This window comes from Phoenix dactylifera, chromosome 5, assembly GCF_051530095.1.
Source record: "Phoenix dactylifera cultivar Ajwa chromosome 5, Ajwa_hap1_PhDact_Kaust_v1.1, whole genome shotgun sequence".
Classification (NCBI taxonomy): domain Eukaryota; kingdom Viridiplantae; phylum Streptophyta; class Magnoliopsida; order Arecales; family Arecaceae; genus Phoenix; species Phoenix dactylifera.
This window is the reverse complement of record NC_143194.1, coordinates 33,988,489-34,052,990: the sequence shown is the minus strand read 5'-3', so window position 1 is coordinate 34,052,990 and position 64,502 is coordinate 33,988,489. Positions and strand designations below refer to the sequence as shown.

Below are 64,502 nucleotides of genomic sequence, written 5' to 3'. Positions count from 1 at the left end.
TAATCTAAATTAAAAAAACAAGCTGATTTTTCGAAAGTAGAATGAGGGAGGCGTGATTGAAATCTTGATGAACCAAGACTAGTCCAGGGACATTGATCATATCCATCACCCAATTCTTTGTCGTCTCAGCAAGCTACTACTTTCAAAAAAAATGTACAAAATTAAACATGAAAAGTGAAGCAAGCGTCTGCTTGATATCCATTTACGGATGCATGTAGTTGGGGTGGCTCATGGTCATATATGCTCCATTATGTTTGAATTAACTATGGGTTCAGATATAGCATCCAGTCCTCCTCCAGTTGGAATCAAGATGAGCCATATGATGTTTTCTCGGTTCTGGTTGGATTAGTTCTTGGATCTAGTTATATCTATTTCACTCCTTTCATTAATCATGTTCGCTATTTTTTGTGTTTATCCCAACTTGATGAAGTTGGAATCAGTTAAAAAAACAATATCATGCACTTTTTTCCTTATGTTTGAGTTTACATATCCCTACTTGCATCTACTTGTCACTACCTCAATGGTATATATGGTGATAGCTAATATTGCATATATCCTCTAGAAGTGTAAATGATTACTTGTTCCTTTATTGGATGATATGTATTCCATGAATTTTATGGAACCAACTTTTAATCTATTTTCTGAATGATTAAAGACATGATCTTGGTTGACGGATGAACAACTAGCTGCATGATGCTACTACTACCAATGGAATGTAACACCTCCTTCCCAACTTTGTACCCCATTTTTCCATCACTTAAGGGCAGGAAGACACATAAAAAGCTCCGTATGAGATCATATTTTGTTACTGCAGGGCATATATATTATTTCAGACCTAGATGCGGTAGGTCTCCGTCACCAAGTCCACGGACAAGAGGTGTGGAAGAGCTAAAATAATCACCCATTTTTTGACTTGGAATTCAGCACGAGCCCATGGTTTATCAACCTGCTGATGCCCGCCCAACCAACCCCTTCCCTCGTCCTCTTAATTTTTCTCTTAGAAAAACATGACTTCTGTCTCTCTACGCTTACTACGTTGTTCTTATATTCATTAGTTGTCTTAAAACCATTGTTTCATGGCGTGTCCAAGGCTCGTGTCCTAGAGATGACCATGACATACTATAATACAGACATACATACACATATATGAACATTAGTTGTTTAAGAGTGATAACTTGGAACCGTGGGAGCTAGCATTATATATAAATGCATGCATGTATTCATATGGATATGGGCTGCTCATCTGTCGTTGGTCAACCAAAGAAAGCAATCATGGAGCACGACAAAGAAGCAAAGTTATATATTGACGTGTGAGCTCATGCTTCTTTCAGCGCAAGTCGACCGCTCTGATGGATTTTTAAAGTGCCGTCGTGACAATAAGCTGGGCTTCTTTTATATGGTTTTAAAAACACAAGGAAAGGAATGCGAGCAATTTGTGTCAAAAAGTGGGTGTCCAAGTAAATCATGTGGCGGTCATTCTAACTTTTTCTTGAAAAGAAAAGAAAAGAAAGGTTTGATGGTCATTGTTTGAAACCTAAGAGATGTGCCTTTACGTGTTAGAAAAGGGATGCCCGTTGCCAACATTGACTCGGTTGACTTATGATACTGCACGACAATTGGCATGCCTAGAAAAAATGATTGCATATTTGGCCATTTAGCTGCTTTACTTCTTCTCAAGGTAACTCATATAGCACATGTGTTTAATACCTTTTGTGTTTTAGGGTTTCTAGTTATCGCAAATACCTTGTTATTGACAACATGCATTTGTGATGTGAAGGTTTGTGGAGTTGTTTGAGTTAGTTAGGTCTATAATCTATTGCTTGCCGACCATAGGTCATACTTATCGGCCGGTCTAAAATGCCAAATTATGAAGAAAAAAATCTTTCTTGTACCTCGTCATCAATCCTCGAAAGTTTTTTTATTTCACTTATTTATCATCCACTATATATATTTTTTTTTATTAGGCTATTGATTTGGGAATGAGAATGTGAAGGGTTCTTGGCTGGAATTCCAAGCTCTAAAGTTAAAGTGAACATGAAGTGGCAAAAGAGTCGTAGTTGGTATGGCATGATCCGATCTCTGTGCTGACTTCCAGTCCCGTTCCTACCTAATGTTACCAATATGGCCAAGGGACAAAGCCAGCGCACGCCACTCGGTGTGTCATGACGCCCGTACACCTTGATGAACTTTTAACGGGCCCTACACTTGTGTTTCATTATCTACCATTTTCAGTTGATTATTTAGCCTTATATTCAATACATTGAGATCGTTCATAAGATATTGACGAATCTATGGAATTTCTAGAATTGTTCTATTTTCATGCTTGTTAAATCTCCTAGCAAGAAACCATTCCTCTTTTATTCCTTCAGTCCATATTTATATTTTGAATGAACAAAAAGAATCCCAGTCTCCCTTAATGTGTATCTAGTCCAATAGGCTTATACTTGGAACATTTTGCAAAGAATTATTACTCCTTTTTTTTGTAGCCACATCCATCAAGAGTTAAGCTGAACCACTACTTACATGGAAAATGATGTGTTTATGTTTATTGTTTGACTAATTAGAAAGCAACAATTTGCGTTGAAAGGCTAGGAACAATAAGATTAAAAGAATATTTTTTTTGGTAGAAATTAATAAAAATAATGTTAAAATTGATAGGAAGATTCAATTCGCTGCAACAGATGTTCGATAAAATGGGAAGGATTCAGACCTACCAAAGGACATAGGTCCCGAGGCTTTGAACCATCCTAAGGCCGAGTTTGAACCGGTCTTGTATAGAGATTCAAATAGGTCAAATTGACCAACTAGATTAGCGTGCTAATATGACAACATGCAAGCAAGAATTTATACTCTACACCACATGCACCACATCATCTGTGCCCCATGGAAATAGTCTGAGACGAGCCACAAATAAGCCCACAAGAGCAGAAAATCTGATTGGTGTGGTGCATGCAGTGCAGGGTATAATTTTCCATTACGTTATACCAGCCATCATTGTGCAAATTAAGGCAGATGGAGTTAACCATAGTTAGCCTATCTTCATACAGATTCAATTACCTTGTGTACATGCATACACAAGTTATATCTGAGAAAATAAAAACATTATATATATGCCCCATAGTCCTGGAAGATCTATTCATATAAGGCAATAATATTTTATTTTTGTCACAAATTACAAGTAATGCTATGGTTAGATTCGGACGGCTCTCAGTTCAACGTAATCTAATTAGGCCTTCAATGGATCAGTCCAAAAGAGAGAGGCCAAGCCAGATCCGGTCTATTAGCAATTTAATATCATCACCCAGATCCATGGAATGTAAAAATGGATCCTGTAAGAGTATGCCCATGGATGCAGACGTGAAGATGGGAAAGGTTTTTTTTAATTAGCATGCACGTCGTTTATCTACACAGAGGTAATTATTTATGAGGACAGATACAAACCGAGGTCAACTAATAAAGCTAATCACGGATGGGCAGCTTAGATCAACGACAAGCTGTCCAAAAGGAAAGGAAACAAAGGAAGCCAAGGTTCACATGAGCTTCTCGAGTCGAACAAATCGGTTCCATTATTCAAAGTGGGTACTGGAATTTCCGAGCCAGCAGTGAACTCTTTATATCTTGTTCCTAAATCCTACCTTCACCCGTGAGCTCTTATCTACTTCGGAACCTCCTGGTGGTTGAGAAAGCTAGCCCCTCTTTCCCATGGTGATGAGGAGAACTATTAAATATGGGCTTAGTTGGATGATCAGGACTTTCATATGAGAGGGAGAGAGAGAAAGCAGTCGTTAATATATATATATATAGATATATATGAAATTCAGAAGCACGATTACTTGAGGGCAGAAAAAAGGGAAAAAAAAAAGAGGGCAGGCATGAAATCTAGAAATAATATTTGCAACTAAAACCTTCATTGTAATTTTGTCTAGAATTTGGTAGCAAAATATAGGTGGTAAGGTATAAGAGTATAAAAATTATAATAGATGGTAGAGATCCCATCAAAATTTCGGCAGTATTTGGTAGAAAAAGGTGCATGAGCCATGATTTTTTTTTTTAATTCTTTATTTTTAACAACAGAAATCTAGGGAATTTAAAGTCATATCAAGTTAATGACGATCAGGAATTATGATTTTGTCACAAGATTGCTATATTAGAAATGATGTTTTTGATTCACAGTTGCTGTACAATCATAAAAATCATGTTCTAGCTAGTTTTCCAGGCTGGGAATTCAAAATTCCATTTCCTCCGGCTGATACGGTATCTTATCAAAATAAGCATTTTAATCATAGTGCCAATGTCAAACTGTAAGGCTTATAACAGCAGTTCACAATGTTGCCGCAAGATTCTAAGCTAAGGTAGGTATCCGTCTATTATGTGTTGAAGTCGATTAGAACTGAAGTGCGCTGTTGGATGAGACCAAAGCAAATCCGGATCAGTTGAAACCGAGGTCAGCATGCAAAAAAGTCCGCTTGCTGAAAGATTTCTGGTGGAGAATCCTCCGATGCTTAAGTCAGAAATTTAGAGCAACAATGGAAAAGAGAAAATATGCTAAGAGGAGTCTAAGATTGCTTACTTGAGGGTTTCCGAGTCATCCCTATAAATAAGATAAGATAGGTGTCCGTTACGTGATTTGGCGAAACAGGCTATAACTGCACGATAACGGTTGATAACTGCTCCGTGCGATTAGCATGCGGCGACAATCGTGTTGACCATGTATTAACTACAACTTTGGTGTAATTTTAATCTAACTGCATCGAACAGAATAGCACTTCGGTTCATATCGAAGCCATTTACTACGATCATAGCTGAAGTCAAGAAAATTGGTTCAACCCTAGATCAAGATGTCCAAAACTATACTCATCATATGTTGTTGCGGTGAAGCAGCAAAAATAATGAGTACTTGGTGGTGGAAGGTGGAAACTTCCTTTATCCAATGGGAGTCGTACCATCCGGAAGCATCTCTCGTTGTACGCGGACACAGCGTGCCACGTCTGACCAAACGATTCTCCCACCCTCACCCGCTCCGTTGATCTTCACATTCTTTCTGCTCGCCCTACTAGACGTGACAAGCAAACCACGCTCGACTTTGAAAAAAAATATAGATTATTTTTGTTCTCTGGCAGGCTACAGGCTAAAATTTAAATCGTCAACGTTTCAACCAATAATGCGATGCTAAGTGTTTGGTCCATGGGGCTTGATCACCAAATGGCCATCAAATCAGCTGGGAACAGAAGATAAGTTGCCCAATTTTTAAAACATGCAGCAACAACTCTATTTTTGGCATTACGTGAGTGTTTTTATTCTCATGCATAGCGTAGTCTACGTGGAGGAGGTTGGAGATGATTCATGTTGCATGTTAAAAAGAAGAGGGTCTTTATTTTTATTTTTTTTGGTCAGAGATTTAAATACCTCGTTCTATGGGTGTGGACCAGAAGGAATGCATGTAAGAGTAGGAACAAGAAAAAGAATAAATTAATAATTTAAAAGAAAGTAGAACTTTGATTTAGTGCACCAAGAACTGAACATGTTATTTATAATGAATGCATGTAAGAGTAGGTGACATAGACGTTACAAATTAATAATTTATTAACTAAGAAATGTTACTCATGATATGCTTCATTTAATCTGGGGTGTTACTTTTTTGTGTTATGGCTCAAGTTAACTAAGAGATGCTTTTAAATATCATTAATTTAGGTTTTAAGAGTGATGTTAATGAAAGTGCAATGCCAGTTCAATGAGTTGGAGCCTTTGATTGGTTTGTTATTTCTGCCCTTTCAAGGAATTTTAAATGATTTGATTTGAAAATGTATTCTATTATCAGCATTGGCAACATTTGCATGCACTCCCAATAGATAACCGCTCTCAGGCCTAGCCTACCCCGTTTCCTATTGGATAGCTTTCTCGCACAAATAAATAATAGATTTAGTACAATAAATCAGGCTTCAGTCCAATTGAGTCAGATTACATCACATCCAAGCCCCATGCACTTCTCTGAGTAAGTTACTTTTTTTCTGAAAACATGTATTGTGTGATCATAAACTAGTTCGCATTAGCATGCAAAGCCAATTTGGAGAGGACAGGAGTCTTGTGATCAAACCCATGAATGTGGATCAGACCAACAAAAGAAGAAAACTATAGATGTTTTTAGACAAGAAGCCATTAATAAGAATAAACAAGCAAAACACCATAGACACTTTTTGAGAAACAATATTACAGACACTTGCATGGCCTTAGGTTGTACTAGTAGACCTTGTCTCATGTTGAATAATAATTGCCTGGAATGGAACTTCTATTACACATAAAGATATTTGAACTAATCCTCAAAAGAAGTGAGAAATAGGTTTTTATTTTATTGGACTCAAACTTCCTTTTAAATGCTAATACAAATATTAAAATATATATTAAAAGACATTAAACTTAACTACATGCATAAATCCAATCATCGGTTGCCTAACTAGAATGAATTGATATTTCTCCTCATCAATGTTGCATATATTGAAAACTAATATATTAACGCTAAACATATGAAGCACCTGCCCATCATATGTCATTCTTATTAGTGACGCATGTCTTCTAAATTATAGGCTGATAATTAATTATTTTTAAAAAATTTAAAAGACATATATATAAATAAATCAAAACAATGAGATGTCTATATAATAGCAGCATTCATCAAATTATGCTATCTGGATAGCATATAACTCAGTTATGTGAGGTAGATAAAAAATATTATTAGCACTTATTTATCTTGACCTAGCATTCATATGGTATTCTAGGAACAAAAGTCCAAATTTTTGTAGAGTCGACCAATGGAAATATGCCAATGTCGTAGATTAATTCGCGAAAAAGGCGCAATTTTGCATGAAACGGAAACTTGAGTGCCTTTTCCTGCGACGAAACGTGACGCACCCAGAAATTAATGGGTGGTGGTTGAGAGAGAGAAAGAGAGGGAGAAAAAGTTGACCAGGGCTAACGTGTGAATGCGTCATCGGTTTTTAAACTACCGAGGCAGATTCTCTGTGCGCTCAGTTTTAAACTTCTTGAAACGGCTTGGGTTGGCCGTCAATCGTCAGACCGGCATTGAAGCCGGTTGGGAGAGTAGGTTGCATGCATGCTCTCGCTCTCTTACCTCACCTTTAACGAATAATAGTTTGGATATTAATTTAATTATTAAGTTAGAAGTACAAACAATGTATAAACTGTTGTCCACAAACAGTGGGTGATATAATCTTTATCCAAAAAAAAAAACAGTGAGTGATTAATATTTATTTATGTAAATTATATAATATGAAAAGGTAATTTTAATCTATATATTATACTATTGGTTTGATCTCAACAGCAAATTTTAAATTTTCTAATTAATGCTTCCAAAAATGAAATCTTGTTAACTCACATCTCCATAAAAAAGTTATTTCTTTAGATTCTACCTTACTGGCATTCTTATAGTTTTTTATTTTTATCTTCGTTTACAAATATTGCATCTTTTATTGGGAAGAATTGAAGAAAAAATTGTTATTGCTGCAAAGCAAAATAGAAGTTTAATTTTAAATAGATGTAATATCTGGTATATCTTTTCATGCAAGATTTTTCTTGATGCTCTTGTTATTAGAAATTTTTGAATATCTATGAGGGATATATCACATGGAAGTTTGAATATTCCATAGTATATATATTGCATTACAAAGGATTGTGAATGTTTAGATGGACAGCATGTCACCATCTCAAAAATGGATTACTATCATCTGTCGGATTTGCATCCTAAACACAATTGGCATGGCAGACATAGCAGGTCGAGAGATCGTTGATGGTTGTCCATTTCTAAGATAGCTAACCCTATCAAATGGATGCTTACCATACTCGGTTTCATAATCTATGTATTTGGTTTTATAATGTACAAATCAGTTATATTCCTTGTCTTCATTCAATTACACAATTGCTCATGTTAACTAGGGCTTAAAAAAAGCAAGCAATGGAAAAAGTTAATTACAAAGGAAAATATAAAAGAATACATTAGACTAATAAGTTGGAAAGACGAATTCATCTAGCTCAACCATTTCTTTTAAGATTTTATGCACATAACCAGCAGTTTATAAAACTCAAATCCATTAAAGATTTGGTGAGCTAATATTCTTTTGTACCACTAATAAAAAACAAAAAGTTAATTACAAAAACAATGATAAAAAATTGTATGCCCAGTTATATGCGTTGGTTGCAATATCTAAGAGCTAAGAAGCACAATCAGCAAGCCAAGCACTCTGCTAGTTGATTTACATAAGTTACATATATGTTGAGATATAATAAGGATATAGTGGAGGTCTGGAGGAGGATCCAGTTCAGCCAAGCTCAACAAGGACTTGTTTAGTTTGTAGAAAGAATTTTTCTTTATTAGAATATTTTTTCTAATATTTGAGAAAATGATTTTTGCATGTTTGGTTGACTATAAGAAAGTGGAACATTCCAAAGTGACTTATATTTGGTTGAGCATCTATTTTTCTGAGAAAGTTATGTAAAATATCTGTTATGCCCTTAATAGAGGGAGAAACCCTATTCCATTCTATCTAAAAGGTTAAGGGCACTTTTGGAAAAAAAAGTTATACCACTTGTTAGCAAGTGGAAAAATGACTTTTCTACATCCCATATAGATTTTTCTTTCCATAAAATATGAATATTTTATTTTGATGGGAAAGCTACATTTTCATTTTGAAAAATTCCAATCAAATATAAGATATTTTTTGATTTTTTGGTTAACCATATTTTTCCTCCTCTTCTCTTGAATCTTTCGCACTAAAGAATGTTTCCTAATTTTTTGCACGAAATTGTGTAATGATTACTTCAAGATCTATGCAAGTAGATTAAAAAAAGTTTAGAGTACTTTAAGATTCACGTGGAGAGTGATCCAATGGTAGATATCGTGAAGGATGACCGATCATTCTCTCGTGTGAAAGATACAAGCCGAACCCAGCGGGAATACCGCGGACATGATGAACTTGGAAAACGTTGCGGTCGCTTGGGGGAATGCGTCGACAATTATCTCTTCTCCCACCCATTAGTAATTATAACCTCCGTTTCTTTTCACTCTCTAGATGCTATTTACCCTCCTCTTTCCCTTCATCCCAACACACTGTTCTTTTGACACATACAACACGGAAAAAAATGGAAGAATCCTAATTGAAAACCAGTCAATATAGGGAATAGTTGTTCATGTCTTCCTCCCATATTATATCATTATTTTTTATTATTTCCATCACCCTCTTCTTCTACCCTTAGCATGACTCGTTGTTCCCACAGTCTTCCCTCTTCTTCCTCCCCCCTGCTACATCCATGAATCTAGCCAGATGGTAGTTTAGAGAGAGAGAGAGGAATATGGGAGTAGAGAAGGAGAAGGAGGTGGTGGAGATCTGCGAAGACGAAGAGAAGAGTGAGAAGAGCGAGAGGAGCGTGGGAAGCAGCCGATCTCCAAGCCGGAGGAGGCCAGCACCAGCCCTGGACCTAAACGAGGTTGTGGCCGCCGAGGGAAGCGAGGAGGGAGAGGCGGAGAGAGGAGAGGATGAGGATGATGGGGAGAGCACCACGGAGGTTGCGGGAGGAGGGAGCTCGAGCAACAACAGCAGTACTAACAACTGCAGCAACAAGGACAACAATAACAGCGGTGTAGCTGAAGGGAACGGGGAGCAAGTGCCCCGGGTGAGGCAGTATATCCGCTCCAAAATGCCGAGGCTTCGGTGGACACCGGATCTCCACCTATCCTTCGTCCATGCCGTCGAGCGGCTCGGAGGGCAAGAGAGTAAAGCCCCTCCTCCTCTTGTGACCTGAAACCCTCCACCAATTCTTCCCTTCCCTCAATTTTATGATAATCAGTAGTTTTCTGAAAGAAAGTTTCGAGATCTGGCCATGAATTTGATGAAGTGATGGTTTCTTTTTATCTCTATCTTCTCAACAAAAATCAGCATTTTCAGATTATCGCCTTTTATTTTCAGTTTTCTGGACTTGTAATTACTTTCTGAGTTAATTGGATGGTGCAGGAGCAACTCCAAAGTTGGTTCTTCAGATGATGAATGTGAGGGGACTCAGTATTGCTCATGTAAAAAGCCACTTGCAGGTACGAAAAAGGAAAGGAAAACTAAAAACGAAGTCCCTAGCTAGAACATACTTTGTCGTGCATGCAAAAGAGAATTGGGTCTTGCTGCCATCCACTCTCTCTCTCCTGGTTATGCACTTATTGTTACTTCAAACTGCTGCTTTCTTAGAAATTTTCCTTAAAAAAAGAAATTGCTGCTTCTCTAAATATCTCCAGTACCCTTGCTGAAAATTCCTTCTGCTGCTTTCTTGGATCAGATGTACCGAAGCAAGAAGCTAGATGACTCTGGGCAAGAAAAGGCATCCATGTCTTCAGGTTTGATCACGCCTCGAATCCTTCTGTTTCCTCTAAATAAGATGATAATTTGTGAGGGCCGCATAACTAAAAAAGTAATTGCTGGGTTGCACAGTTCTGTGCAACATGAACTATGGATCCACTTCCCTGGTTCAGATTTTTGTCCTCTTTCTATCAACCATGATCAAACAGAAATTCTACAACGATGGTGGAAAATAATATGTTTATAGAAAAACGATCAATTCATATGCGGCACGTTTTTAATTGGACATGATAAATGATCAGCTGTGTTAATTTATTCTTGCTTTCCATTAAAAGAGAATATCTAACAGTCTTGAGGCTGATACTCTTCATCACAGTTATGTCACCAATGGATATGCATATGAGAAGAGGAGATCGCCTTCATGAGATGTTCTACCAAAGACCAGGTGCACACCAGTCCTTCAGAATGGAGAGTGGAAGGTTCTTCCCCTCCAGGGGCACCCCCGACCATGCCCGGCTTTACAGCCTGCTGCATCGACTGCAACTCCAACACCCCGTTGATCTCAGGAGCTGCAACTTTGGGTAAAAGAAAGAGCTAAGAATTCCAAGAAAGTGTCCTCGGCACCCAAACCCTAATTTTCTAAACTTTTATCTTCTCTTTGTTTCTCTCCTCTCAGGAGGCATCAGGAGTGGGCTTTCAACCAGCAAGCTGCAGCAAGAGCTGGCACCACGAAGGATCCCGGTTCAGCAAAGTGTTTGATACATGATGCGATCTTCAGAAAGGATGAGAAGCCGTCGACATCTCACACGTTTGACGTGGGGAAGACGACCACCGGAAACGGGAACATGAGACCCTCACACCAATTCCTTGAGGAAAGAAGGTGGCTTCCTGGCGAAATGGTTGGTGACCAAAGACCGGAAGGCAATAGGCTTGGCAGCTTTGATTTGATGGGTGGCAGCTCGAGTCCCCTTGCCCCGGCTGTACCTATGAACCCAATCTCTACAGATTCTACTTCGGGATGGAAAGGGAGCAGCAATTACTGCTATAACGACGACAGGATCCATTCTAACTCTCGAGATCTGATTAATGACAGCCTCGAGCCGCAATTCGAAAACCCATTTCGACTGGAGGTAGTATGCAGATATTTGAAAACCATTTGAGCAACAATCTCGCTTTTAACAATGAAATGGCGAGCTCTAACGTCTTTGATTCATGATTTTGTGACGCAGCTGCAGAATCATCCAATGAGCAAGCCCATGACTAGATCTCAAGAGAATCTTGCCAAGAAAGAGAACCGTATCGCAGAGGTGAAGAGGATGAGAATGACGATGCAGAGGGATTGGATTCCCAACCTGCAGTTAAGCTTGAGCCCAAATTTGGAACATGATGAGAGTAACAGCAACAAGGGTGTCGAAGCTGAAGAGGAAGTCGATAGCGTGCTCTCACTTTCACTCTCTACCCCGATTTCCATGCGACAAAAAGAAACCGGGAAGCCCGAAATCCAGTTCCTGCAAAAAGGTAGCAGCCACAAGGTCGCTATGGGGCTGAGTACTTCAGATCTGACCATGTCAATTAAGGCATTGGAGTGAGATCTTTCAAGTACTTAAGGCCTTTCCATATGCATAGTTATGCTGCGCGTGAATAAGGTTTAGCCAATGATCCCTTTTGAGTCCTTGCATTTTAGTGATAGTAGCTCTGGATTTTACATGTTTAATTTGGAGTGCTATGATCATCTGAAATTGATATGTTGTCATTTGGATCATTGGGAAATATTTGGGGAAATATTTAAGATACCTATGAAAACAGTGAGTTAGTTGCAGTTCTTACATCCATGGGTTGATTTCCCCTCTCTCTCTCTCTCTCTCTCTCTCTCTCTCTCTCTCTCACAATTATACCATACATTGCAAGCACCAACATAGCCGTCACATGTCAATCACTTTGTCTCCTTCTTATGTGCTCCATTTATCATGCGCTCATCTTAGTGATTGGCCCACAACATGGAGATGAAGTGATTGGCATAGTGCACAGCCACATGGTGTATGCAATGCATGGCATAATTTCGTCTCTCTCTCAATGTATGTGTATGTTGTGCACACATACCACCTCCCCCCCCCCTAAAGAAAGAAAAAAAAAAAGAATGAATTTTTATTTTTGATTTTTGTTAAAGAGTTTGATTTTTTATTTGCTTAAAAGGGAAAAGAAAAAAAAAGAAAAGGAGAACACACTACAAGGCAATATTTAACCAAGTAGTTTCAATAGCTTGATTTATGCGATATATATGACGAACACAATGTTAACTTATGCTTGCTTGCCTGTACATTGCATTGTGGTGGAAGGATCCTTGATTCTAAATATAAGAATCTTTTTGTAGAGTATGTGATAACTCTGGGCTAATAACATCCCCTACATCATTAGTTGATGCAGCATATATATGTGTGCGTGCTTTATCAATCAATTTTTTAGGATTCCAATGGAAGTATTAATGATGTGACATTGCAAAACTTGCAACTAATTGTTTTATTTACAGTGATCAGCCCTACATCTCTTTTTGTTCAAACATCATATCACGAAACCTGGATACTTTGCTAGCGCATGGTTTCTAGATTATCAACTCATTTATGCCACCAAGATGGTGTATATTTTACAATGCAATCTGATGACACTTCCCCCTTTTTTTGTCTCATATATATCTATATCTATATATATTTATATATGTATAAATAAAGTTCATAGTTGTTTCTGAGGAATGAAGAGGGTCCTCAAAAATGGTTTAATAAAACTGTACAAGAGTTAACAGTACGTACTGACCAATCTGAGTATCAGTTTTTTTTCTTTTTTCTAAAGGAAAACCTGAGTATCAAGTTATGAGCATTGACCTACACATCTCTCCCAAAAAAAAAAAAAAAAAAAATCTTTCCCAGGGCTTGGCCCCTATAAAAATCAAATCTCGAGCGACACTTGTGGTCTGAGATTTCAGGCTGAACCTAATTACTGATTAGAGGCCATTTTTTATCTCTCTCAGCACTATACAGTAGCGTCAAAACACAGAGTACGTACCGATGGTTAGAAAAATCTGATTGCATGCTGTACCATATTCTCTATTACTGATTACTCCTAGAGATATTATAGGCCACAAGCTTTCCAATGTCGCTTGTCTTGGTAGACTTGAGGAATTCTATGGCCAATCGAGAAAAGGCACCAAGCATTTTTCAGTTACCCATTTTCTTTTGTTGTCATTAACGTACTGCTGCTGATGTTGATGATTCCGTGCATTTTTTTTTGTCAATTAAAAGAAAAGTAGGCCCACCCTCACTATAATTATTCATACCCTGATACTCAATAAAGTTATAATTGTAACTAGAACAACTTTTACAAATCATGACTGCAGAAAGATAAAAATGCATTAAAATCTCCATAGTAGATCATGCAATCTGATAAATGGATTTTTTTATTTTTGACTTTGTCAAATGGTGATAGGTCCAAAACTATGAGTTGCTCTATCAGATGGCAATATCAATTTGTAAAGGTGGAAGACCTTGACAATGTCATGATGCAGTGCGTTAGTGCTCAGTCCGAGCAAAGAATTGCTGGTTTATAAGTATATCTCTAGCAGATTGTCTAGCTGATATGTTTCTACTCGTACCATCTTGATCGATTTTAATTTAGCATTATATTCGATAACATTTTGCTTTGTGGACAGCTTTCTTTTAGACCTACAAATTTTCGCATTCATAATTTTGCACCCCTTCCAATACCACTGGTATTGCCAGTTTCAATGTCTATGAAATATTGTGGGACTTTTCAGTTCTTAGTTTATTTTTTGTTACGTAGATTTAAATTCTCCTAACCCTTCCTAATCGAGACCTGTTACTCAACTCCTTTTTTGTTTGTAGCTTTCAAGAATCCACTTCCTCACTGCTGTGTAATGACTAATTCTCATGATTAAGCTTATGATATTTCCCTAAGATTTTTGTGAAATTACACTCTTTTCTGATAAGTGAAGAATAGCATTTCTCATATTACAACTCTATAGACATGCCAATTGCTCAACCATTTTTCATTTGGTTTTAAGTTTGTGATATCCCAACATCTTATCCAATAAGACTAGTTGAAAGGTATTATTTAGATTCTTTTGTATTATATAAGTACTCAAGATCTTTCCATCATACTATTAATATGAGAGATGTTGCTGGAAATTGGACCCGGGGGCTACCACGAAGCCAGGACAGGGGGAGGAGGAGCTCCGCTACCGGAAGGGCGGACGGCGGCGCGCCGGCCGGTGACGTCCTCCTGGAGGGGTGTACGTCCTGCAAAAAGCCGGTGGCCGGGCTCCCCGGCGCCGTCCCTCCGATGCTTAAGTCAGAGGGGGCCAATATGTGGAGAGAGCAGGGAAGAGAGTATCTGGAGAAAACAGCAAGAACATTTGGATAAGATAAAGAAGACGAAGAGGATGATGTCCTCCCTTGTGTCTGTGCTTCCCGGCGGGTTCAGTCCCGGGGATCTGTTTCCATTTTTTTGTTGTCCTCTCCCCTTGGTTCTTCCAGGTTCCCTTTTATAGGAGGGGATTACGTTACCTGGGAGGTAACCGGGGGATTTGTCCCTGTCTGTGATAATTGGGCACGATTTGGCCCATTTATGGCATAGTGGAGAACGGGGCCGAATCAGACCGGAACCAGGGAGTTGTCACGGTCGATCGGACCTGTTGGAGTGGTTGAACCGCCGGCCGTAGCGGGCCTGGGGTCTGTGGATGGTAAGTGCATTTATTACTGAATGAACCGGCGGCCAGGTAGAGCCATACGCTCTGATGGTTCAGTGATCCGGAGATCGTCTTGGGCCGTGTTCATTAAATGCCTGAGTGCATCGGAGACTTGAGGGAGTCTCATACATTAATGGCAGGTCGTGCCGAACGCCTGCGGAGATCTTATGCCTTGATGGCTTGGAGATAGTGGCAGGTCGCAAGCCGTAGGAGTTGTCAAGTCCCTTGGACTTTAGGCGGAGGTTGAACATTTGGTTAAGGCATCGGCTCGGCAAGGGTGCCGAGCCGAGCTGGTCGCCCAATGGGGCGCCCTGTGGCGGGGTTGCTTCAAGTACTCCTGGTCGGCGCCCTTTGGGCGAGCACCTTCTAGCCGAGCACCTCTATTTGGCGCTCTCTAGTCAGCGCTTTCTAGTTGAGCGCTTCTCTGGTCGGCGTCCGTTGGTCGGTTGTTCCTATCCGAGCATCTCTACTTGGTTATTTTGATTGGGCGCCTCTTGGCGCTCTCTCTGGTCGGCGCCCTTTAGTCGAGCGTCTTCCTGGTCGGCTCTTTCTAGCCGAACATCCCTACTTTGGGACGTTGGTTGGTCCGAGCGCCTCTTGGCGCTCCGGTCGGCACTTTTGGGCCAAGCATCTTTTCAGATTGGCGCTCTCTCTGGTCGAGCGCCCCTCTGGCCGAGCTCCTTTCTGGTCGGCGCTTTTTGGCCGAGCTCCTTTCTGGTCGGCGCTTTTTGGCCGAGCGCCTCCGTAGTGGTATGATTTTGGGGTTTTTCCCCCAACAAGAGACATGCTTGCATGGATTCTCACATACTCTTCTTTTTAAGTCTCGGCATTATCACCAAACTAAAGATCCAAATCTAATCACAAACATCACGATTAGTTAGTAGTTAGCTCCAAAAGGATCGGAACTACAACATCTCTCAGTCTATATGGGTCATTGGCTGAGTCCATTTTAATACCATTCATAACGATTGAGGACGTCACTCAAAAAAGCTAGCGAAAAGGTATTTTTTAAGTTCCTTAATCCTATTTGAGTACTCAAGATCTTTCTAATCCACTACCAATTTTGGACTAAATGCACGCCAGTTGGAGCTCTCATATATTCCTCCATTAAAGATCTTGTGTCCATTCTAGGCTAAAAGCCCAAATCCAATCAAGTCTAATAAAAAAAAATCATAATCAACTTGTGGTTAATCTTAAACAGATCTGTATTGCAGTATCTCTTAGTCTATATAGGCCATGAACTAGATTTTCTCTAATATCATTTGTAACAATTCAGAGCCTTGCCTAAAAAAACTAGTTAGAAGGTGTTTTGTAGATTCTCTAACCCAATATCAAAATCTCCCCAACCCGCATGGCTCTCATAGTTGCTATTTAAAGCATCTCATTATGCCTTAACAAAGAGTGAAAGAAGTAGCCAAATGCTTTGACCTTAGAGTTACACGTCAACTTATGATCCTAGCACACTCACGGTGGAAATAATTGGACTCCACTCTTAGGCTTTGTTTGAGATTATTATTGACAGTAGAGCTTTTAGAACTTTTAGAAGTAGAGCTATCGAAAAATAGAGCTTTTGTAAGTAGAGTTTTTATAAAAGTTAATTGTTGTTTGGTAACTACAATTTTAAAGTGTTGTGAAGCTTTAACAGATGTTTGGTAAACAAAATAAGAAAGTATTTTTGGTATGATAAAATGAAAATAAACGATATTGCATAGTGAACTATAATACAATATAATATTATGTATTATTATATAATAAAGTATTAATATTTTATATAATATTATTATAATATAGTATAATATAATATTGAATGCTATAGCATAATAATATAACATAATATAATATGATATGATTTCATACGATATGATAATGTATTATTAATAGTATAATATTACCACAAGGTGATATAATGTAATATAATATTCTTATAATTATGACTTAACATAACATATAATATTATATAACCGATTAGAATCTAATCTAATAATATAATATAATATGATATGATATATTATATTCTAGTATAATAATATTATATTATTACTAAATATTATTATATTAGATTATATCATTATAATAAAATTATATTATATTATATATTTAAATTATAATAATATAATATTATTATAATATAATCATATGATAGAATATAATATAATGAAATATAATCTAATATATTATCATATTATATTATAATATTATTACAATAATATTATATTATATTATATTATATTTATAGTGTAATAATATATTATGATAAAGATGTAATCATGAGATTTGTTGGTGGGCATTTTGGTTATTAGAAAAAATTTATTAAAATTAAAACGACTTTTTGACATTAGCAAGAAAGTACTTTTAGGGAGAAGTTTCAAAATAGAGATTTTTCCAAATAGACATTTTAAATTTTCTAACAAATCCAAAACAACTTTTCGATTTTTTACCAAACCCCTCTATATCATCAAAAAATACTTTTAGAGGATCAGAAAGTATTTTTTAGCCTACCAAAAATTTTGCCGAAGCCGGCCTCGTATATTATAACTCGGACTCCTTGATGAGGGTCGAGATTAAGGGGAGAGTCCAGCCCTTCACCATCGACATCCAGAAGAAGTCCACTTTTTTCAGCTCCTCCTCCCTTGCATCAACCACCTATAAGAGAAAGCTCACGCCGACGATCTTCTCATCCAACTCTCGTCCTTTTAATGTTGCTTTAGAAGTAAACAATTGGGACATGAAGACAAAGGGATAAAGAGAATGCCTTTTGCAGCAATGTCACGTGTTTGGTTGCTGGCAGCATCAGCATCAGCGTCATCCGCCTCCAACCAAACGAAGTTATTCGTCGCCACAAACCGGGCTGCACGTGACATGCAGGTGGAAATCCCACCTAAATTTCCAACGTCCTCTCTACGTTTGGGAAATCTTGCAGCTCCACGAATGAAAGATTCTGCTTCTGGAAGTCCACACGGACAAAGTTGGCCGAAGTCTGTGACTATCGCCTTACGATAGACCCCAATAATTACAGTCAGAATTGTAAAATTTTTTGTGAAGAATGTGGTGGTTTTTTGAGAAGCATTGCAATTTACGCCGGCTTGACGGAGGCTGGACCTACATATATGTATTTAGTTTCACATTAATTATTTATTAAATAGATTTTAGGTACTTTTATAGGATCAAGAAATCCAAATAATTACTTTCGGCTAGTCTTTTCGATAAAGTTTTGGGTTGCGACAAATTGTATCAGAGCAATCTGACCCATGGCCTATATGGACTAGAGGACAATATAGTATGGTCTCATTGAGGCCGACCACGGATCGATCATAGTGTTTGTGATTAGATTTAAATGGATGTAGACCTGTAGCTTAATGAGTATGTTGGAGCTTAAACAAGAAGAATATGTGAGGACCCGTGGGGGCGCGTGTTTAGTCACATGTTGATTATTTATTGGGTAGATCTTAAATACTTATCCAGGATCAAAGAATCTAAATAATACTTTTTAGATAGTCTTTTTCAATAAGGTCCTGATTGTGATAGAGGGTTTATGAACACGAGAGTTCATCCAATGCCCATGGCCATAAGAGGGGCATGTTGACCTATTTTCATCCGTCTCTTTGATATCTCCATTCTTTCGCATGTTAAAATTATCTCCCAATGCATGGAAGATGAATGACATATTTTACTTCTCACAAGCCCACGCCCTTCTAGTGAAGCCACCATCAATTTTGTCTTTTGAGATTGATGCAAACCATGATTTTAGATCGACTAGGCAAAAAAACAAAAAAAGAAGAAAAAAGAAGAAGAAGACTGCTCTCCTCTTCAAGACTGAAAATTTGTGTTTCTTAAATTCAAAGTGTCCTTGGATCACTTTCATGGTAAAAAGAGATGCATTGCCTAAAGTCATGCCTTTGAAAAAGAGTTCCCTTCTAGAACTATTTCAAAAGTATCTTCTGGATGGTTCGATTACTCGAAGCAATGTGCTACTTTGAGCTGATTGAATTGACTCAGCTTAACAACAAAAACAGCAATTAACAAATTGGAAGATAAATGTTCTTCTGACTAGGAAAACCAAGTGACCATAGATAACTTAAGCATCCTTCAAATACTCTCTCAAAAGAAAAATCTTGAACAATCGATGCACAGAAAACCATGTCGTCAGAAAAAGACTTAGACCCTGAGAACAAGGCCATGCCTACAATATTGTACTACTAATACTACTACTTCTTCACCTTTTTCATCAAGAAAATATTGCAGGAGAGTCACCTTTCATGATCAAATCCAGAACCACTCTCCAGCACCTGCACTGAGGAGAGAACCATCCATCAGGCCCAAATCTCCTTTGCATTCCCACATTTGATATCAAAGCTAACATAAGTACAATAGACAGAAGACATCCAGGAATAGAATTAAAATGATTTTGGTCACAGATTTGTCACCACATAATAATAATGATAAGCTAGTTTCCAAGCCCAGCAACCAAGAAGCAATGCATATCAAAAGTCACCACAGGTTGGATGGAAGCAACAAGGAGATTTTTGAGCAAGGAGATATCAGAAGCCTTATGCAAGCTTCTAGCTAAAGAGATTGTGAAATTTGTTGCTCATTGTGCTTGGGGAAAAAGCTAGTTCATAAACAGCATTATGAAGAACGAACTGGTCTGGAGGTTGTAACAGGAAGTTGCAGGAAACAGGGAGTTTTACAAGATCAGATGGTCAAATTAAAACAAGCCCTGTTGTGGAAAGAGATGATAAGTTATTAAAGACTCTGAGGCTCTTTCTTTTTAAACCTAGGAACACAAAAAAAATTATAACTCTTAATTTTTTCTGACCATCCAACCAATCATTTAATTGGCGATTCCACACGAAGAAGATGACGGTGATGATGATGACGACGACGATGAAAAAGTAACAAACAAGAGATCAATTCTCTCCAACAAAACATCAAATGAAGGTGTAGGAGCGAGTCATCATTTTGTTCACAAAATTGTAACGGACATCGTCACAATTAAGAACAAAATCAAAATATCTGTCTGTACGAAAGATTAAATCAATTATGGAGTTTAACAAATTCATGCCTTCTTGTGCCAGACACTATGTTTCACCACCATTGTTCGACCCACAAAAGACCTGACAAAGGATTACTGGAAGACCTTCTAGCCTTACATCACCTAAAATCCTACTCTGTTTCCAACTTTACCGCCATCAAAATCCGATATCCAGGGACCTGGATCTTTAATGGTCCATAGTAGTCATGTTCCATCGGAAAAATCCAATGTTACAAACATGTATAAAACTCAACCTCACCTATCAAGAACCCTTGAAAACAGTAAAAATCTAATACCAATCTACAGCTCCTTTCATCTATAAATTTCTAGCAATGTCTTTTAAACAAGCCCAGCTTGTTTTTCGAATGATGTTTACTTGTCAGCCCACCTTTTCATACCACTTTTTCCTCTCACTGATCTTTAAACCATTTTACAAGTGTCCAATAGAGATGATGCATTGGCCCTGATAAGTTATGTTCTTTCTTTTCTAGGCCATCATTCCGAAAGCTGCCATACTTTTTCTCATCTTAATGTTTGAGATTGCATACCTTCTAAGAAGTTCTTTAAAGCAAAGAAGAAACTAATTTGTTTGTACATCTAAAACTATATTATGACATCTATAACTATAGTATGTTCCAACAAACAACCCTCTCTTAATCTCTCTTAAAAAGGAATATTCAAATCAACTTTTTCTTCTTTTTTTTTCTTTCTTTCCAATAGAAGCAGTTGCAGGCAATTAGCTACACAACATGGGTAGCCCTCCACCAAATACCCTTAATCTCCCTAACTCTACTGAAAGCAGAAATCGATTCCAAGTCACTTGGTCCAACTGCCAAGGACTTTACCAGCTTGATAAGTTAGCACCTTCATGTTTAAATCAACTATCGAGATATGGAGACTGCCATCGTAAGAACCATCCAATCCTAATTTTTAGACTTTAAACTAGTTATAATTATAAGCATAATTCCTCAGCAGCTTCAAAGGACATTGACTAGTTTCAAAGGTCAATCTAAAGATTGATGACGCTAAAAACATCATGAAACTCCATTCGTAGAATGACCTCACCAAATAATTTGTTGAATTACATACATACATACATACATACATATATATATATATATATATGAAAGACGTGTCCCATCACTGAAATGTTGCACAATTCTAAAGCTGATATTCCAAAAAGCTAAGCTAAACATGCTTTTAAAGCGCAGAAGTAAATAGCCATCCATCATTTAAAAGGGAGAAAAAATATGTACAATTCACTAGCATTAATGCCACATTTTAAAAAAAAGAGCATACGATAAAAATTGAAGATATCATGCATTATGCTGATGAATTTAGACAAAAGCAATAAGCTGATTTAGGGCTTGCAAAGCCAAAAGGAGTGCAGATTTGTGGGCACGTTGAAGCATTTGTTCCGGGTCCGAGGCATGCCCAGGACGGTGATTGGACTATGGCTACCGGAGACCGTGGAGCCCCTTTACCTAGAGTGTCCTTTTATCGAGCACTTGTGGGGCACGTTGAAGCCTCCGTTCCGGATCCGAGATATGCCAGGGACGGTGAAGGCGTGGTGATCGGAGCGGCGAGCTAAAAGGGTCCCCGAGAGCTCATGGCTGGACCGGTACCGTATGGCTGCCAGAAACCGTAGAGCACCTTTACCTTGGGTGTCATTCTATCGAGCATTTGTTGGCATCTCGAAGCCTCTGTTCCGGTCCGAGTTTAGCAGCAACAACCAGTTTGATTGGTTCATATTTTCAGCAACATCCTATTTAAGCAATACAAAAATAAAATAGAATACGGATTAAATATTGATATAGTCAAATTTATATTTATTTTATTTAAATATTAGTTAAATATATAAATTTATATTTATAATTATTATAAACAAATATGGATATAAATCGAATAATTAAATTTTATTACCATATAATCAAAAATATTACTAAATAGATGATAATTTAAATTAATTATATATTAATATAATTATTTTTTAAAAAAATTATGAGCATTATATAAGCTTTGATAAAATTATAAATAAAATTAAATATTTAAATACGGATTGAATAGTTATTTATTCGTATCCATATTTATTTTTTAAAATATAAATATAAATATAGATATTATATAGATAAATTTGGATATGAAAATAGGTTAGGATAGATTTTGCCTCCCTATTTTTATTTGGAAGTTTGAGCTTCCGCTACCATTCATTCCGTAAAGCAACCATGGCAGAATTCCATCAATGTTCAAGCAATCTACGGCTCCAATAGCTGCCACGTTTCAAGAAGCCAACCGTATGTTGCACTATTTCGTGAATTAAATCACCTTTCACATCTACGACCTGGTTGTGAAATGCTTTTCTTTTTGCTTCTTATAATATTATTTTCTTTGCTCAATAGATAACCATTTTCCCCCAATGGGAGCCGCTTTTCATCTCAAATCTAGACTTTAGACTTATAAAAAAAGAAAAAAAAAATTAGACTTTGGATGCCTCGTGGTACCACTCGGAGCAAACGGATTCTTGGTGACTTTGCTTTCTTTTCGACGCCCAATCAGAATCATTCTGCCTGCGGCAATGCCTCTCTCAAACGTATCAATAACAAAAAGCCCCTTTCTCAACCACTAGCTGAGAAAACAAGGCTGGAAGAAGATCAGTAAATTAAAACCAAGAAAGAGCTCGCCGTCTCCTTTACCCTCTCACATCGTCAATGGGTTCCTCTCTTCTTCCTCTCCTCTTCCTCCTGCTAACCCTCCCTCCATCCAATGCCGCGCTCCACAGAGCCAAACTCCTGACCTCAGAGTTATCTGCAGAAGCCCAACCCTCCTCCCCTACCACCTACTTCGAGGTCACCGGACCCATCCCTCTCCCCAAGACCAAGCCCTGCTCCACCCTCGTCCTTCAGCACGACTTCGCCTATACCTACACCAAGCCCCCCGTGACCGCCCTCTACGAGCCCCCCTCCCACTGCCCCTTCCACCGGCCTCCCTCCGCCGTCGTACTGGAGTGGTCGGCCGCCTGCCGCGGCCGCCAGTTCGACCGCATCTTCGGCGTCTGGCTCGACGGCGTCGAGATCCTCCGCAGCTGCACCGCCGAGCCCCGCGCCGCCGGCATCCTCTGGACCGTCAACAAGGACGTTACCCGCTACTCCTCCCTCTTCGCCCAGCCACGCACTCTTGCCGTCTACCTCGGCAACCTCGTCGACCGGACCTACACCGGCGTCTACCACGTCAACGTCTCCTTCCACTTCTTCTTCGACTCCTCCGCCCACCGCCCCCACCCCGCGGCCGCGGGTCCAGTCCCCGGCTTCTTCGCCTCTCCTGCTGATCTGATCTTGCCGGTCTCCCGAAGCCTCCCGTTGAGCGACGGCTTGTGGTTTCCTGTCCAGAATTCCACCGACATTCAGTCGAAAGAGCTCGCCGTCCCGAGCAACTCATACCGCGCCGTTCTTGAAGTGTACGTCTCCTTCCACCAGGATGATGAGTTCTGGTATAGCAATCCTCCCAATGACTATATATTAGCGAACAATCTCACCGATTCTCCCGGAAATGGGCCCTTTAGAGAGGTGACTGCGAGACTAGACGGCAAGGTCGTTGGTGCTGTTTGGCCCTTTACTGTTATCTACACAGGGGGTATCAATCCCCTGCTCTGGAGACCCATTACGGGCATTGGCTCCTTTGATCTCCCGTCCTATGATATAGAGATTACGCCATTTTTGGGGAAGATTTTGGACGGGAAGCCCCATGAATTCGGGTTTGGAGTAACCGATGCTTTGGATATTTGGTACATTGATGCAAATTTGCATCTTTGGTTGGATAGCAAGAGCTCACATACTGTTGGGGATCTGATCAAATATGAAGCGCCGGAGTTCATGCCATCTCTGATTTCGAAATTTAAGGGGCTCGATGGGCAATTCAAGACCACCGCAAGTCGGCATATATCTTCGACTGGGTGGGTGGAGTCCTCCTATGGGAAGATCACCACCCATTTCTTTCAGAGGTTTGATTATGAGAATCAGATGCAGTTTGCAGGGAATGGAAGTATTCAGGTGGTGAACCAGACCATAGATTTCAATTATGGTACTTACACCAAGCACCCATCTATGATGTTGTACTCAGAGCAAGTGCATCAGAACTTTCCTCTTTATATGTACACGGGGACTACCGACCAAGTTGATGACACCTATTCTTTTGTTTGCAACGTTGCTTTAGGATTCAATGAGAAAAGGTTCTCAGGAGAGCGGTTTGGTTTCTCCTTAAGCTCTCTAAGGAACTTACAGAATGGTCAGGGAAATATGCGGGTGAAGGGGAATCTAGTGACTAGTGGCTTAGGGAGTACTCAGCAGGTGTACAGATATGAGAGCACTGGTGAATGCTACTTTAGGAATGTGAGCAGCAGTAACTACACTATTCTGTATGATGAAACAGAGAAATCCTGTGCCAAGGACTCCCCATTTGGTGGCGGGCTTTTTGCCACAAGGTGGCCACCTTTTCCAGCCAGGAGAAATTCTCTGGCAGAAGTGCATAAATTGAAGAGTGGAGATTAAATTGTTTCATTTTGCTGGTTCTTCCAATGTTCAATGGAAGGAGTTCTCCCTGAGGTTCGTGTGACAGAAGGCTTTGGAGTTCCTAATGGCTTCTGGTATCAAGCATGTGTGTAAGATGGAAACACGATTTCATTATGCGATTTGATTTTTCCTCAGTTGATTTCTGCTTTGAATGTTTATCATTTGATCGCAGTCTTACTGTGATCAAACTTCGTAGATTACAGAACATATTCTAATTGTGCTTCAAAACTCTGATCAATTACTTTAGCTCTCAGTGTGTTCTGGGTCAAAATATTTAAATAAAAAACTCACAGACTATCCAGGTTCATTATATTCTGTCACTGCAGGCCTACTAAAAAATAAGAGTTTGGTCCTTGTTCATATCTAACTTTTACAACTCAAGTTTTGCTTTTGTGAAGTTGCAGGTCTGCTAGAAGTTCTATTTTGGTCTTACAGTTCGCTTTAGTTTTGTTTGGTTTAGTCTGTAGGAGAGCCATACTGGCTGTGAGAAACTGTGCAACTACCAATAGATGGAACAATGTTCAGTTGCTGCAGGAAGATTGCCTCTTCAGTTTTTTGTGGTCTTCAAAGGCCCAAATATGATAAGAATTACCAGCTAGTATATTTTGTGAGATCCTGCCTAAAAATATCTTCAGGAAAATATGAAGCTATGATATTCATATGATGCATGGATGCCATCCACCTTGCTTCCTTTTGATGTTTTCAGATTCGACCTCATACTGGTATCTTACTGGTTTGGGTTCTGTTGGTAAGGTACACCCTCCATACCAGCACATGGAACGTCATGGGAATGGCATGCCCATACAACAAATATGGATTGGTGTTTAAAACCTTGCTTTCATTAAGGCATTCTTGTTAGATAGTTTTTAGCCTGATGTTTTTTCCTGTGAGTTGCTTAAATGAATTTGAGAGATGTGATATCTAATTGGTTCTGGGAAGTTCTAAGCTGAAATTTAGGGATTGCCATGATGGGTTTTATATAGATACCACTGCTTTCTTTGGAGAGTTTAGTGATTAGCAGAAAGTGCTTCTTGCTGCTGCTAAGCTATGACTATTTAGTTCTCATTCCTGCCACATAGATCTTTTGATATCTAATATTTTCTCATTACTTGGATATGCTCCTTCCGCATTACTAGTATCGCTGCAGGATATTATGCAGCTAGAGCACCATAGCAAACAAATGCAGCTTGATAATGTGCTCTTAGTGCATTACAATGCTGATCTATATAATACTTCGTGCTTCTTGGTGTGAGACCCTGTTGTAGTACTACCTAGCAATATGGGCATGATCATGTTCCTAAAATCCTAGTAGGAAGATACAAAAGATTAGATCTGGTAACTGTACTATCAGATTTGGGTCATGTCAATTGTCTACATGCTCTGGATGCCACCAAAGTTGGGTCTAATTCGAACAACGTGAATGGTGTTTTTTAAAAGAGATGATCTATGAACAAGCTATTTGTACCATGTGCCACTACAGACATCATATAAACTTAAATGATTTTTGCTAACCAAATATTTCTGATCCTTTCACATCTTTTAGTACAATTGGAACATTTCTCTTGAAGTATATAGCTTGCATGTAAAGGCTAGAAACACTAGCATAGATACAACTTATCCAAAGTCTTTGATATTCTGATAATTGCCTAGACTAATCAACTAATATAAACTGAGTTCCATGGGTTTAGCCAGAAAAGGTAGTGGCCCTAAATAGCAATACATGGTGAATGAGGACCTATAAAGCCGACACCAAAAAGTTGGAAAAAGGCTTGATGATTATGATTATGATGGGTTTATCCAGATAAGGTCTAACAATTGGCAAGCTACAGTTTGTGACCAGACCTATATGAACTAGTGATGCTTCCTCTGTATGGAGTGTCCAAAGCAGTAATGGAATCTCTCTATCATAATACAATCCTGTAGTTCACAAACTAAAACAATTTAACAACTTGCAATACAGCATTAAATATATGGCCTCCATGATGTTTCCTTGGATTTATTGATTTCAGGCTTACTCGTGACTTTAACATGACATATTGATCTAAAGAGTTTCAAATTGTCATGGAAATTGGATATAATAATTTATAATGGAAGGCCATCTGCTGTCTTCAATGCGTATGAAAAATCCATCCGCTGTCTTTAACGCAAGGCTTCAACTCCATCTCTCTTCCACACTAGAGGCTGATAATTGTTGGTTGCTCCTTCAAACTTCGTCCATGGTAACTTGTGCCTGGCAAGCTTTAGTTTCTTTGCTGCTATACCCATTGAGTCCCTTTTGTTCTACAAGAAAGGGAAAATAAAACTTATGCTACTATGGACACAAGAACAGGTAGAAAATTCTATATGGGATTCTATGAAGTGTATGCCTAAAATGTATATTGTTGATTAATTTTATATGGGATACTACTTGTACTGTGCAATCTTCTCTAATCAGTTCTTCTGTGAGGCATAACTTGTTGGGTAATGGATTGATTTGCTCATGTTAAGAGGGCTGCTTATAGTGATATTTATAAAGTGGTATGCTAAAGCATAATCTAGTCAATTTTAAATTGTCTCACGAGGTGATATGTTAAGAGAGAATTTTATTGTTTTTTTCTTTGTTGTAAGATAGATATTTTTCCATGGAGAAGCAATAAAAGGATTCTGCTGAAATGGGAGATGTTAGAAGAAAAATTACAATAAATAAAAGACCTTCTTACCTCATTTAATTAACTCTAGAAGTTGCAATTTTTTTCAAGAAGTTCAAATTGCAAAAATTGATTTGTTCTTTCAAACTATCAGCTGTGCCTTAAAAGTAGAATTGGCCTTGTAACACTTTGAGCAATTAATTGTTTCTTTTCCTTCCAAATAATGATCACTGCCTATATGAAGCTGAGTAAGCTATTGGTAGTCTATGTAAATAGTGCAACACTATCCTGTTAATCTGAATCTTATTTTACTTTTGCCAGTAGCCAATTACTGCTTGTGCAATATCTGGCTTGATTACTGAATGGTGAAGCTAAGGATAGCCAAACCTGAAGACAGAGCCCATCTGGTATGTCACATATGGGATAGTCATGAGGACAGCAGTAGATAGTCCCCCTGCAGCACACTGCATTCTCATAAGCGCAGCAACCATAGAGTAGGCAGATGTCTGCAAACTCAAATAGGCAACAGCAAGTCTCTCCAGACGGGCAGTATGACATATCTCCACATGTAGTTGGCAACGGGCTAGGAGGAGGTGGTGGAGGCGGCAGCAGCGGCGGCGGCGGCGGCATGACAGGTGATGGAAAAGGAGATGGAGAATTGGATTCTTTGGTGGGGTAAGAAGCCATGGCATTTATAGCACAGACACCATATGGTAATCCAGCGTTCCTCCTTATGTATATGTACCCTTGCATTCCCCAGCTAGTACCCCATGAGTTCTTCACAATCCAGTAGTCGGCATTGCCTTGGGATCCATACCCCACAATCAGCACTGCATGATCTATGTCATCTGGATTGCTTGAGCAATCTCCTTCATAGATTCCCTGTAAATCACATGATATAAATTTATTAGTATGATTCTCTGTTATCTTAATCATAAACAAGCTAGATAGCATGAATGTCTGTCTTAAATCTATGTGAAGCTTCAGTTCTTCATCAGGCTTAGTTAGCTGTAAGATGGATGACCATCACATTTTATAGTTGCTGTTTCAACACTTGGTTTGCTTAGAAGTTCTTGATTTCCTGAATACAAGTTCTTCAAATATCAATTTTCTTGAAACAGGGTTTGCTATTAGACATAAGAGAGATACTATAGTTTGCTTACCCCTGTATAGAGTTGAAAATCCCATGAAGATCCATCAATACCCACACTTACTGGCTGTTTGACGACAGCACAGAGAAGTGCACTTTCTTTTGGAGCTACATCTTGATATCCATCGATTGTCACTACGCGGATTTTCTCCTGATCATAAAGTTCGCATAGTTCATTCAAGAATAAGAAAAATGCTCTTTGCAAACTTTGGATGCTTAGCCCATATTTTATGGTGCTCTCAGTAATTTATGACAAGCTAACATAGAAATTTGTGATGATTTTCATTACCTTCTCAACATTACAAGTACCATCCTGCCCCGTGTAAGGATAATTTGATTCTGTATCAATTCCCCCATTGTTTATGACCCATTCAAATGCGTAATCCATGTAACCTCCATCACACCCTTCGTTGGTTTTGTCACAGTCCACAAGTTCTTGTTCAGAGAGGCTGATAAGGTTCCCTGTGGTCATGGCATTTATTCCTTCCATAGCTCCTGTTGAAGAGAATGCCCAGCAGCTTCCTGTGGCAGCAATTTATCAGCGATAGTTGATGAAGGATCATAATCTATTTGTTGTTTGTGGGCTATCCTCGGATGCATGGAAGGGGAAAAAGCCTTGTTTTGGTAAGATGTATTGAGTGGAAACATCATTTTGATGTTTGTGCGTGTATGAAGTAAAAATATGTTCTGAAAACAAAGTTTGTAAGATGGCAGTTTCTCAACAAGTTCTTAGCAAAGCATATTTCTCCTAGGAGTTATGGATTACAATCTAATAATCAGAGTAGTTCATTCAGTCTTCCCAAAATCTCATTTGTTTTTCATCTTTTATGCTAGTAAGTTTTTTCCAAGATGTTCGATCAGGTCTATGAGTGAATCAGGAACATGTTAATTTTTTTCTTCTCTGCAGGCATGCTCATTTAGTCATTTGCTACTGATGTGAAACTGCATTGAGTTCATTTTTGTAGTTGAACATTTTTTCTTGTTTAGTTGATTATAAATCTTGTCTTGCATTGATTTTATCTCGGACATTCTTGTCTAGGGTTCTAGTCATTGTTTAGTATATCTTAAGCTACCAAACTTCATAAATTCATTTGGATATCATAAAGTGTTGATATCCCTGCATATCTCAATGCAGCTGCCATCTAGGATTATGTGCTTAACTGAATAATCCTAGGGAGCCTTGAGTGCCACTCAAGTGGAGGGTTCTATGCTCAAGGTTTGCTTTCATGTAGTAGTTTGCTATCAATAACATCTGCAAATTCTAAAGCCACAATAAACAACTTTTAACCAGGACATATATGGATTAGATCTTCATCATACTTTCCATCAAACAAAAAAAAAAGATCTTCATCATACAGCACACACCAGCCATTTGGTTTCAGGCTGAAATTTTAGGGTCAATTAGGTTTGTTTTGAGAGTTCAAAAAAAAAAAAAAAGAACTTTATAGAAGAAATATTTGGATTTTTTTTTGCAGACCTATGTTTAAGTCATCTCGATTGTTGATATAGGCAAATTCATTGCTTACAGCTTAGGGCCTAAGATACCTAATTTCTCATGAATTCGATAAATTAATCATATAATTTTGTAAAAGTTGTCAAGGATTGTTTGTTTAAAAAATTAGTTTTGATCGTACATGAAAAACGTAGCCTTGCAGGTAGCTGAATTGAGTATTTCTAGGATTGAAAAACTATGCTACCACTGTTTTGTTGCTTTCGTATAACAATCAACAATGTATGTGGAAATTTAAGTGCAAATTTCTCTGGGTAAGCATTATTTGCTTTCTTGTTTTCCATGCAGTGCATTTTGCTTGAAAATCACATGAAGTGCTTACTTATCTGTTAATTTCAATCTGAAATTTTATCTAGTCATAATTTTAGTTGTTTGGAAATAGATTAACTACTAAAAATTCTGCTTGTGAACTTTAGTGCTAATATTAATCATGAGCTTGGAAATTTGGGAAAATTAGTTAGCCCCAAGTGAACACAGTGGACTTTATTGGCACCTACAGTGATTGTACACTAACTTCGACTGAAAAATTAAAGTTGATTCCATGATTCTCCATGGCAATGAGTAGGGCTGTCCAATAGCCTCTTTAAGGTGAGAACAATAAATGGCTACATTCAAATTTTAACATCAGAAAAGCTGAAAATTTTAATCAAATATTGAAAGAAATTATTTTAAAAAATCAAATAAAAAAATCAGTGACTTTCATATTTTATCTGCTTTGCATGAACAACAATTAAAGAAAAGCAGTGGCAAGATTATTGATATTTAAGTATAAAATGTCGGTAATAATCTTTCTAAAAGAAAGTCATTAGCATTTAATTATACTCATGAACTTCTGAAGGGAAATTACATCAAAATTCATAAAGAAAAAGAAATGGACATCATGAATCTATAAATTTGTGAACTGCTCAGTTATCCTGTTATAATTTCACCAAATCATTAGTCCAATGAAACATTCTAGACATGCCATTTTACAAAATAGCATCAAGGGAAGGAAAAAAGAACACTGACCACAATCTCCTTGATCTTTGACTGGTGTAACCACTCCTTTCTTTCTCCAATCGAGAGAATAAGGAGCTTCACAGCTCTCTTCCCTCCCTTCCGCCATGTCCTTCCTGCCCACCCTTATTTCTTTCCTCCAAGGCATCCTACTTAGATACATAGCTCTGAATTCCTCGTTGCTCAAATCTGCAAACTTATTGAGTCCCACAATATGTCCTGGTGGTGATGCCGTTCCCCTTCTCGCGTTCCTCTCTCTTATGTACTCAAGGTTCCTTAGGAAGTTCTCAAATCTACGAGCTTTCTCAGCTGGATGCCGGTAAACCTTGCCATGCTTCGTTCTCCATTGCTCGAAGAGCTTGAGCCCGTGCTCCGTATCATTGGCACCTGGTTCGTACCCGGCAATGGAGAATTCACTCGGGACCGCGATTCCATGTAAGGCCATTGAAATCCATAGAAGAGAAAGAAGGGTGGTTTTGGCTCTTTGGGGTAGCATTTTTGGATCAGTGCAAGGACGAGGGGCTTCTCGGCTTTGTTGTTCATATATGGCGAAGGCCAAGATAGCCAGTCGGAATGGTGGTTGGATTCTTTTACGTTGAGTTCTGGTTTCGGACCGTTCTTTAATCTGGTCTGAAGGCTGTCATCTCGTGGGAAGGAGACTCTTCTTTTTTAGGTAGAGGAAAGGAGACTCTTCTACCGTTCAAAGCAATAACAAACGGTCTGGACGGGCCATTAGGTAGTTGTGAAGAGTTTTTTTGGTAGCTGTAAGATTTAAAATATAGATTGTGGATGCTGTGCCGCCGAGATGTACATGTATAAATTAAAACTTTGTATATCTAAAAAAAAGAAATTTTTTGCATGAATATCCTTCTAAAAATTCAAATTTGCTTAAATATTTTCTTAAAATATATATTTATTTCTGTACTCTTATAAAACACTGTTTTTGCACAAATACTCCTGATATAAACACCATTAATAAAAACCATATTTATTTTAAATAAAAATAAAATAAAATTTTGAAATTATTTTTTTGTTTTCTATCGTGATTATCTTATAAAAGTTTTCTTTTGCACATCTATCTAATAAGAGTATTTTAGCCATTTTAATTTGAAACCAGTAATTTTTTTAATGGCGTTAAATGACGTGGGTATATATGTAAAAACAAGAATAAAAATAAGAGGTAGAATAGTAAAGCAAGTGTGTTATGAGGATATACATGCAAATATCAATTTTGTAAGAGTATTTATATAAAATTTGATATTTAGGAGGGTATTTATGAAAAAAATCCTAAAAAGAAATTAGATGGTGCCGGTTTGTAGATTAAAGATAAGAAATTAAGAATTTTTATATTAAAAAAAAATGTTTTCTTGTACCTTTGTATATTAATCTACTTTAAACCAAGACTCATTTCTTATTTGGTTAAAGGAAAAAACTTCTCAATCCATATGTTTGAATAACAAGAACGAAGCGTATAGATTTCTCATTGCTAAAGTGTAAAATGTAACTATTTCTTTTTTATTCTTTGGTCAATGAGGTGCGACTAACGCTGCCTCGTTCGACAGTCGACACCGCTATTTCTGCTTCTTCATAGGGAACTTTTATTTGCTTGTTGGGATTATAACTCTCCATTCATCGTGACCATCAATAAGACTGGTTGTTTAAAATGGAAAGAAATGATATAAAAAATAAAGAAAGAGTTATACAAGGAAGGAAGAAGAGAGATTATAAAACCTATTAAAATGATATAGAAAGTATAATTTGTGGAATGAAGGTTTGAATGGATGAAATTTCAATTTTGTCACCGTTTTGATTTTTTTTGGGCAAAAATAACCAATCGATTTTATTTTGAAATTACTATTTCCATATAAAGAGGAAATTTGATTCCAACCTCAAATATGAAAAATCTTCATTCATGTGGAAATGGAGATAAATGGTTTTCGTATATAAAAATCTTCATATTATAAGTAGCATAGAATGTTAATGGATGATACCTTTGGTATTAGTTAATTAATTAATAGCATTTATAATATAAAATAAGAATCAATATTTTGATCAAGGTTTAAATTTTGAGAATATTTTTTCAACTTGAGGTTCTAAAGTATAACTAGAATGGCTAAATCAAATATGAGGTTGGATTTGTCATATTTCATTCCAAACAATGGAATGGAATGCCAATCTTGAATCCTTGTTTTTATTTTTTGTTCTATTTTGATATCGATTTCGCTTCTAATTCCAGCTAATCAAACATGACTTTTATTAATTAAAAAACGTACTTAAGAGGATATAAACAAGCATATTTGATGTTGCTTTTCTTTTTGCCTATTTTTTTTTAAAATTTTTTTTTGTAGAAGTATTTATCAAATAATATCATCATATATTCATTTTATTTAGAAAGTACTTTAAGTTGCATGAGTACCTTTTGTTTTTTAAAAAAAAATCAATCCAAACAAGGTTAAAAAGTCCTCTCCTATTACCTGTTTTCTTCAAGTTCCCAGAGCCACTCATTTTCTATTTAGGACTCATTCTTTGGTTTTATAACATATATACACACACACTACAATACATGATATGTCGTACCAGTTCAAACTGGACAATACGGAATGTACCGTACTGATTTGGTACTGATATTTCGTACCATACCGGTTCGGTGCTAATATTCTGTATCGTACTAACAATGTGCTAGCGTGATACTGGTACGAATTTCGGTATCAAGATACGAACCTTGCTAAGGTACAATACATGTCAAGACACTAAGATACAATGATCATAACAGATAATCCATGTCAAGACAAGAGACAGGCACTCGACCTCATTTGATTTGTTAGGTACTTTGCTTAGAAAGTTCCTTAGCAGCCTATCTCCTTTGGAGTAGCATTGAGACTTACAGTCTTGGCCAATTGATTAGATACAAACGATTTTTCACTTTGGGCAATAATAAAAAAATGCTTGGCTGTACTACAACTTACAATCCTCCCTCATAAAGGATTTTCCAAAATGGTAAAACTAAATAGCAGGTACGACGGTGATACACGGATCATGCACCTTTTTTCAATCAGATTGGAGACTGGTTGGATGAGATGTTCCAATCCACGTGTGTGCCACATCATTGTTTTGCTCACTTGGCAAATCATGTAGGCTCCATGATACTTATTAATTAAGGTCAATCTCATGAAGCTGTTACATGACAGCAAGAATGGTACCAAGTAACCAACTTAAAATCTCTCAACGATCAAACCAGTGGCATCCATCCATCCCCTTACGCAAATGGCCAACATGGCTTGCCACATTTGAATGGGAACGAATCGATTCGATTTGATATACTGCAAAACCACCTCTCTTTCTGCGACCTGGCCGAGGAGACCTGTCTTCGCACTCTGGCCACACACACTTCTCCATAAAGAGGGCCTAAAAATTAAATCCTTTCTACCACTTTCTTGCTGCGCAATTGTAGGTCAAAGATGAACTTTGCTATTTAATTTCTGCGTGACAAATACGCTCGATTGTGTTACACGAAAATAATGTTGTACATGATTTGAAAATGTAACTATTGTTGCTTACTTTAATCATAGATAAGCATGAAAATGCCCATAGGCTAGCATGAGCGATGAGAGGTTATTGAACCAAGTTGCCCCCTATCGGAATCTATAGGGAGAATGCTTGCAAGACGAATATCTTGCTTGGTGTTGAAGCCCACATATTCCCCAACGTATGGTGTGGATAGTCTAGGTCGACCCTTCAGAGATAGAGCCACCAAAACGAGAACTCGAAGGAAGCAGAACTAGGATTCGCTATTTGAATGCACAAAATGAAACTTTGTGCCACCCCTAATTTTGATTATTGCAAAACCAACTTAAACTGCTTTGTCTGGCCCAGTAAATTTAAGATTTATTTGGTTTATAGAAGAATGAAGAAGGAAAGTATGGTCAACAAGAAAAAATGAAGAAATAGTTTATATTTAGATAGAATTTTCAAAAAAAATATATATAAAAAAGTAGTTTTTTAATGAAAATAAAATTTCTATATTTTATTAAATAAGAAAATTCATATAATACATTAAAAAGTTATGTTTTCATAGAATGAAAATTGATTTTTTTTAAAAAAATTATCTTTAAGCTTTTAAATAGAATATGTATGATTTTATCCTTTATTAAAAAATATAATATTACATATATATATATATATATATATATATATATATATATATATATATTGCTAGGATGGGTGATTCATACTATACGTGTAGGGATGCACCCAATAAAGCCGAAAAACAAAATATCATAGAGCTTCCGAGGCAGCTTCCCATCCTTTGCCCACACGGTGTTATCAGCATGGTTAACCACGTAGGTGCCTACCTAGTTTGCCGCTCCGTTGGCTTCTCTAAACACATATTTCGTCTGATAATTCCTCCATCCCTCATCATCGTCCAGATATCACGAAGCAAGAGATGGCCATCGGTAGCAACCCTCAGACTCTCCTGGTATTTGGTTCATACCAATTTTTTTTATGGCGAGTTAAACACCTAGAAACTACCTTTTCGGGTCACATATATTTAGGCACGAGCTTCTCAAAAAAAAAAAAAAAAAAAATCAGAAAGGGCCCCGCAAACGAAACCAGTTATCGTACCGTTAAAACCTGCTTCACGGCCATCATGACCCTCCCTTCAAACCGGGAACGCGGTATCATCCTTTCATGACCCCTCTATATATATATATCCACGCCCCAGATCAGATTCCACGGATATACCAAGCCTCCCTGCTCGTAGACTCAATCAGAAAGCATCTCCTCCTTATAAATCTATTCCACGGGCCTCTCGTCGTCCATCTCTCCGTCGCTTTCGCTCTCCCCTCGAGATGCCCTACGTCTCCCGTTTTGAAATCGATCTCGCTTTCGTTCCCCTCGTGATGCCCTAGGTCTCCCGTTTTGAAATCGATCTCGCTACGCCTGGTCAACGGATAAGGGCATCACAAGATGTTCGAGACGGCAGGTACGTTCCTCCTACGAGATCTAAATTCTGTTCTTGGATTCTTTTTCCTTTCTTGGGTATCGTTCTCCATGCTCCGCGGTTTCGTTTGGGGGCTTTTGGTTTGGTTTCGATTGGAAGAATCTGCATTGCTCTGTCTTTTCTTGATGCTGCTTTGGTTCTAAGGACTCGGATTAATCTATTCCTTTTGATTTGTTTGAATTAGATCCGTTCTTGAATTTAGGTTTTTCTTCCTTCATTGACATGGATGGATTCCTTATTGGTGTTTTAGGACCGAGAAAATTATTAACAGATCATATAAAGCTTCCATTCTTTGCTGTCATCAGCCATCAGTTCTCATATCAGAAATTCTTGATGAGTACAATTAAAACTTCTTTATTATCGTTTTTCTCCTTTTCTCTTTTTAAGTACATGCTGTCTCGTTGAATTCGACACTTTTTATCATTTATGCTGCCATTTCCGTAAGAAGGAGGTGGTTTCAAGATTTTTGAAGGCTGACATGTGGGCAATCTTGCGGGTAACCAAGATCAAGTTGTTGGTTATCTTGGGCAATATGGAAACCTGAAGAAAGTTAAAAGAACCCAGACATCCTATGTTTGCAGCCAATATGAACAACCAAGAAACTGGAGTATCAGGCTATATGGTGAATACAAGATTGACTCTGGTAGTAACCTTTGGGTTTGTTGTTTAGTAATTAAAGCAACTGGTTTAAGTGGTCAAGAAAAGATTAAAAAAAAATCTTGACTGATATATCAATACTATATCTGTTGATGTCTGAGGTTGTTGTGGTTAATAATCAGTCAATCTAACATGGACAGAAATTTTATATATATTGTCCTGGTGAATACCCAATGCCAATACAAACTGATGTCTTGGCCAATAGCTTGGCTGATATCCTGATCGTCTGAAAACCATGGTAAGTTTTTTAAGGAAAACCATCTGCAGAAGCTTATGAGTAGAATTAATTAGCCCTATGGTGGATGGTTTCCCTTCATTTGTTGCTAGCGCCTGAGGACTACCCAACCTTAGTGACACTCTAGACTCCCATATATTTGATTCTTTTATCTTAATCTCAGAAAAGCACTAGAACCCATTTATTCAATTACATTTTGGTGGACTTACTGTCTTAGATTAGTTTTGAAATATTATCTTGGAATTTGCTGCATCATGGCTGATTTTTTGAACACTTAAAGCTGCATTCTGGCAGCCATTTTGTTATGCTAGTGCATGTCATATATGCTTGAATTCACTTGTATACCTCTGCAATCTAATAGTGCTTGTACTACCAAAATCATATGTTTACGGGAAGTCAAAATCCTAGTTAACGCATTTTTCATACAACTATAAATATTATAGCTTGCTGTTTGTGTTTGATGGATCATCTTTTGTTTGTGTCTCCTGCTGGCTTATTTGTAGTAAGATGGCTCAATTCTGTTGGCAGGTTTTGAACTTATAGAGGTGGCGCGCACAAGCACAAGGCCAGATCTTTTTGTTTGTTTTGAGGCTTGAGGATGACTTTGTAATCCTGTCTTATTATAAATATGTGATTGGCTAGAGAAGTAGCAATGGAGGTTTGTTTTATCAAATTCAGTACTTGATCTAAGCTGCCAGTTATCATTATGTAGTTGTTGGTTCTGACAAAAAAAAAACTGTTTAATCATCACTTTGATTAAATATCTGCATATTTGTAATCCAGTAAGGATTTTACTTATATATGGAGAAAGGACTTAGTGAAATTGTATTTAATAAGAAGTTTAGGCACTCAGGAAAGAGTTTATGAAGTATTTGGTTTATTGGTAAACCTTTCTTTAGAACTAATCATTTATCTTTATTTTTCAGGTCAAAAATCTTATGAGCGAAGAAATAATGGAAAAGAAAATTCTGAACCTAGTTGCTGCAATTTAAACCTTCTTTGTATGCAATATATGCTCTTAATGGAGTGAAACGTGGGACGAAATGGTTTTATATTTTGGATGCTTTTGTAGATGGAGGATGCGCCAGGTGATGCGGGGCATTCTGAACCAGGGCCTTCTAATACCACTTGGTGGCCCTCAGATTTTATGGAGGAGTTCCAATCTGTTTCCTTGGTTCCACAAGAACATAATTTGAGTAGTAGTGACTCTTCAGGCAATGTTGGACAAGCTGAACCTTCATCTCAGTCTGCCTCTCAGGCTCTGTGGTCCACTGGAACTTTGTCTGGTCCAATCCCAAATGGTTTTTATTCTGTACTACCAGTAAGTAGACAATATGTCTTGGTCATGTCATGTCCTACTTTGAGAATTAATTATATTTTTCTCTTTATCATGTCAAATTCTTCATTTTAAAAGCTGGAACATATAGGAAGCAAGATTTGTTGCTGCTTGTGGTTTACCATAATTGATATTTTCGTGATCTTTTGCTCTATGATTTTGCAATTTGTGTAATGTGGCTAAAGTAAAAACTGGCAACTTTTTTTCTTTTGAAAGGAACAAAAAGCCTATTGACATACTCATATGTTGGTTTTTCTGTAATTCGATACAAAAAATTTGTTGCACTCATGTGTAAGTGTCTACAGTATTGTTTTTGTGTTTCTTGTTTACCATATTATAATTTCCAAAGAAACTTGTAGTTTGATGTAGTTATTCCACCTTGAAATTTTAAATTGCTTCAGCTGAAAAAGTGGAATGCTGAAGGTGGTGCATTGTGTAGGTTTTAATGCTTCCTATAGATCTTAACTTGCAATGTTGGAATACATATTATTACAATGAATTGTGATGTAATAAAATGCGTGGGGCCATTTCACTTAAACAAATAAAAATATATGACGACTTTTTAAGAGGCATGATGATTGGATGTTTCCTTCCTCTTTGATATGCACATTACATTTTTGTTCCAAAAACAGCAATTTCTATGTCTATCTCTTGAACTTTTGTCTATCATCCTGGATTCACTTATTCTCATGCTCTCCTGCTCACCTTCCATGGAAGAATGTCAGGAGGTAGGGCTGTCATTGTTGGTACTCATTGCAAGCAGGGAGGGGAGTCATCTAGTGACCCTGCCATGAGGAAGTAGGAAGGGAGATAGTGGCTCAGGTCGAGGAAAGGATCCTCCACAAGTTGATGCACCTGTTTGGAGTGCCATTTTTGCTTTGAAGCCTAAGCTCTTAGCAATATTTCATTGTGCCTTCCATTATTATGTTCCTCAACACAAAATTTTGCATAGATGGATCTAGGTTCTGTGCTCATCTCTAGCCATTTTTGCTTAATTATGGGAAAGTTAAGTTCTTCTTTGCGTCAACCGCATCATACATATGCCATATACCTCCATCCACCTTATAAGGTTCCTAAATCCCCAAACAAATCACTAGGTCAAAAATGCTGCGAGGATATTGATTTCCCTGATAAACATGCTCAAACAATATTCAGTTTTTGAGTTGATCCTCTTAGTCACATAAAATGAGCCCTTGGTCACCCCCTTTGCCATCATAGTTTTGACCGTATGCTTTGGTGAACCTTTTATAGTATGCATACTAGTGCTAAGCATGGTACACATATCAGTGCTAAGGAGAATGTTGGTGCTGGTTATGGATGTGGAATTTGTATTCAGAGAATTTTGATGAATTTCTTTCCAATGAAGCAATTTTCTCAATTCAAATGCCACATCATCTCTTGGAATCTGTCTTTAGATACTAGCAATATAAGCATTGAAAAGCATGCAAGTAATAAGAAGCTGATGTGGGAGCAAGAGTGATAGTGATTTTTTTTTTTTTTTTTTTTTGAGTTTGCATGGCACCAAAGCTTCTTGCAATAAAGATCTAGGCTTTTCCACTCTTGATGCGTTATTATTTTTGATTCTTCCATTGGTTGTCGGGAGTATAGTAGTCTTGGAAAGAAAGAACAGATTGATTACATTTGATTAAGATTAATAAAAAGTCATGGTCGGAACACTTATAAGATGAAACAATGCTACAATCCCATCAATGTATCAAGGTTTGCGGCTTAGCTAGAAGGAACTGAAGACACTAGGTAAGAAGTTCAACAATGAAGTGAAAGCCTCTTTGACATCTCTTCTTTGACGTGAAAACATAGAGACAAAGGGCTGATCTTTGAATAGGCAAAAGAATGGATCCGCAGGATCCTAAATGAATTGACTTATAAAAAAAGCCTTGTTCTTGCAAAGAACCCATTTTTGTACTAAGGGTAGGTTGATAACCCACTGTAGAAAACATTCTTCCTAATGAGGCGGATACTTTTGATCTTGCTTGGACGAAACAAAAAAAAAATGTTCATGAATGGAAGCACGTCTTATTCATCAACATATGAGCAAGTGAGACCCAACAGAAGGGATTTCGTGGACCAGTAGGTCATCTTGGGTTTGACCGATCCCTTTTGATAAGCCGATGGAGCCTCGATGAGCGATGCCGCGGGTCGCTCGATCTCAGAATGAATGAAAGAGGGAATTTTGGCTTGGCGTAAGGAAAGCAAGAGCAAAGAGAGCGTCTCAATTGGGATCCCTCTTTTCCTGGATGTCAAATAAACATTTTAAAATTTGGGTAAATTACACTTCCACCCTCATGAGTTTGCCCAAGTTCCGCCATACCCCTTTAGTTTAAATTTTTTTAATTGGATCCCTCAAATTACTCGATTGATCTAATGTCATCCTTCTGTCCATCTATGTTAACATGGTCTATAGGAATTACATCTTGTGCCTGTCACGTGGTTTCTTCCGAATTTTTAGGACCAAAATACTCTTGGCACAATTTGTTTGTGGTGAAAGCCTCTGGTACCAAGGAAACTCAAAATCACACGTTCTCATGTGATTTCCATTTCATGTAACTAGGTTTTCTTTGCTACAAGTGAAAAATCAGAAGGTGAGATAGAGAAGCCACTAGAGGGAGATCTTGGGAGAGAGAAGGGGGCAGAGTGAGTGAGAGTCAACCAAATATTGGACAATTAATGGGTAAAACATCCCAATGAAACACAAGGCTTCTCATCCATCTATGGGCCATTGGAAGAGACCCCAATCACTGAGTAGAGCCACGTAAATTCCAGCTGGAAAGATTTATGTAATGCGAGCAAAGCATGATTGATGTCAGAGGGCAGCACTACCACCTAATACCATTTGGGAGTGAAAAACGGGTCTGCTGTGGCACTTTGTCAGAACTATAGCTCATCCACTTATGTGGAAACTACATAAGACAACCAATTGTATCAAAGCTGGCTTTAAAGTTTACAATTTTTACCTAACTTAATAATTTTAAGAACCTGTAGCCCTCTTGTCCCCTTCTACCTCTGTTCCTGCTCCCTAAACTATTTTGAAATGGAACCACAAAATAATATGACTTTTTTATGCTTATTTTTCCTTGTTCTCAATGTTGGCATTTAACTGCTCGTATGATCATATGCTATTTGAGACATGATAATTTGCACATTCATGCTTTATACTACCTATAGTTCAGTTGATGAAAGATGCTTTGGTTTCTATGATCAAAAGAGGAGCATGATTTTTGGGCTGAAAATCTAGAAAATGGACTTCTGCATGTTGAACTGTTTGATGCCTCTTTTATTATTAGCAAAAACATATGAACGATATAAGTTGAGAAAGATAGTACGTAGGATCTAATCTTGCTTTCGGTATATTCATCTGAATTATCCTGCAAATTTGATCTCATCTTTTTTGCTAAATCAATCTGACCTCTCTTGTTATCATCATACAGATTTCATGTTTCTAGAATATCAGTGACTATTGTCCTATTCTTTTTGAACTTGTGAAATGTGATACCTTGTGTATGTAGCCAATACATTTAACAATCTGTGAATTTTTTCTCTTCTATTTTTATACTAAACCTTTATCCTTCTGTCCTTTCATTCATCGGACTTAGCCCTGTAGAAGCCTGGTTTTTTACTTGACTAAACTCAATTTATGCAGGATAGAAAGCTTAAGCAGCTCTTTGATGCTATTCCATCGCCGGATGAACTTCATTCTCTTGGTTTGGCGCTTAAGGCAGAGATCATTCTTGTTGATTCCGAAAAGGATAAGAAGCTTTCCATGTTGAAGCAATTGAGTACAGCGCTGGTGAAGGGACTGAACTCAAATCCTGCTTCAGTGATTAAAAAGATAGCTGGTCTGGTTAGTTCATTTTGCCATTAGCTCGTTGGGAAACAGTTTTCTAATGCTTGTTCTCTGGACTTTTCTGCAAAGCATGATCTATACACTTGTTTTGTTTACTCTTAGGGTAACGAAATTTTAGTAAACCACAATTATAGAATCACAATTGCTTGATTTTTGTCAATTCTGCTTTTTTTCCTTCCTGTATCTCTATCCGTATTTTCGAGATTCTTTCATACTTTCCTTTGATGCCCTATAGGTGCTTAGAGTAACCTATAATGACTATTTGAGGGAAGCAAGCTTTCCCAATTCCCACTATTCAATTGTCCATGCTCTCTTGTTTTTGGAGACATCAAACTTCGAAGCTGGCATTACAACATTCATCACTTGATTCAACTATCACTGGCACCTTTTTCAACTTAAATAACATGTGCGTATTTTTATTTATGACTTAGTACTTACCAGCCCCAGCTAATTTGGACAAGTCTCGATGGTAGTATAATTCATAGTATTATGCTTAATGTGCAAGGACAAGAAGATATATTATATTAGGTCTAAAATTGTGGAAGTCATGTAAAATACAGATCTAGGATGCTTTATTTTGTTTTCTGAAAAGTTTTACCATTAGCATTGAAACCAAGACGCCGTTGTCAGAGGGAAAGAAGGAGAAGAAAAAAGAGGAAGAGAGAGAGAGAGAGAGAGCAGAAAAGGGCGGGAGAGGGAGAGGAAGGAAGAGAGGCGGAGCCGGCGGAGGCCGGGGCGACGCGGAGGCGGGGCTCCGCCTCCGGTCCCCTATGTCGTTCGAAGTAGGGGCCCAAAGGGGGCCCATTTTATTTTTGCATTTTTTAAGTTGAAGTTGGAGGGGGTTCCGCCTCCGCATCTCCCCAGCCTCCGCCGGCCGGCCCTGACCGGCCTCTCTCTTACTCTCCCTCTCCCTCCCTCCCTCCCTTGCTCTCTCTCTCTTTTCCTCTCTCATTCTCCCTCTCCCTCGTCTCTTCTATTGCGTCGGTACGGGCCCGGCACGGCACGGCGCGGGCCCGTACCGACTCGTCTCGCCCGGTAACTAGTACGGTGCCTGGTACCAGTTCCGCCGATGTTGTTCTGGGCAGCGTTGTCACGAGCAACAAGGTTATATGGGCTTAGTGACTGCTTCAAGCAAGTGGTTGTGGGTGCATGTGCCCATTCAGCTTTTTTTTACATGTATGCATGTTTATGTGCAGTTGTTACTGACTACATGTAAGATGGAAGGTTTTTTACATGCTTAATTTCAATTTTGCGTACAGGTTTCTGACTTCTATAAACGCCCAAATCCAGAACTAAGTCCTGCTAAAGCTACAACTGAAGAGATAGGTCATTTGATGGAAAATCGAGGCATCCAACTCTTGGGGCAGATAAGGCATGGGTCATGCCGGCCTAGAGCAATTCTGTTTAAAGTCCTTGCAGATGCTATAGGTCTTGAGTGCAAACTTATGGCGGTAATGTTTCATGTTGCTTTAAAACATCTAAATCCACATATTTATAGTTTTTGTTTCCCTTCAGGCATTTTTTTTTTGTTGATCTCCAGATCCAAACTTGAAATGCTCTGTAACTGAATATCTGTTTTTACTTTCCCAGGGCCTTACTAGTGATGGATCAGTAGAATATACAGACTCATACAAGCATATGACCGCGATAGTTGTGCTGAAATCAGTGGAATCATTAGTTGATCTCATGCGCTTTCCTGGAAAATTAATTCCATTCTCAGCCAAGGCTATCTTCATGTCTCATTTCTCTGCAGCAGGGGAGAGTGATTTAGCTGATTATGATTCTTGCGATTCTCCTCTTGAATCCAATAGTCCTTTATGTGGCTTTTATGACAGAACAGATGGTGCATGGTACATGAATTGCATTATAGGTTTTTTATGAGGATTTTATGACCTTTAATCATATATTTTGCAACTGCCTTTGTGTTAAGATGATCTGATGAAAAGAGAAACCTAATAAATGTTGGTTGGTAAATTTTGGTTTTATTCATCTCTTGTGGTCGGTCTCCTGTGCTGAGTTTACTACAAGCTGGTAACTGTTGCTAGAACTTTAATTTGATCAGCAATCAGCAGGTCATGCCTCCCAATATGTACTATTAGAATACACACACACACACACACATGCGGTAAATTTTTTCTGACAGAGCTGAAACCAAAAAATAAGTTTGACTTGGTAAGATTTTTTTTTTTCATTTATAGAATGTGCATGTGCAGTTCAATATTTTTGGAGCGCATGTTTTATTAAATTGTTTGCCAAGTTAATGCAGTGATCTGATACTTTCATGACTCATAATCAGACCAGTAATCAAATGTGGAAGGGATTTATGTGTGTGCATGTTGCCATTTGTTCTGATTTGTTGCTTTTAGTGCTGAAGGCATCCTTCTACTATTGATATTTCTCATCTGAGTAGATTTTTCAGTAATGATATCCTATACCATGCAAAATTAAACTGCATTAGTTTGCAATACATTTTTTTTCTATGGACAGTTAATTTTTTTTCCTAATATTGCAGTCAAGAGCAAGATGGAAACTTCCGATCTTTGTACCAGCAGAGAATGGACTTGTCACTAAACGCAGCGGGTTCTTCATTGCGGAATATCATGCTGAAATCAAGAACTTTTGTGGAGGGAAAGTTAAGGTACCGTTGCTAGTATAGTTTGACAAAGTGTAGAACATACCTAAGTTTAGTACAATGGTTTCTTTTCATCTTTTTGGGTGGTTTCTTTATAGATTAAAGAACTCATACAACAGGGATTTATATTTAGCTTTTTCTGTTTTTATTTGTATATGTTATAAGAAGACCACTGATATAGTTTTTGACTGGATGATTTTATCAGTTCATCACACAGTGTGCCCAACATTGAAAATGGTTTCTGGAAGCGTGGCAGGAAGAAAGCAACTGCTAGTTCAAGGTTTTTCTCTTTTGAACTTTGCAATGAAGTTTTTTCTTATTCTTTCTTGTTTTCAAAAATCAGATGATGGCTCTATGTCATATGACAATATTGCATTTCAATCTCTACCTAAGAAGATAATCTTTTTTCTTTATTAGTTAGTTGTGTTTAAAGCTATTACTAGTTATATTTGATTGGAGTTTTTTAAGACTTGAAGTTGAAATCCGCTAAAACCTACAAGGGGTATAAGCTGACAAGGAAATTTATCATTTTGTCGTAGTCTTGGCATTATGAAGTATCAAGGACGGATTGTGTCATGTTGCAAAGTGTTTATTTGATAATAAAATACTCCCAAGATTCTATATGTCTTAGTAGCAACAGGCTACTAAGTAAAGGATGTCAGATCCGTATTAACTTTTTAATATTTTCCTGATATATATGCTCTCAGAGAAAGTGAGAATGATCAATTCATGGAAGACCAAGAACAATTCAAGAGTTTTTGTATTTGATTCATTTGTTCAATATTCAGATGCATTCTGAAGTATGTTAATTAAAAAAAACAAACTTGCTTTGATCAGTTGGATTCACCGTTTGAGTTCATTAAAATAATGGACCAAAAATAAGCTAAATAATAGAGGACTGACAGGTAGACTGAATAAGAAAGAAGAAAAGGTGGAAAGGAGAAGAGAGAATAGAAGTAAATATAAAATTGAGAACGTAGTAAAGGTCAGGAGAGACGAAGAAAAAAGAAAGATGATTCTTTTAACTGATGGTTAGAAAATAATAATTTGAAAATTCAGGAATAGAAGTAAATATAAAATTGAGAATGTAGTAAAGGTCAGGAGAGACAGAGAAAAAAGAAAGATGATTCTTTTAGCTGATGGTAAGAAAATAATAATTTGAAAATTCAGCTTTTGTAATTTGCCGTTGTCTTGCATGCTTACCCAAGGGAGTGATACCTATGAGTATTTTGTGTTTTCATGTTCCATCCAAAATTGAAATATATAATTTGTTTGAGCTTTAAAAATTATATAGACAAACACCTCAACTTACTTTCTATTTACATCATGACACATCATAGAGGGGTTTCTTGAATAAAATACAAAAAACTTGGAGTATTGCCACGTCAATAAGTTAATAATTGGTTGTATCTTGCATTGAGTATGTACAACTCCTTTTGTGAAAACTATATCACTGAAGCAATCAGAAATTCAAAAGAAAAACTAAATGTTGTCTTTATTTCTTCCTTTTTAATTGAAAATGAGGTCTGGAAATATTCCTTCTTTCAACTAAAAACCCTCTAAATGTGCATAATGTTTTGACTATAAGCACGTTGGAGTTATGTTACCATGACCAAGAATTAAATTTGGAACTGCAAAACTGGTTAATTAAGTGAATATGACCTTTTGGTTAATTGAGTCAAGAGTAAGATTGCTCTTGAATGACAAATCTTAACTTCCATTATCTGACTTTCTGATGACATGATGAATTTCCCATTGGACCTATGCTTGCTGAAGCTTTAGGGCTTTATGCAATTATGCAAATTTAATTGTTTAGAATCCAACATGTATTGGACATTGCTGCAGTAGTTCTAGGTTCTAGTCTTGCATGATGCATTCCCGATCAAGGTTGCAGTACCTGTACCAGTACCATACAGGTATTGTGTTGGTATAGGTTGTTCGTGGCACCAACACTTGGTACATCCCTCATATTGAGTATTAGTTCACTATCGGTATGGTACACCTTATACAAGGTGGTATGGTCTCGTATGATGAACCATGTTCCCAAGCATGTGAATCTTGTTTCACTTGCATGTTAATCATGTATTATTTTAAAATACAAAAAAATCTGCTTCTGAGAGTTATTATGCTATGATTATGCATGCACGTATGTGAATCTTTATGCTTGTGTGCACAACCTTGCATGAGCATATATTGCAGTTATGACATTAGTGGCATCAAACTTCACGACATCGAACTTCATACTTTGTTGTCACATTGTATCGATGTTTTAAAGTGCAGTGCATACTACTGCATATGTGCTCATGTGCGTATGCAGTCTCTTGACTGCACGCTGGCCTATTTCCAAATTCCATATGCAATCATACAGTAAATGGAGTGAAAGGCAGTCCACAATATTGTGCGGCCTCATATAGGGCTTGCTCTGTATTATATAGCTTATATATGAGCCCACTTAGCATTATGGAGCCACATATAGAACCCTCCTCTATGTGGGCCCAAGCAAGGGAAGAAAGTTCAGACTGATGGTTAGTTTTGATATGGTTTCAGGTGGGCCTGTACAGATTAGCAATAAAATATTAATTATTTTATAATTATTGCTCCTAGATATTAGATACCAAGCAATAAGCACTAATTATTAGTTGTTGTTATTATTATTAATTTTGTTTTTATTCATCCCAAAAATATTTGTTGTCATTGTACTTAATACATTATATTATTTTTAATTTGTTAAAAAATAATAACTGCAACATCGCATATGCACCTGCATCTGTGCTCCATATATGGCCTATGCGGTCACTATGTGTTCCTTTGACCATGCTCACACCATAGCCGCCTTTTAAAACATTGCATTGTAGTAGAGAGAGAGAGAGAGTAAAAGAAAAGTCTACTCATTTAGATGCCAAATCAGTAAGTCTGGATCCCCTCAACTTGGGAGTGATTCACAATTATGATATCATTATGATCACTATTACGCATGTTCATCTATTAGGTTGGGGACCAAAACTTTTAAAACAAAAATTTTAGTTTCATGAGGCCTTTAAATATTATATTACGAATTTGGATGCTTCAGCACTATGACATTATTGCTTTATTCGTCTCCTCTCCTTGATATGATATGTAGATATTTACAGGAATGTGTTGCTAACATGTATAAGTTCTAGCATCAAACGTGGTTACAAAGTTAGTGTTAATCAAATCTTGCTTTATGGCGCTTACACAGTTGAAATGGACTTTTTTTCATAAGTGAAGATGCATGTATTGCAGGTCATCTATCTCCTTGCACAAAGTTTTTTCTAATGTATATTAATGTTATAATGCTAAGTCCATGACTTTAGTAGTAAGTACCTAAGCATTTTACTCCAATGATGCATCTTTATTTGCTTGTGCAGTCCAGAACATCCCTTAACAGGAGCTCGGGGGCGATCCATGCTTAGTGGCTGTAGACATTCATTTAGGGAATATGCTGATGATGGAGCTACATCAAGGTACCTTAATAAAACATGATGTCTTGATATTAAAAGGGAAACTTTCCCCTCATGATTGTTTAGCGTCACTATTTTTTTATTTATATTGAAATTCTATTAAACCATAGATGCTTGGAGTCATTGTGTCAACTCTATGTTAAATTTCAATTACCAAGTTGACACACTTTTACTGGTCAAAGCAATATATTTGATAACCTTAACAACTTGTGTGCATGGGATCGAAAATTGGGATCACAAAGAGTGGTGTACTGGAAGATTAATTCTAAATTGATGCAGGAAATTGAAAGAAGTTTTCAGTTGTAGCAATATTGCTGTAAAAATTGATGAAGGATGCCTCAAGCTCTATGCAAAATATTAGAAATGGGGAGATCTCAAAAGAATTAAGATGAGAAAGAGAAGAAAAAGATAATGGGAGGGGAAGAAGATTGAAGAGGGTAAAATTTCTTCCATTACCATTTCATTATGCTCCTCGTATAGGGATTTAAAGATCAGAAAGGAAGGAAAACCTAATAAATCTTGATTACTTTCTATTCCTATTTAACTAGAGGGTATCTTAAACAACCCAAAAACACAGACTAAACTGGATTTCTAAAGAGTAGTACATGTGTTTATATGCATGGACTAAGGTGCAACCACTATAAATCTGACGGTTGTTTTTGTCATGTTTAGTCTCGTCTTGGTTACCTAAAGCGAGTGGATGTAGATGTGGGTGCGAAGCAGATCACTTTTTTTAAAATAAAGAAAATACAAAAAAAGAAAAGCAAGTGCTCATGTGCAGGAGGAAGTTTCTTGAGAGACTCAAAATTCGTTTTGACGCTCTAGAAGTTTCTTACTACCAAGGATTTATGGTTGTGAAGCTCTTTCTATTTGGCCTATTACCATCTGGACTCCAAGTTGGACGACTCTTGATGCATCACTCTTTGCTACTCGTCTGTGACTACACCTAGCTCTCAGTTACAAAGATACAGAAGATGATGCTTATTTTTTCCATTAATGAAGTTGAAGAATTAATAAAATGTGAGCCACCTTACTTATTGGATAGAATTTATAGAAACAATTCTAAGAAAATTTTTAATGAAGTCAAGCATGAAGCAATCTGAGACTGAGAATTACCTTAAGTGTTATTTTTTCCAGAAAAGATGTTCCCCTTTCATATCAAGCAATACCAATCCTTGTAAGATAAGCACAATTACATAAGGGTGTTTATATTTAGTTGTCCTAGAAGCCAATTAGAACATAGACTTGGATGTAATGAGTTCTTAGTACCCATACTTATTTAACATTTAAAGATATCATGTCCATGTCTATTATAGGACTTTCTCATAGTATGGACATTTGAACTTCAGTTTTATACTCAACCCTAATTTTAATATAACTTTCTAGAGAATTCTAAACTTATCTCATCATCCCATATGTGAATGTCTTTAATGAGACTAGATCTAGCATAAAAAGGAAGCCACATATTTACCCACCACAACAAATCCTGGTCTTGGATAATTCGAAGGGATTTGCTATTGATTACCCAATAAAGATATTTTCCTGAACTGACATTTATTAATGCTGCAAGAAGTACTTGTTTTTTTAATGATAAAATAAAACAGACAAATTGATTGCCACTTGATTTGGGAGGAGATAACAATGCGGAAAGTATCTTCACATTTTATTAACTTAAAGAGATAAGTGATGTAAGTTCAAAATATTGTACTAGAATCAGCACATATAGTTCTATTTCTTACATGCTTAGCTACAGTGACATTTTTCTCTGACTTAAGGATTATTAATCATTCAGGTTGCGTTCTCAAGAACTGCGATTGAAGAGCCTTATTTGGGCAAGTCCAAAATTGGACTTATTCGGAAATTCTATTCTGCTAAAATGGCAAAATAGAATTATTCGGAATAGGGGAAATTTATCCTCCCAATTACAATTTTGCCCCCATCCACTCTTTTAACATACCCAAAAAAGGGAGGGCAATATTGTCCTTGTGATAAAATCCAAGTAATTATAAAAACCAATGCATTCACTTATTCCTCCATTTATCCTCCATTTTTCCCTTCAACCAAATGGCAAGAACAAAATATCCCATGGAATAGATTATCCCATCAATAGTAGAAGGGACAACCCTCCAAAAGTTATCCCCTCTACCAAATGCAGCCTCACAGTTTTCATTTTGCAGACCTATCTTCACTAGTCATTCTTTTAATTGAATTATGATTTTAGAAAGTGAATAAGGAGCATATTAATAGTTGTCTATCCTAACCACAAGTGACAGATTAGCAATAAAAAGTCTTTATGACAAATGAACTTCTATACATATCTACTGATGCCTTAGAGATTGTACCTCCACACCTGGTGTCTTATTAAGTAGGTGGAGTTTTCCCTTGGAGTATTGGACCCATTTAAATTGATTCCTTGTCTGTACACAGGTCAGATGGTGCTCCAACGTCTAATGTTCGTAGAGCACGAAGAAGAAGCATTAGCTTTACTCCTGAGATTGGGGATGACATTGTGAGGTTGGTGTCTTTGGCTACAGTTCTGCTTATTTATTGTGTCTCTATAACATCAGAATTATGAATGCTCGTAAGTGCTTTATTTATGATAGATCTTCTCCTTTCATTCTTTTGTATCCTCATATCTGTGGTCATCTCATTTAAGAATATATAGTCTTTTTCATGTATGTGTTTTTTTGGTTTTCTGATCCCATTGTCAAAGACGATTAGATGAAGCTTGTTTGTTGATTAATTTCTGATAGTATATTCTTCTATTTATATGATTTTTCATTTTTTTCAGATTGCATAAATTTTTTGCCTATGAGTAACCACAAGATTTTTCAAGCTGGAGGATGGAGAGGCTTTGTTGTTGTGTAATGAGCATAAACTTTATTATCTAGAATGACGGAAATTTCAAATGTGATCACATGACAGGGAGAGCAATGGTGAGGCTACTGGAGAGGCTTTAATTAAATGCTTAGTCTGGAATTGATGTATTAGGCTTTTGCTTTCCAAGTGGAGTAATTGTAGCTAAGAACATGGAACTAGAACATCTAGGGGGAGGTTATCTCAGTTCTAACAACAACAATGAAGGTTACTGTGTTGCTTGCTTCTCTAGGCATTTCTAACAGGCTTCTCTAACATGGGCAAAATTTTTATAATAAGTGCAACCTAAGAGTCGAAGGAGGTATTTTTCCAAGTCACGTATTTGAAGAATAAAGAAAGATGACTACAAACAACCTAACAACAATAATACATGGAAGGGCATGTGCAAGTCTTGTTGGCAGCTCACATTCACTGGGACAATCTTATGACAAGATGATGAATTTGGTTGAAGGACTAGCTTGTTAAGTAGCTTAAATTATGGCTGTGCTCTGGTTGAGCATATATCATGGAAATTCAACAAACCCTACATCTTCAAGTAGTAGCTAGACTTTGAAAAATTTGTAACACCTAGATCAAAAACTTGCTTTATCAAGAATACAGGAAATTGTAGAAAGCCTTGTCCACATGAGCGCCTTTCAACTACCTATGGAGTCTTATAAAGTAGGTCCAATCTGACATGCAAATGTGCAATTGATTAGGGACATGTTGAGGGTGGATATAAGGTTCCTTTATGGTCATAATATGGGATTCCATCTGCTTATTATTTCAGTCATTTGTAATTGGATGTAGAGGTGAAGAATGATCTTGATATGTCTTAAGTGATTTTAGAGTTATTAAGGAGGTGTGCTCATGCATCAAACCATCAAGATGACCCTATGCATCACTTCTTTTTATGTTGAACATTGATTTTGATGCCTGACAGGTAACATGAATCCATTGCCCACTGTATCAAGTATTTATTAGGGAGAGAGAGCTCCTAGCTGCATTATATTTGAGAATGGGTTACCTAAAGTTCATCGGAGACACCGAAAATGAAGGCTGAAGCAACACTTTGTATAAAATCTCAGTGAAACCATAAGAAAGTGTTGATCTTATTCATAGCACAGGAATTTGTAAGACCCAGAGAGAGAGACCCATCAGGCTTACATGTCTCTTAAATATCTCATCAGTGAGGAAATGAGAAAACAGAATGCTTAAAAGGGACTAGCACAACTCTTATGGCAAAGAAATCCCAAATATTATTATGCAAAAAAACCCAAAATTTTATGGAGCAAGTGAAGATGTTATATGAAGGTCAACATGATAAAAGGAAATATACATGATAACTAGAAAATTGTTGGTGGAAATTGATGAGTTTAGGCTGGCCTTGGATAGATGCCAGTTTTGGGGCATGTAGATAGCTATCCAAGAAAGAAAAATCCCCACAAGTCTAAGATTGAAGCCAAAGGACGAAAAATGAACCTAATGATGCAAGCATGTGGTTAAGAACACCTTTTTTGTCAGGCTAACAGTCCATTAACTGCAGCCTCCAGTTTGTCAGGCCATCCTGACAACTTAACAGTAATTGTGGAAACTACTAGATTCTAATGAGAATTGGATGTTTAAGTTTGACATTGCCATAGCACATAGAGTTCAGCAACAGTGAGGACTGGATATAAAGAAATAACTTTTCATGATATGTTCGTAAATAATACAAATAGCTTGATAATGTGATTTTTAGCTCCAATGCCACAAAACTTTAGGACCTATCATTGGAGAGTTGTGATAACATAACGCGTGAGGTTTGGCTGCAAATGAGCAGGGGATCACTGCATGGTAGTGCACTACGGACCTTTCTGGGCAATATCCCTGTAGATAAAGCACTCATTAAATTAATGAGCATTATTGTAGGTATACAGAAAGAATAGCAATAACAAGGTCCATGAAACTACATTAAATTGGGAAATGCATGCATTTTGGCACACATAACTTGGTTAAAAACTTAAAATGAAGTTTATTTATTACCATTGAGTGTGTGCATGTATCTGTCTGTATATATGTTTCAAAATTTTTTGTTTTCAAAAAGATCTTTGCCTATAATTATTGCATTTTGTTCTATAATTTTTTCATTCCAGATATGAGGAGTTAAAATACTTTCATATTCATCTTTCCATGCACGGAACTATTAATAACAAGGCTTCTTGTTGTTTGACCGGTTGTGATGTTGATGATGGCCAGCTATTATATTCAGTTCTGTTATTTCACAAGATTAAGTGGTCCTTGCATTAACCAAAACATTTATTTCTAGAAGCGTATAAACCCTCAAACTGGTCTCTTTTAGCTGCATTAAGGTTTTCAGTTTTGGTCCTGAACCCAATATTGGGTCTTACTGTCATGGGTCAGGTTGGTAAGGCACACTCCTATATAAATACATGGTATGCCGATAGAGGCAAGATTACAGCTGTACCATGTATGGTATTGTACTGTGTTGAGCCCACATACTGTACCAATACCTTAGAAGGTCGGTGGAGAAATCCTTGAGTAGCATTTCCAAGGGAGCAAGGTCCACTTTCCATGGTTCATCTTTAAGCTTGTCCGTTATATGAATCTTCTAGTTCTTCCTTTTATATGGGGTCTACGAGCATCATATGCATGTTGTATCATAAATTTACCATTCAGTTGCTTAGTATTGTTGTGTTGTTAGCTACATTTCTTTTGAGAAGTTGTCATGTATTTCTTTGATAATTGATAAGTTTAATCATTTTTCATTCATATCTTATCATGTCCGGTGATTTGTTTCTATATAGGGTCATGTTCACTTTCATTGAGTTTTTTTTGACCTTTTGCTTTTTGCATATGGTTACCTTGACAGCCCATTATTTTCCTGTTGCATCCAGCAATTCTGTGTCAATCAACTATCTGTGGCTATCAAGAGTGTTGACCTGAATCAGATACCCTTCTTGCTAAGGCCATTGATGACATTCGCAATTGACAAAACCATCTCATTTAATTCTTGTTCATTCTACCCATTTTAGTTACACTATTCCTAGGCTTTGTCTACGTAGCATGTTGATGTTAATTTTTTTTTCTTGTTTTACTACTCATCTAACTTCAGATCCACTTATTTGTTGCATGAACCAAATAACATCATAAAACACTTCTTGGTGTCTTGTATTAATTAAGTATATAATTTTCATACACACGCATGGAACAACACTCTATTGCACATCTTCCCTACATCTACATCAAGCCTATTCTATCGTGATTATTTTCATTTAACTCTTTCCGAAAAAATATTTTTTGTTTGCCTCATTGTTTAACTCTATTACCAACCTTGGATGTTTATAATGTTGAGAACTTGAGGTCATTCATGTTCATTTGTTTAACATATTACAAGTCTTTGAAAGAAATCTGCTTGTTTGATAAATCGTACACAAAGAATTTGAATATAAATAGATGAACAATTAATCAGTAAAAGAAGAATCTTATTACTAGAAAACTCTCTTCATTAGGACATGACAAATTTATGAAAAATGGATGATAATTCCACAACTAATCAAGATTTCTTCAAAAAATTCTAATGTAACTAGGATATTAAATTCATGATCACCGTTCATTAAGCTGATAATAGATTCACTCTACTATTAGGTTTGCATTTGTGAAAGCAAGACATGAAAAAAGGTTGTGTCAGCTCCTAATGTCTATTATAACATATCATACTTAATGCAATTTTTTCCTTTATCCAGGGCTGTCCGAGCAATGAATGACAAATTGAAGCAAAGTCGTCTTTTATGCGACCAGAGAGATGAGAATTCTAGTTTGCATCCAAAAAATGAGAAGAACATAATTGATTCACCAGAAAATGTGCGTATTCTGAGTATGGAAAATTCTCCTTTTCTTTTACCTTAATAATTTTCTCGTGGATGTTATGAATAATATGGTTGTAGAACACAATATAATGGAATTGTCTATAAATTAACAAAATTATTTGATCTCTTTCTTAGCAAAATCATTTCTGAAATTTTATCCTTTTATTTACTTGATATCTTTCTTGAACAAGCGTGCAACCAATATTTGGTGCATTTATATATACTCTACCCAGAACATATGAACTTGATTCTCAAGTCTCATGGAATAGAAGCCTAGAACTGCAGGCTCAACAGGATCATAAAGGCTTTGTAGACAATATGTGGAAATTCTTTTGCCTTGAGATATCTGTGCTATTGCATTCAATGTCTAGTTTGAGCAGTTTGTAGTGATTGGTATTTCCTTCAAAAGCAGTAGACAAGAATATTAGGTGATATATTGCTCGAAGAGTAATCATGCTCTAGACAATCCTTAAGGTAAATAAAGTTGCCATCTTCCAAGGAGAGCAAAAGGTGTTAGGTCTTCTAAAAAATTGTTGAAAGCATTAATATATGCCTTATCTTTAGCATCATGAGTATTCGTTCCATCCATAATATCCGGCTATTATCCTTTTTGAGGGCACTTTGAACTCCAATTGATATTTGATTGTTTATTTTTGTTTTAAACATTTTTTATATGTTGTTGTGAAGTAGTTTAGGGAAAAAATATACACTAGTGTTACATTGTGCATCCAATTGGGTTTGCCTGGAGTACCCTTAGATTCAATCCGATTGATGCATGGTATGTCGTTCCGGCTCGAACTGGACGGTACAGGGCATATCGTACGGTACTAATTCGGTACCGGTAACCGATAGGGGTGGCATACCGGTACGCCAAAAAAATTCTGTATCGTACCGTACCGTATCGATACTATACGGGGTCCAGTACCGAGACAACAAATTTTGGATTGATGTGTTACTACACTCGGTGAAACAGTCAAATTAATTTGGTCCCTCTTATTTGAAGTTAGTATTTGAGTAGGGAAAGAATTCTTGTCATATTGGGATTGCCCTTGCATGCCGGTGAAATGACATCAAACTATAGATGGTCCCATATGTTTGTGTGTACAAATTGTAATGACCTAGTGGCCCAGGGCGAGGTCTGCGGAACTGTCCCGAGCAGCCAATTTCAACTTAAAAAATGCAAAAATAAAAGGCCCCCTCCGACCCCCTGTTTCGAACGAAGCAGGGGATCGGAGGTGGAGCCTTGCCTCCGTGCCTCCCCGGCCTCCGCCTCCGTGCAGAGGCTCCTCAGGTTTCGCCGACTGGCCCTGGCCAGCCTCTCTCTTCCCCTCCCTCCGCTGCTCTTTTTCTCTCTCATTCTCTCTCTCGCCTGCCTCTTCTACGGTGTTGGTATGGGCCCGGCACGGTGCGGGCTCGTACCGACTTATCCCGCTGAGCAATTGGTACGGTGCTCGGTACCGGTTCCATCATCCTTGGCCTAGGGCCTTATTAAAAAAGGATAGCTAGAAAGTATTATTTGGTTCTTTGGCCCTATACAAGTATCCAAGATCATCTTAGCACAACCAATATGGGACTAAACACATGCCAGTACGGGCTCTTACATACTCCGTTTAAGCCTTAACATGCTTGCTAGGCTAATGGGTCCAATTCCAATAAAATCCAATCACAAACACCATAATCAACTTGTGGTTAGCCCCAAAGAGATTGTGCTACCATATCTCTTGGTCCACATGGGCCATGGGTTGGGTTCACTGTAATAACCTTTGTATCGACCCAAGACCTCATCCGAAAAGGCTAGTTAAAAGATATTATTTAGATTTTTTTATCGTATATAAGTACCCCAGATCTTCCCAACATACAACTGATATGGGAGTAAACGCATACCAACATGGGCTCTCACAAAAATATTCTCACTTCTCTATTTTTTCATGGCATAGTTCTATAATCCCCTTTTTTTTTCATATTCAAACTCACTCTTGTCTTCCAACGACCATAAAGCATTGTCTTTTTCATTAAAAGTCTTAAGATAATTTCGGTATCTCAATCACAGGATTAAAATTAAAATAACATCTGTATACTCTATATTCCTTTTATGGATAAATGTAACTTATTGTGCTTTTTATGATTTTTGTATTTCCTGTACTGATCAGTGACATAAAGGTAGACATGATACTCATATGGTTTATTTATTTCCTAATTATGCCTTTTATTGCTAGCTAAACATTTGTTACAAGTCTGTTTACTTAGGAGAATAGCAAAGCCGCATTGTAGTATTTTACGGCTCTGAACTAATAATTGTCTGTCTTGATTCATTCTGTTGATGTTGGGAGTGCCTATGTAACCAGTTCTAGTGTTATTTAGGTATCGAGTTATTGTTCAGATGGTCATGATGAAGTGTCGCGGGGAGTTCCTGGGGCATACAATAGTTCAAGAAGGCAATCTCAGAAGGCAATATCCTTACCTTCATCTCCCCATGAGTTCAGGGGTCATGCTTCTGATATAAGTGGGGTTTCTGACTTGCTAAGTACAGAAGACTTGATATCAACATGGAACAAAGTCTTAAAGTCTTCGCCTTATTGGAACAAGCCTTTAGTGCCTTTTCAAGAATGGAATATCGAATTTTCGGAGCTTACTGTTGGCACACGTGTTGGAATAGGCAAGTAATGTTTTTAATTTGCAAAAGATTATACGTTTGAAATACTACAATTGCTGAGTTGTTTTATTCAGTTTGGTTTAACTGAAATTAGCAGGCATACTAGTCAGATTAAATCTCCAAGTAAATCAGTTTTTAACAATTTCTTTATATTTTGTATAAAAAATATTTTCAATTATTCTGGCCTTAGAAAGAACCAGTAAAATGTTCCTTCTTTACAAGGGTAAATTAAATTTGTTATTAGGAATATTTGAATTTGTACTATATGAATATGTCGTCGAGATGTTAGACTGTGGGCGTAATAACGTTGAACTGTGAGTGGTGCAAAGTTCACTAGCTTAGCAGTCAGAGTGCTATGTTGCTTTGACATGCTGATGTGTTATCATCCTTTTTGTGGTAAACATTTATTTGATTAGTTACATGGATTTATAGATCTACTTGTAATTAAGGAGCAAATGATGGAATTGTGCAATAATACATTAAACTAATGGGGGCAGAAGCCCATTATGCAGTGGAGACACAGATATTGAGTCTCATCTACACTGTAACTGGAAGGGAGGAGAAAACCAAATTGTGTTCAACCATCTCGTGTATGTTCACATGCTTACTGTTGCATTATCTTAAACTGTTTGTCAAAATGATTGCAATTAATTTATATTCTTCAAAACCAATTGCATGAACTGCTCTCAGCAGTTAAAATAACTGCATTCCCATCTTTTTACAATATGCTTTTGTTAGAGTTGAACAAATATGGTTTACTTGGTAAAACTTACAGGTAGCAAAAGTCAACCATATGTGTTTTACCATTTTCAGGGTTTTTTGGAGAAGTTTTCCGGGGCATGTGGAATGGTACAGATGTTGCCATCAAAGTTTTTCTAGAGCAAGATTTGACAGCTGAGAATATGGAAGACTTCTGCAATGAAATATCCATACTGAGGTGCTATCCTTTTGGTGTCATTAAAAATGCCACTCAGCTTTTTCTTTGTTCTCGTTTTAGTTTCTCTAACTTTGATTATTTTCTTTTCAGCCGCCTTCGACATCCCAATGGTATTGACCTACCCCCAAATTTACATGTTATTTTATTATACTGTGATGATTAGTTTTTAAGACATTTTTTGAATAAAATGTGATGCAATAATACCCTTCTATCCATATATTTGTGGTAGAAAATTCTTATTCAGGTTTTGGTCTTTCAATAATGATTTTTGCAGTTATACTATTCCTTGGTGCATGCATGAGGCCTCCTCATTTGTCAATGGTTACTGAATACATGGAAATGGGATCCTTGTATTACTTAATACATTCGAGCGGCCAGAAAAAGAAGCTCAGTTGGCGTAGGAGATTGAAAATGCTCCGTGATATTTGTAGGTGCGATCAGATTTTATTCTTTTTATTAGTAATTTTTGTTTTATTTCCCATCTATGTTTTGTATTTTCTTAGCCGCTGCTACTTGTTTATATTGCCATTTGGAATTGCATTATCTAATGATCATAGCATGACCAGTCGATTTTTTTTATTGGCATCCGATTCTGTAGCATTCCTGGACTCATTTCATAGTTTTCATTGCTAATTTCACATGTGCGATGGTATCATCAGGAATCAGTTACTGAGACATGTTTTCTATAGTAGCTTTTGGTTTATTTGATGACATCTGTGTCCACTGCTAGTCAATGCTAACAGAACTCTTTAAGCAACTTGTGAAACAAAGTTTGCTCTATCATTTAGATTTCATGGTCTCTTGCATCTATCAATCAGTAGTTGTCTGCAATCATGTCCTTGAAGAATTAGTTTCAAAGTCATGTTGAAACTCCTAAAGCAGGCTGACATGTTTCTTCCTGGAGTAGAACATATTTGTATGTCAAACTGCACTGTGCTGTTGATCTGACAATTTCTCCTTGGAAAATAGGGGATTGATGTGCATGCACCGAACGAAAATAGTTCACCGTGATCTGAAAAGTGCAAATTGTCTTGTTAATAAACATTGGACAGTCAAGATATGTGATTTTGGACTCTCACGAGTAATGACGGAAGTTCCTATGAGTGATAACTCATCAGCAGGGACTCCTGAATGGATGGCCCCCGAGCTCATACGCAGCGAACCATTCACAGAAAAATGTGATATCTTCAGTCTTGGAGTGATAATGTGGGAGCTTTGCACTCTAAGCAGACCATGGCAAGGCGTGCCATCAGTGCAGGTAAGTCCAAAAAGTCTTGTTTATACTCTTTAAACATACTATGGGAAAGAGAAATTTAAATAGAACCCATCCCCACTTTCCTTTCCCCTCAGGTGGTCTATTCAGTAGCCAACAAGGGAACACGGTTGGAAATCCCTGAAGGCCCTCTTGGCAGCCTTATTTCAGGTACTTCGTTGAAGTGTGATACCTTTTAAAACTGCTGCATTCAAATTGGTAATCCTAGCTCAAGACTCCTCTTTGTTCCATGATCCAGATTGCTGGGCAGAGCCTGAAAAGCGACCCAGTTGCCAAGAGATCCTTACCCGCTTGCTTGACTGCGAGTACACGCTTTGCTGATTTGATTTAACCAGTGTTGTACAGCAACGGTAGAGGAGCCAAATTTCTTGCCGGCTTAAGTTGTAAATTGTCTACGTTTTTGTGAAAAATAAAGCAAATTTTGCAATTTGAATCAACGTGCTCTCTTTGCAAATAGCACGCGTTGGGGAGAAACCATATTCTACTCATGTCATGCAATCCTAAGGAACAATATAGCAGTATTTTGCTCATTTTCAAGGGTGAAGCCTCCTGTGTCTGAGACCGTGAGAATTGTTCGAATCCAAAACTCTTATTCATGCGTATGATGAACTCGGCTCAAGTTCCCCTGCAGCATTTGTACGCCGCCTATATAACCGGGAAAATGGGTGGGGTGGACACCCCTCGAACGTTTTGCTAATCAGGAATTAACGTGCTGTTTAAAGCATCTTCGAAGCGACTGCAGGAATCCACTCTCATCTCGGTGCTCGTATCATTCTCTGGCGCCGGATAGTAATCTTCTCTGAGCTGCACATCCCGGAGATTAGGCATCGCGAGAAAGAACCTCATGAAGTGCTCGTGGGTAGTTCCGTGGATGAAAAGCTTCCTCAGAGTAAGATACTCCTGGATCAGGCCGGTCGCCAGAAGGGAGAGGCTTCTCTGGTTCACCTCCTTGTCCTGCGGCGGCCAGTAGTCGAGCTCATAGAGGTTCAGGTCCCCGATCCCATGAAGGTAGAACCTCTCCCACAAGCTCAAATCCATGTGCCCTGTCGGCGCAGTCAGCGCATATCCGATCGCCTCCCCGCAGTCCAGCTTCATCTTTGCCAGCCGAGGATAGCGGGAGAGGGAGCTCAGTCCGAATACTCGCTGGGCCGGCTTGGGGCAGGTCCTGCAGTCACCTTCCACCTTGATGCAAATCTCTTCAAGTTCGGGACAGCAGTCCAGTCCAGCGTCCACTAGGGGGCTTAGTACTTCGCCGGCCGGCACCCATACTGATAGAAAGCGGAGCCGATCCCATATCCAACACCAGAAACCACTGCTGCTGTCGCTGCTCTTGCTAGGATCACCATCATCAACACACTCCTCTTCCCAATGCCTACTACATTTCTTGTCCCTCAATTCGTCTGAAATCTCCTGCTCCTCAAATTCAAGAAGATCGTCCAGGTTTGCAGCAGCTTTAGCCATGTTCTTAGGTGATCGTTTGAGCTCGGGCCTGACCCAGACGCAGTCGACGTGGAGGCGCTCGATGCGGTCCCGTACGGGCTCCAGGGCGCGCAGGGATTGGGCGGCGTCGAGCTGCCGGCAGCCGGAGATCCTCACGTCCACGAGGGTGGACCGGAGCATGCTGGCCAGCTTCTTGACCCCGGTCTCGGTGACCTTGCCGCATCCGTGGATCTCAAGCCTGGACAGTCTGCGGCAGCCCCGGGCAATGGTGGCGAGGCCGGCGTCGGTCAGATCGGGGCAATTCTTGACGGAGAGGGTCTCCAGCCCGCCGCAGAGGGAGACGCCGTCGAGATGCAGCCATACGGCCTTGCAGACGCCGTGGAGGTGTCCCAATTTGAGGGACTTGATCCGGGGGCATTTGCGCCCGAGGGCCTCCAATGCTGGGCCGGCGTCCCGGACGTTGTGGCCGAGGTCGAAGGCGAGGTCCTCGAGCTCGGGGAGCGCGGCGAAGAGGCTCTCCAGCCCGGTGGCGGTGATTGCGGCGTCGTCCTGGGTGAGATCGTTGTCTGCCGGGTCGTGGGTGGGCCGGGCGGAGGAGAGTGTGGAGGGGTCGACGAGGTGGAGGAGGGAGAGGCGGGGGCAGGCGGCGGCGAGGGCTTGGAGGGAGGCGTCGCCGACGAACCCGAAGTAGCGGGGGTTGAAGACGCAGGAGGCGAGGAGGTGGCGGAGGTTGGGGCAGGCGGCCGCTATGGCGGCGAGCTCGGAGGCGCGGAATCCCTCGGCGGAGGAGGCGGAGAGGAGGTCTAGGCGGGCAAGGGAGGCGGCGGCGGCGGGGTAGACCTGGAGGGCCGGGGGGAGGTCCTCGGTCCAGCAGTAGAAGTGGGAGAGGTCGAGGGAGAGGAGGGAGGAACAGGCGGCGAGAAGCGGGGCGACGTCAGCGCCCAGCGGGTTTTGGGGCCGCTGGTGCCACCGGACGAGCTTGGCGTGGCGGAGTCCCGGCCAGTGCGGGGCGAGGGCCTGGAGGGCGGAAGGATCGCGGGCGTAGACGGTGAGAGACATGACATTGGGGAAGGCCTGGCCGAGGCGCTGGGCGACGAGGTGCTGCTGGTCGGCGGCGAGTAAGTGGTGGTGGTCGTTATAATTATCGGGATGGAGATAGCCGTCGAGTCGGGTGGGAGCGGGTAAGTAGTGAAAGGGATGGTAGCCCCAGGGGGAGAGGAGGGAGAGGTCGAGGTGGGAGACGGAGGGAAAACAGGTGGGGAGGAGGAAGGGGTTTCGGACGTGGCCGCGGAGGGAGAGGGAGGTGCGGGTGAGGCGTTCGAGGAAGCGCCACTTGCGGCACACCAGGGCCACCGCGTTGCGGGACCGCACGTCCCTCACCAGCTCCAAAACTTGGCTCAGGACCGCCTCCGGCAGGTCGTGGACATGCGTTTTTCCTCTCTCTCCTCCTACTACGGCCATCTTCTTCCCTCCGCCTCTCCTCTCTCACCTCTACCTACACCTGCTGCAGAGAGAAATCAAGAAGGAATAAGAAGAGGAGGACGTGTGGGCGGTAACGTGCAGGGCGGATGCAGGGGAAGGGGAAGAAGATGATGAGGAGGAGGAGGAGGGCGGGGGAGTTTGTCGACATGTAGGTGCCAAACGTTCTTCTCCTCTCTCTCTCTCTCTCTCTCTCTCTCTCTCTCTCTCTGTGGGTTAGATTTTTTTCTTTTCTTGGATTATTTATTGGAACAAGATATCCAAATGTCTAAGAAAGTTCTAGTCGAGCACCAGGCACGCTTACCATTCCAAACATTCATCCGTGTAGTCTCTTGTTACCGTCACTAACAATGAAGAACAACAAAAAAAAAAAAAAATATCTCCTCTTATTTAGATGCACATGAGAAATGGGTGTTAGTTAATTATAGGTACCTATATTCTCCTAAAATCTTGAAGGCAAGATTTTCCTTGTAGGAAAAAGAAAACAATAAAATCAAATTATTAAAACTAGTGACCATAAATCATATATTCCTAGAAATTGAGTTCGCAATTTTTTTTTTTTGGTCAGAATATCATGGCTATTCACCATTGCTTAAGATTGAGCTTGAGACATCTCATTTAAAGATGAATTACGAAGTTAAATTTTTCACTCTATAAAGCGTTGCCATTAACAGGAATGAAGAGCATAGCAGGCTATAATAGCACGATATTTATAAGGATTTCATGCTTGCATAGAACTTTGGTGTTTTAATTCTAGATAAGAAAAAGATAGCTTACGCAGCTAGTTTGGTTTAGTATTCCCTTCTCTAATTTTCCATTTTCTTCTTCCTTATCTTGTTAATTGGCTAGATTTCAGTACACTTCTGTGTCTTTTTCCCCATTGACTCATACGTTGTAAGTAGTTGTATGCCAAAGTTATATATTAAAAGAAATGATTAGACGAGTTAATAATTATTAAGGAATGATCTTATCTTATGGTTGGTTTGTTTTTAACATCTTGAAGCACAAACAGGAAAAGAAAGAAAAACTTACATCTTAAAAGAATCAAAATCTAAGAACCTGACATCACAGGTTAGCGAAACATTGAAGTCTGAACATAACCTTTTGAGTATTATTGTGTTAAAACAATCGCACTATTAACGTTAAAAAGAAATACGTGTGACAACTCATCTCTGAAATGTGCAAGCAGTACATAAAAGGATTTTTAGTTGTGAACTCAAACCGCACGAAACATTGAGATAACATGGAAAAAGAAAAGTATCATCGGTACGTAAAATTATGAAGAATATTGGAGCTTTTATTATTTTTTCCTTCTTACAAAGAGAGAGACAGAGAAGAAACTTTCTTAGAAGAGAGGAGTTTTGACTGTTACTGCATGTTAGGACATCACCTAATTCACATGTTTTAATAGGGGTTGGGACCTCTTGCAACAATTAGAATTTATCCATATATCTGGCCCCCTTTTGCAGAAATTAACATTAATAATAAATTAAAGTGCAAACTAGCAAATTTTGGCCCTATGGATGATAGAAATCATTCACACTGGGACATTCAAACAACAAGCAAGTAGCTATTACTAGAGTTCTGCTTTGACCAGGCTCGGTCACACCTTTTTTTTTTTTAACTGCAGCGGATGAATCATACACGTTTAATGTGAATACATCTAAAAAAGTCAAAATACAACAAATCTAAGAACGCACTAGGCAACTTCCTCTCTTCAACCTATAGATCTCTCAGAATGATCGGCCACAAATAAGGCCACCATCCAATCTGCAATCTCATTGATCTCTCTCTATACATC

At 38.2% G+C, this 64,502-nt stretch overlaps 5 protein-coding genes and 1 long non-coding RNA gene across 11 annotated transcripts; 3 read left to right on the top strand and 3 right to left on the bottom strand.

Annotated features, from left to right (window-relative positions):
- Positions 1-8,933: 8,933 nt before the first annotated feature.
- LOC103707382 (uncharacterized) lies at positions 8,934-12,171 on the top strand. The gene is made up of 6 exons (XM_017842863.5): positions 8,934-9,781; positions 10,020-10,096; positions 10,333-10,390; positions 10,729-10,933; positions 11,029-11,482; positions 11,582-12,171. The coding sequence occupies exons 1-6, from the start codon at positions 9,361-9,363 to the stop codon at positions 11,939-11,941; spliced, it is 1,575 nt and encodes a 524-aa protein (XP_017698352.3). The 5' UTR covers positions 8,934-9,360; the 3' UTR covers positions 11,942-12,171.
- Positions 12,172-19,020: 6,849 nt separating this feature from the next.
- On the bottom strand, positions 19,021-21,947 carry LOC113462739 (uncharacterized). Its single transcript, XR_003385780.3, has 2 exons — positions 21,625-21,947; positions 19,021-19,399 (listed from the first exon to the last, which is right to left on the bottom strand). It is a non-coding gene; the product is annotated as an uncharacterized LOC113462739 (long non-coding RNA).
- Positions 21,948-22,714: 767 nt separating this feature from the next.
- LOC103707325 (peptide-N4-(N-acetyl-beta-glucosaminyl)asparagine amidase A-like) lies at positions 22,715-28,333 on the top strand. 2 transcript variants are annotated; one of them, XM_088722518.2, is made up of 2 exons: positions 22,715-24,790; positions 27,654-28,333. In XM_088722518.2, exon 1 carries the CDS (start codon positions 22,849-22,851, stop codon positions 24,682-24,684), a length of 1,836 nt encoding a protein of 611 aa, XP_088578644.2. In that variant the 5' UTR covers positions 22,715-22,848; the 3' UTR covers positions 24,685-24,790; positions 27,654-28,333. The 2 variants fall into 2 exon arrangements, with proteins under 2 accessions (XP_088578644.2, XP_088578645.2); XM_088722519.2 differs by having other exon boundaries at positions 22,715-24,794; positions 27,654-28,264.
- Positions 26,646-31,690, bottom strand: LOC103707326 (low-temperature-induced cysteine proteinase-like). Its single transcript, XM_008791764.6, has 5 exons — positions 31,001-31,690; positions 28,772-29,004; positions 28,496-28,633; positions 27,720-28,214; positions 26,646-26,985 (listed from the first exon to the last, which is right to left on the bottom strand). The coding sequence occupies exons 1-5, from the start codon at positions 31,482-31,484 to the stop codon at positions 26,845-26,847; spliced, it is 1,491 nt and encodes a 496-aa protein (XP_008789986.4). The 5' UTR covers positions 31,485-31,690; the 3' UTR covers positions 26,646-26,844.
- Positions 31,691-35,698: 4,008 nt separating this feature from the next.
- On the top strand, positions 35,699-60,219 carry LOC103723063 (putative serine/threonine-protein kinase SIS8). 5 transcript variants are annotated; one of them, XM_039129189.3, is made up of 18 exons: positions 35,699-35,972; positions 37,411-37,540; positions 37,809-38,203; positions 41,877-42,077; positions 43,340-43,531; positions 43,671-43,930; positions 44,593-44,718; positions 44,918-44,992; positions 48,102-48,197; positions 50,622-50,708; positions 54,797-54,914; positions 57,281-57,575; positions 58,386-58,509; positions 58,600-58,619; positions 58,784-58,940; positions 59,479-59,767; positions 59,860-59,932; positions 60,021-60,219. In XM_039129189.3, exons 3-18 carry the CDS (start codon positions 37,955-37,957, stop codon positions 60,101-60,103), a joined length of 2,445 nt encoding a protein of 814 aa, XP_038985117.3. In that variant the 5' UTR covers positions 35,699-35,972; positions 37,411-37,540; positions 37,809-37,954; the 3' UTR covers positions 60,104-60,219. The 5 variants fall into 5 exon arrangements, with proteins under 5 accessions (XP_038985117.3, XP_089787060.1, XP_089787061.1 ...); XM_089930935.1 differs by having other exon boundaries at positions 35,722-35,972; positions 37,809-37,883; positions 37,955-38,203; positions 58,386-58,619; XM_089930934.1 differs by having other exon boundaries at positions 58,386-58,619.
- Positions 60,159-62,940, bottom strand: LOC103723052 (F-box protein MAX2-like). Its single transcript, XM_008813845.6, has one exon. It carries the CDS (start codon positions 62,681-62,683, stop codon positions 60,476-60,478), a length of 2,208 nt encoding a protein of 735 aa, XP_008812067.3. The 5' UTR covers positions 62,684-62,940; the 3' UTR covers positions 60,159-60,475.
- Between the last annotated feature and the right edge of the window lie 1,562 nt (positions 62,941-64,502).

Coding starts and splice junctions, on each gene's coding strand:
- LOC103707326 (XM_008791764.6), bottom strand. CDS start 31,484: ATGCTACCCCAAAGAGCCAAAACCACCCTTCTTTCTCTTCTATGGATT. Junction 28,215..28,495: donor ATTTTCAACTCTATACAGGG/GTAAGCAAACTA, acceptor TGTGATTTACAG/GGAATCTATGAAGGAGATTG. Junction 26,986..27,719: donor CAGATGGGCTCTGTCTTCAG/GTTTGGCTATCC, acceptor CCTTTCTTGTAG/AACAAAAGGGACTCAATGGG.
- LOC103707382 (XM_017842863.5), top strand. CDS start 9,361: ATGGGAGTAGAGAAGGAGAAGGAGGTGGTGGAGATCTGCGAAGACGAA. Junction 10,934..11,028: donor CTCAGGAGCTGCAACTTTGG/GTAAAAGAAAGA, acceptor CTCTCCTCTCAG/GAGGCATCAGGAGTGGGCTT. Junction 11,483..11,581: donor AAAACCCATTTCGACTGGAG/GTAGTATGCAGA, acceptor TTTGTGACGCAG/CTGCAGAATCATCCAATGAG.
- LOC103723052 (XM_008813845.6), bottom strand. CDS start 62,683: ATGGCCGTAGTAGGAGGAGAGAGAGGAAAAACGCATGTCCACGACCTG.
- LOC103707325 (XM_088722518.2), top strand. CDS start 22,849: ATGGGTTCCTCTCTTCTTCCTCTCCTCTTCCTCCTGCTAACCCTCCCT.
- LOC103723063 (XM_089930934.1), top strand. CDS start 37,955: ATGGAGGATGCGCCAGGTGATGCGGGGCATTCTGAACCAGGGCCTTCT. Junction 38,204..41,876: donor GTTTTTATTCTGTACTACCA/GTAAGTAGACAA, acceptor CAATTTATGCAG/GATAGAAAGCTTAAGCAGCT. Junction 58,941..59,478: donor ATGCTCCGTGATATTTGTAG/GTGCGATCAGAT, acceptor CTTGGAAAATAG/GGGATTGATGTGCATGCACC.